The following is a 72,089-nucleotide window of genomic DNA, read 5'->3' on the forward strand; positions in this document are numbered from 1 at the left end:
TAAATTATGAGATTTTTCTTCTATCCAACTGAACAATAAAAAGAAAATATACAATTTCTTCCGTTGTCTCATCCATTCCTTATTTTCTATCCAATTTTTTTTTAATTCCTAATGACCAGAGCATAAATCGTCCATTCGATAATCTGAATGCAACTTAAATTTTTTTTTCTTCTTCTTAATATTAATATTTTTTTTTTCCCAACACTATGAAGGATATGATATTGACACTCCTTTTTATATACTTTTATTTTACTTGTCCTTATCAATAAATGAAATAAAAAAATTAACCTTAAAAAGTAAATTATAAAATTATTTTTCAATATAATTATGAAAGGGAAACCATGTATGCACTCCAATTTTCTCCTCAATTTCTTTAAAAAAAAATTGACAAGAAGGACGTTGAATTCATTAATGTACAATTTTTTAATTTATAATCTTATAACTACTCTTTATATAATTTATTATTATTATTTTTTTACTATCTTTACTATTTTTTTTCCTCTCAAATAAAATAATTTATTCTATATTAATAATTTTATTTTTGGCAATCAAAAGGGATAATTTATTTTATAGTGATTTTTTTTTTTTTGGGTACAATGAGATATTTATTTAACAAAATTAACTTTTTTTTCAATCTTGTCAAAAGAGGTAACTTTATTTTTTGGTAAGTAAAAAAAAAAAAAAATTTATTCGATAAAGACAATATTAATAATTTATTCAATAAATATATATTTTTTATAATTTTTTTTTTTCATATCAAAAGATATAATTTTTTTAATAATTACTTTTTATTTATTTTTGGTCTAGTCAAAAGAGATAATTTATTAAACATAACAAAATTATTCAAATTTTATTGTATTTTATTTATATTGTCAAAAGATACTTTAAATATTAAAAATTAGAGATAGGAAGAAATAATATAAAAAAATTATTGTGTCATTTAAAAAATTATAATTATTTATTTATAAAGTTAATGTTAAATTAGTCAATTCTGTCTATAAATGTTGAAAAGTGGGTTACGGATGTCTTTTCCTTGTAAATAGTGAATAGGTGAATTAATTAATTAAATAGATAAATAAATTAATTAATTAAGAGGAAAATATATCTTGACCACTGACCAAATACGAAAGGAGTTGACAAAACCCACTCTAAGAAGTACAGCGAGAACGAGACGAGAGGTAGGGATTGGCATGTCCTCCGATCATCATACGCGTTTTCCGTGAAAGATTCGAAAAGAAAATTCTGTCTGAACACACACACACACAGCCATATATAAGTATATAAACCAAAAATTAGTCGAAAATTTCTTACCTCCCAAACACTTCCTCAGCTGAAGCTGGCACTTTGTATTCATCAAGATCTTAACTTATCTTCCTTGTACTTTTCTTGGCCGCTGTAACTTTCCCACGTTGAATTGTTGAAGAAATTAAAGGGTTACTCTGTTCCCTTCTGTTCTGTTCTTTTATGTTTATTTTTTTTCAGTAGATCAAATTTGATCGTTGATCAATAGATGTTTTGACTTTTTGAATTCATTTGGGTTCTCTTTTTTTTGTTTTTGTTTTCTCTGCTTGTATAACAGAGTTTCATTTTCTATTGTTATGTTATGCTTGCTACATATAAATCTTTGCTCTTTTTTGGGTTTGCCATCAATTACCGTTTCACTCCCTCAATCTAACCTTTGATTTTGATTTTGATTTTAGTGGGCATCACTTGATTTTGTTATATTTGTTGATTTTAACATCAATTATAGTTCATTCTACATAATTAGAGCTTTGTTTTTTATTTATTTTATTTGACGATTTTTGAGTTAATTTTTGACTTGATTTTAGATAATTAGAGCTTTGGTTTTGATTTATTTTCTTTGACAAATTTGGAGTTAATTTTAGGTGGTTTGACTTGAGTATGATATTGGGTTTATGATGAAAAATCAGATCTTAGTGAATAGAATTAGATCTTAATGTTGAAAGTAGAGGGAGTATTGTGAAGGAATTGATTGTAGTACCATATGGGGAATACTTGTGTTGGGCCAAGCATTTCAAAAAATGTTTTTTTTCAATCAGTTTCGGCTGCAATGTGGCGGTCCAAATCACCGGACGACACAGCTTCTACTACTAATGGTGAAACTGTCAATGAGGCACAATCTTCCTTGAAAGACCTAGAATCACCTATGCCAGTCCAAAGCAAACCACCAGAACATGTGACAATTCCGAAGCCGGGATCAAAACAAGAGAAACCGGCAAATCCCAAGAAGTCCCCACGTATGAAGAGGGTGCCTAGTGGCCTTCGGATCAATTCAGTGTTGCAAACAAAAACTGGTAATTTGAAGGAGTTTTTCAGTTTGGGGAAGAAATTAGGACAAGGGCAATTTGGAACCACATTTCTTTGTGTGGAGAAAGCAACAGGGAAAGAGTATGCTTGTAAATCGATTGCGAAGAGGAAGTTGATATCTGATGAGGATGTGGAGGATGTGAGGAGGGAAATTCAGATAATGCACCACTTGGCAGGGCATCCAAATGTTATATCAATTAAAGGGGCTTATGAGGATGCAGTGGCAGTTCATGTTGTTATGGAGTTGTGTGCAGGGGGTGAGCTTTTCGATAGAATTATTCAGCGCGGTCATTATTCCGAAAGAAAGGCTGCAGAGCTTACTAGGATTATTGTTGGGGTTGTTGAAACTTGCCATTCTTTGGGAGTTATGCATCGAGACCTTAAGCCTGAGAATTTTCTTTTAGTTGATCAGAAGGAGGATTCGCTTCTCAAAACAATTGACTTCGGATTATCAATATTCTTCAAGCCAGGTATAGTTTGTATGGTTTTGTATTGTATTGTGCATGTTGCTCCTATAATTGATTTCGTAGTCTGTCATTGTAATTTATTGGTTAGAGATTTTTTGAAAACGTTCTGATGATCTGATTATGCTGCTCAGCTCTCAGTAGACTTGTATTAAATGGGTGTGGTTCCAATTGAAGTTTCAAACACTTTATGTTTATCTCTACATCAAGTTTGGACCTGACATTATACATAGATAGCCACATTTTAGTAAGTTCCCTACCAGGTTTGTGAATATATATGTGTTACCAGCGAAAGCTGGTTCTCTCTCTAGGCAAAGTGATGTTCATTACATTAGATCGCTAATTGTATTGAGTGTGATAAATTCCTTGGTTTCCTTTGTTTACTGGTTGAATTTTCTTTGTTTTATTTGACCTTGTAGTCATGAGGTTGTCTACTATTATATTCTGTTTCTAAATAACAGGACCATATATTCACTGCTGGATTAGACAGTTTTGAAATTGTGCAGCCTTTTTATAGATACCATCAATGCACTTATGCTTGAGTAAAATTTGGTGGACTTTAAGATGAAATAAATTTGATGATTCATGAAAGTAAAACCCAAAATTGAATCATTGGTTTTAGATTGGTCTGTTAAGTTTACCATTTGGCATTCCAAAAATTTGTTGTCATAATAAACCATTATACAACCTTAAGTTGCATTGTGATTGGTTTCTTAAAACTGTTTTCAACAGTATAACCCAGGTTCCACTTGCATGCGTGATTACGTGTGCTCGCAGATGGATCTCTAGGCGGAGGGATTTAACACTGCTTCTGCTGTTCTACAGACTCTTGTCTGACACTTCAATGAACTCACAGCTATTATACTTAATGCTATAAATTTTACTCTTTAGTCTCTAATTCCCCGCAATGGCAGGAGCCTCGTGCTAGCCCCTTTTTTTAATCTCTAATTTAGAACTGATAGTTTAATCCTTTCAGGTGAAAAATTTAATGATGTGGTTGGTAGCCCATATTATGTTGCACCAGAAGTTTTACGAAAGCGCTATGGTCCTGAAGCAGATGTCTGGAGTGCAGGGGTTATTGTCTACATTTTGTTAAGTGGAGTACCTCCATTCTGGGCCGGTGAGAGATTCAGAATTTGTTGAAATTTACATCTATCTTGTCAATCTAAATCTGTTGCTCTATATATGATTCCATGTTACTGATGATAACCATTTCCCCCTTCTTTCTTTTTCTTATTCTTCTTCGCCCTTGTCTTGATTATATAGAAAGCGAGCAAGGAATATTTGAAGAGGTCCTGCATGGTAATCTTGACTTCTCTTCAGATCCTTGGCCAAGTATTTCAGAAAGTGCAAAAGATTTGGTGAGGAGAATGCTTGTTCGAGACCCTAAAAAGCGGCCAACTGCACACGAAGTTCTCTGTGAGTCTTCACAATTGCATTATGCTTAATTATCTACTATGACACGAAGATCACTTGATTCAAAGATGGAAATTCAGGTTGAATAGCATTTTCCCTCATTTCTTAACATTGAAACGCATTGGTGCTATGGGGTGTTAAAAACAATTTGTCTTTTCTACTAGGTTGGGCTGTTAAAAACTTGAAAGTTGAAACACAGCTTTCAATGTTCCAACCCTATCCTGGCTACTTTGCCATTATTTTCTGAACTTCAATGAAAAATTTACAAATTTTTGAACTAAAATACCATCGTAGTGGTTGTGGTTCTGTTTGGAGATCTTTAGTTTATGGTTGTCATAGCTCCTAATGCTGGATATGTACACGTTTAATCATTGCAAATATTTGGAGCTTTTGCTACATCATTATACTGTGGGTTTCCAGTAATTGATAGTGAAGTATTTACATTGGGTTATTTTGTCAGATAATTGTTTTCTATTAAGAAACAGTTATCTTTCTTACTGGAATATTTTTGATGAACTTGTATAGCTTGGATATCCATTACTGCACTCTTATCTCTATTGGATAAGAGAGTTGAACCGGAAAACCTTATTACGTTGTTGAAATAAACAGGGGCCTGCCAGATTATTTGCACAATGGATGGCAATTTCTTCCTAACTTTGTTCTTTCGAATTATTGGATGATGGATGAACTGGGTTTTCTAAGTCTATTGAGAAAGCTCAATTCCACCACGACTACTGCTGTGCTGCCATTCTTCTTGTCATCTTTTGACAAAAATATAATAAATTCTAGTTTCCCTAGCCTAATATGAGTTTACCTGCCATGATTCTCAAATCCTAACCATCCCTTTTGAGTTTTTCCCAGTCTTCTAAGCTTAGTATAATATTGAGACTCCTATCAGGATTAATATGATTTTCATTTGAGTTATAGAGTAGAATGAATTTTCTTTTTCACTTACCAAGCTACATTTTAAGTTCTTTGAATTCATAGCATGGTTTTGTTCATTGAAGGAAGAACTTTAATATCATTGTCAGCAGCCTTTCCTCTACAAATAATGTTAGCAACTGAAATTTTCTACATTTTTGTGCATTTCCAATGACTTGTGTGTTTCAATTGCCAGTTTTAGATTATTTTACTCAAATATTTTTATTTTTATTTACCTTTTTTTCCCCAAAAGTATTCATTGTTTCGCTTGCTTCCTCAAGTTGAATTTGCTTCTAGTTTTTGCGTTTTATTTTGTCTTATTTAATTGCTACTCTTCCTTCCTCAAGTTGAATGCATTATATAATTTTCTCTATTTTTACCCATAACATTGAATCTTACAGTTGTGGATGTTATCTCATGATTCCATCCTGAAGCTTCCTAAAGATCATATCTCAAATATGATTTTGATGACTTTGTCACTGATATGCAGTTTTAAAATCTTTGCAGGCCACCCTTGGGTTCAAGTGGATGGTGTGGCTCCTGACAAACCTCTTGATTCTGCAGTTCTAAGTCGCATGAAACAATTTTCTGCCATGAACAAGCTCAAGAAAATGGCTCTTAGAGTAAGTCCTTTGTCCAGTGGATGCACAAGACTTGTTTTAGGAAAACTAGCATGCAGACTTATGTTTATTAAAACATTTTAAGGCCAATTAATATGTGCATGAACTTATGTATCAAGAAACCTATTTAGCCCTTTTTGTTGTTGTTGTTGGTGGGGGGAGGTTCAGACGAACCAAAAGAAACATATTTGGTGTTATGTTGAAACTTGTGTAACAACAAGGACTGTTATTTCTTGCAGGTAATTGCAGAAAATCTATCTGAAGAAGAAATTGCTGGCCTGAAAGAAATGTTCAAGATGATAGACACTGACAACAGTGGTCAAATCACTTTTGAAGAACTCAAGGCTGGATTAAAAAGATTTGGTGCTAACCTTAAGGAGTCTGAAATTTATGATCTGATGCAAGCAGTAAGTATCAGATTATATGCTGATGTCTGTTTTTTGAGTTGCATGATACAAAAGATTTTCCATTTCCTCGTGAGATATAAAGGTATTCCTCAAATATTCGAATGCTAGAATAAAGTAATGCATCAACTAAAAAATACGTGTGTCTATAAAACGTAGAGAGAGAGAGAGTTTGCTTCAAAGGTAGACTCAATGGCTGTGTAGCACGAATGCAGACCAGACATGGACACGATACACGACTTCCATATATTTTAAATTTTAATTAATATATTCAAACTTCTACCCAACAACTGCCACACGAGTAATATTTAATGGATATCATTTATTTTTAGTCCATTATTTTATCTAATCTCTTGAAATTATTTTTTGTTTCCATATATGAAAAATTGTCTGTTGCATGCTTTAAGTAGTTTTGGCCTTGTGAACAATCATATTTTTCTTTTGAAGAAAATTAAACATGCATCAATTACTAGTGACACATTTCTATGATTGTCAGGGGATTTTCATGTGTCCAACACAATGTCAAACATGGTCCTATGTCAGAGTGTCTATTAGTGTCACACAAATTTTAGGATTAGTTGAGTAGCGTTTATTAGTGTTTCATTTAACTAGTCATAAGCTTCCTGTTTTTGTATGTTTATCTTCTTAATATTCTCATACTTTATAGGGTAAAGTGCATTAAACCCCCTCAACTATACCCAAATGAGCACAAAACCCCCTTAAATTTCTAAAGTAGTAGAAAACCCCCAAAACTATGTTGTTTGGTTGCAGTTTACCCAATTTGGCAACCGGAGATTGAATTTTAACCCCTTGCAGCTCACGTGATGGATTATTTCTCATTAAATGACGAAAAAGCCCTTATAAGAGCTAAAAGACTGTAACACCCTTCTGTCTATATATATATATATATATCTATCTATCTATCTCATGTATCATCTTCACCACTACAATCCCATTGTGCAATTCCGGCGAGTACGATGGCAAGAGAAGATTCGGGCGATGACGATGCAATGCTTGGTATCCTGAATAATGATGCGATTCCGGCTGATGCTACGACGAGGCTGGTGGTTTGCTGTGTCGGTGGTGAGATGGGTTGGGACTTTTATGGTGTGCGATTGGGAACTAATTGTGGTCGACGGCTGGACACGATGACTCCGGCGAATGGTGTGAAGCCTGGTTGGGTTCTGATGGGAGTACTGGTTTAGTGTGGGTGATGATGGTATCGGTAATTGGAAATTTTGTGCTGAGATGGGTTGGGTTCAATGTGCTTCACCAACGCATCGGCGAGCTTGAGATTGTCTTCTTGGACCGCCTCGGTGCAGGCCATCAAGCTGTGGACGAGTCGGACTCCGGTCTCCTGCAAATCTAGAACACCAAAGGCCGCCGTGACTCCGCTGCGGCAGCTCCAATTTCGGGAATTGGTGGTACAAGTGGCAGAATTCTCAACCCCAAATCACAAGCAAACCAAATTGCAAAATTCTCAACCCCTCGCCAAACCCAATCAGAAGAACTGCTTTGCAAAATCCAATCGCAAGCAAACCCAATCACAAAACCCTATGAATATTTTGTCACCGATCACCAAGCAAAATCCAATCGCAAGTAAAACCCAATCACCAGACTGATTTTTACGGTCACCATTGGAATATGTCACTGTGGTACTTGTATATACACGTGGTTGTGATAAAGGCTTAGATGGCGGTGGAGAACTTGGTGTAGAGAGATGGTGGTGTTGGCCGTCCATGGTGGAGATTGGGGAAGAAGAAGAAAGAATATATACATATGTATGTAATGTTGAGTTTGAAAAAATAAAATAATAATAAAATAAAGGCGATGCTTTGTGATAAGGTTGCTGACGATATCAACAGTTTGATATGTGATGAGGTGGCTGTGCTGTATTGGTCTTTGAGATTGCTAGCTGCCACCTCATTTACTTGAGTGAGTAAATTTCAAAACGAAGTAGTTTTGAGAAGGGGTAAAAAAAGTCTTTTAACTTTTCCGTCAAAGACAATGACCGGAAAAATCTTCTCTGTCCTAAAACTTAACCAATTTCATAGTTGGAGGGGGTTATTTGTAGATGAGGGGGGTTAGTTGCAGTTGGGGTAGTTGAGGGGGTTTAAATGCACTTTACCCTACTTTATATATAAGATCAGACAAATAAAAATGAGAACAGAGATCGTGTTCCACTCCCATCAATGTTTTGTGAATATATAGTTTATGAATTGTAAAGGATTTTAAAAAGGGGAGGAGGGATTATGTGGTGAGCCAAACTCATTGTTTTGAAAAGAACAAATGTTGTAGTACTTTTATGAGAAGGAACATGTCAGGGGAGTGTGCAAGTTTTTTTAGGTGCTTTTAATGTGAGAGAAATGATGGACGGGACGGGTACAAATTTATCAGTGCTTCTTTTTTGCCACTTCACTAATTACATATGGTCCAGGTCAAATTCAATGAAATCAGAAGGTATAATTAGGCGATACTATTTGTCCCATTAAAAAAAAAAGAGAGAGTGAGGAAACTGGGTGAAAGATTGATGAGACTTTTGTACAAACTAGGCAGTCGGACAAAATGAACACTTTTCAAGCATAGAGAAAGCAACTTAAGTCACATGTCAAGTCCTCAAGCAAATTTCTCTTTTTATGTTATATTGATGTAGATGTCTATCCCTGTAGTTGCTTTGTCTTAGGTAGTTCTCACGCTCTAAAACATGTACAATATCAAATAAAAGATCAATATGATTGATTACTTCATTTTCCTTAAACAAAAATTTATGGTTGAAAATGATGTTTTGACTTTAAAATGATTTTGTTCTTGGTATCTTATTTGTGACACACTCTTATTATTATTTTTTATTTTATTTTATTTTTTAATTGGCAAGAAACACACTCGCACACATTTTTTGCCCACATTAGGCTCGAACCCCTCCCCTCCCCTTTGAGGGAGGGGAGGTTATACCATTGGACATATGGTGTGATTTTTGTAGTGTATATGATGTCATTTGTTATGAATAGTCACTTTTCCGTTAATAAGCAATTCATGGCGGTATTTTACTAAACAAGTCAACTCGAAAACGCCTATTTAATAATCATGTCAGGCCTTCAACATTGACACGACGAGTTTATTACACAGATGACACGACACCATGTGTAACACATTAAGATGACACGACACAACATGTGTAACCCGTTGAATAAACAAGTCCACAAGATAGTCTAAATCAACAAGTTTAGATAGTTATTCCAGAACCCAATAACAAGAAAAACATCAATCAGCCATAGTCAAGTAGACAAAATTATAATATATATATATATATAAATATATATATCAAGATTTGCTACTCTAATCACTGGAAAATCATATGTTTATTTTCATAAACTCTTTTACTTCATCTCGTGTAGGGTTCGAGTCGTGTCAAACTCTAAATATATATTTCAACCACTTGAGCCATGCTACCGTGAATTTACCAGTAGCTTGCTGTAAATTTACTGGCGGCAGATTTCAAATGCTGCTTGGAGTAGCGAAAGAATATTAGTTGGAGTGGATGCTTTTTGTTTGTAGAATATTTGTTTGCCTACTATGGCAAATGGTTGGTGCATAATGGACATACAATAACTAAAATTGAAACTGATGCTTAATGTAACTATAGGACAAGGTGTACATAATGGGGTGACGGTGGTCATAGAAGCTAAAATTGCAAGTTAGGTGACTTCTATATGTTGTAGCTTGTTCTTACAAATGATACATCCTCTCCTTATATAGACATCCCATCTATCTTCTAGAACACTTATCTACAAGCTCTACAATATTCTATAATCTTTCAGACACTAGAAATCAACCCTTCTCATGCCATGCAGACTCCTCCTAAGCGACTTGCTTGAGAGTCCAACAGGGGGTGTGTGACAAGTTGTTAATGCACACTTTTCAGCATAGAGAAAGCAACTTAAGCCACATCTCAAGTCCTTAAGCAGGTTTCTCTTTTTATGTTTTATTGATGGTAAAAGTAATAGTTTTTAGGCTGCAAAACCAGGAAAAAAATTTATCACATAAAAAATCAATATATTCAGTTTAGAATTCTTTCTTTTTCAATAACTTTAAAAGTAAAGAGAGGGAAGACCTAGGTAAATATGAAATTCATTTTGTATTACATAGTTACTGGAAAATGGTAAGGAGATAACCTGCCCAAAGCAGCCAAAAGTAATTCATAATTACAGTATAGATTAATTTGATTATATTATTATTTTTTTAAGTTCATTGCATTCTGAATCTTGAGGCTCATGTCTGTTCCACGTTCATCATATAGTGAAACGCCATTTGTGATAATTGATCTGCTAAGTATCAAATTATTTGAGATGCCCCATTTTGATATCTTCCTCTTCTCCTTGAAGCACAACCTAATATTCCTTGTTCATGTACCGGCATGATGGTCGTGTTCTCTTTCTGCACTTCAGTGTTAATATCATAATTTTGTTGGTGTGTATTAAGCAGCATCACCAATTTTCTCCAAGTCAAATCTTTCTAACAATTGTGGTGTCCTTAAAGTAAAAAAATGAATTGTTTTGGAGGGTTTTTTTAAAATACAATGTTTTACGACATATTGATTTCTTCATTTTGAGTAGTATGGCGAAGGTATGATACTTTTCGAGGTTCTTTTAGAATAATATCACAGTATCAAAAGTCTCAATACTTTTTATTTTTTATTGGCAAAAATCTCAATACTTGTTGAATCTTTATTCTTAATTTCCTTTGATCTGTATTATAGAAATTATTCTGCATAAAAATAAAAGTCGTTTTAGTGTTTATGAGGCATTCATATGTCAGCGTAAAAGTATGAAAATTATTGTGAATGAGTGTCTTTAATTTTGTTTCTGATTCTCTGCATGCTCTTAAATTGTAGGCGGATGTTGACAACAGTGGAACAATTGATTATGGGGAGTTCATAGCTGCAACTTTGCATCTAAACAAAGTTGAGAGACAAGATCATCTATTTGCAGCTTTCTCATACTTCGATAAGGACGGAAGTGGCTATATCACTATGGATGAGCTTCAACAAGCTTGTGAGGAATTTGGCGCAGAGGATGTCCGCCTGGAAGAAATGATCCGAGAAGTTGATCAGGACAATGTAAGTTTTTCCTTTTCATCGTTCTACGAATTCTCCGTGCCTGTTAAGAAAATTCACCTGCATCCATGATTCTTGAAACCAGTGTTCTAAACTTTACTGATTTACACTAAAAAGTTGCCTAAGTTTACTTGTCTTAAATTCGAGAAACTCAATTTGGGAATAACTTGGTCTAATGAATGAAGACGATTCAGCTGACAACTCAAATTGATTTCAGTTTATTTATTTATGTATTTTTTTCTTTTCCAAATGAAAGATCAATGACATTAATACAACCGTGAATAAATTTTTCGACATAGTTAAGCATTTGTACTAGCATCTATGGAGCTGAAGTAATTTGATACAAAGTTAACTTTTGAATTGAGCCCGGTGATTTGAGTTCTAAAACTAAGTTTGAAACACATCGTACTAGCCTACTAGGCATCCATGTGGCATGGATTGACCGCATTTCACAGTTTGAATTAGTTTGAGTTGAAAAACCATATGATTATTTGTAGAAGTTCATAATTCCGATTCTTAATCAACTTTTCAGGACGGACGCATAGACTACAATGAGTTTGTGGCCATGATGCAAAAAGGGAACGCTGGCATTTGCGGGATGAAGTGCCTAGATAAGAGTTTCAGCATTGGGTTCAAAGATGCACCGAGAATTTAGCAGCATTGGCTTCCATGAGGCTCTTGTTTCTTTGTTCTTTTTAATCTTTATTGTGACCAAAAATACATTCATAGAGTTAGGAGGAGTGTATTATGTGTATATGCCGGAACACCAATGCTCACTGAAGAAGCAGCCTGGCTCATTCTGTGTACGCATTTTGAATTCATTCAGAATTCTCTTACAACTAAATCCAGCTCTGTTATGTTGTACACTAAGCAGAAGAAAATTATTATTTTTCTTCTCATCATTATTTTTGTTAAGTTTTGGATATATTTTTGAACAATAACATCTCAGTATATTTCGAATCCCTACGAAATAGGTCTATGTTTTAATGTCATTAATGCTCGAGAGTGAATGTCAATGAGTGACGAATTGAAGACTAGTTTGTATTTTACTTTCTATCAACTGTACGGTTATGAAGGATTTCACATATATATATCTATATCTGTTTGATTAATTCTGAATGGATTAAGGACTTATCTAATTATTGATAACGAAAATTTAAATACTACTGAAAACATACCACTTAAAATGGTAAGTATTATTTAAAATGGGATAAAATTCTGATGTGTCAGATTAGATTTATACAAAAATGTTGTATTACCTAAAATGTTGTATTACCTATTTTTAGTATTGCTTGGGATGTTACGTACAACTTATACTGACTTAAATTACAAACTGTTGGGATGTTATGTACAAATAATTTATTAGGATTATGTTGGGATATTATGTACAACTTATATTGACTTAAATTACAAACTGTGGATATTATGTACAACTTATATTAACTTAAATTACAAACTGTTTGGGATGTTGTGCAGTACACAAATAAAATGACCTCGTATACGAAGAAAAGGAAGTAAAAATTTATGGAAACAAATGAATAGAGCAATTTATGGAAACAAAGGAATTGAAAAATATTGGAACATAGCAACATCCCAAACATTTGGACTGGCATCTGAATTTATGGAAATAAATCTTTGGAATAAACTGACCTAGTATATGAAGAAATGGAAGAAAAAATTTATGGAAACAAATGAATGGAGAAATATTGGAACAGAGCAACATCCCAAACATCTAAATTAATGGAAACAAATCAATGGTCCTTCTCGCGTTCCAAATCTCCACCCAAACGGCAAAATCTGGGTTGCTGAAATATTTTGGAAAGAAACAATATTTTGGAAAGAAATCAAAATCTGAGTTGTTGAAATGTCGGGATTTTGTCAAAATTAATATTTTGGGAGAGAAGAAAATGGCGGGATATTTTGGGAGAGAAGAAAATGGCGGGATTTGGGTTACTAAAATTAAGGGAGGGAAGAAGAAAGAGTATTTGTGATCATTGTATATTTATATATATATATATATATGGAAATTGTGTATAAAACAAATAAATATTTTTATCCACCTTAGTAACTACTGTTCATAAGGAAATGAGATACTGTGGGACTTGAGGTGATCTTGGTCCCACCCTTAAGGGGGACAAATAATTGTAATATACTAACAAGTCCAGTAATTATTACTAGTAATTAATAAGGTCAAAATGCAACATAATTCATTTTCGTATTTCATGAATACTTTTGTTTGCGTGACATACTGGTTAATAATTATTGTTTGATAATTCTATTTTGCTTAATTTTAAATAAATGAATTGATTATTTAATGGTACACTTTGAATATGTTTCGCTTAAAAAATCATTCAGTTTTAGCATAAATACGATGAATATTGAATTGAGTGCAAAATTTAGGTAGAAAATCTCGATGTTAGGGGGCTTAGGCTACATCTGTATTGAGGGACTTAAAATAAATTGATTCGGGTTCAACTATTTTTTGAATTAGTAGTATAAATGTTGGTATAAAAGTATAGGTTTAAAATTTAACAACATGCATATATTAATTTAAATATATGGTCCATTTGAATTTTTAATTATAAGATAAGATGAGTCATTTTAATTCCATTCATATAATGATTTAATTGTATAAGGGTAACATGGAATTAACTCAATGAAGTAATTAAAAATACTTGAAAAAAATTTAAATTAGGAGAAGATATGGCATATGATACAAAATAGTGAAAAAAGAGATGCGACGCACAAATAAATATAAGGATGATGATGATAATGGTAATGATAATGATAATAATGATGGTGGTAAAACATAAGTAAAATGTGTGAATTAAAATAACATCCTTTTATGTTTGATCAAATTATATTCTCATGTTGAAGGAAAATAAAATTTAAAAAGTATTAAAATTAAATAGATGAAGTATAAACACTTAACTATAAGTAACAATGTGGCCAAAAGATGAATAATTTGACATTGTTGAAATCCTCACAACAATAGTGAAGAGTGGCGCGCAGAGAGAGAATGTATTGATGTCAAAAAAAAAAGAAGAAAAAGAAAACAGAGTTAATAGACTGTTTTGGACGAGGATGTATGGTACTTATTAGAGCGATAAGATGAAAGGCCCGACATTGGTGATACAATTTGTTGGTGAAGAAATTTGTTATTGTTTTTCTGTGAAGAAGAGAGTAGAAGATAGATGAATCTTGACGACACCGGTGTAATACCTGTCAAAAACTCTCCGACGATCAAATCAGTTATCAGAGGTCTAAAAAAAAGGTAAGAATTTAATAATCGTTTTTCGTCATTAAAGATTTTAGAGATGGAGTAAAAGGACCGGATCATGCGTGAATTATAATTTCTTCCGGAAACTCATTGTTTCCACAGATAGCGTCAACTGTTGGTGAAGAAATCTGCGTGGCCCAATACGACACCGTTTTTCTGCAAAGAAGAAAATAGAAGATCGATCAATCTTGACGACACCAGTGCCTGCCAATAACTTTCTGACGATGGAGTTAGTTACCGGAAATTTAAAAGAAACGCAAGAATTAAATAATATATTAATTGCTTAAATTTCATAGGTTCCATATTGACTTATCATTTGAGAACCGTTAGCAAGCACTATCCCGGTGTCGACAAAAATCACTATCTCTCTTTGTTACAGAAAACGACGTTGGATCGGGTCATGCAGATTTATGCATCAACACAATTAATTGAGAAAGATTCATAATTGTTTGGATGAGGTAATTTGACCTTCTTAGTTGTACACATTTTCCAATTAAAATTATAGTAAATCAACAGTAAATGCTTAAATAACAATAATAACAACAAAGTAAAATTCTAGAACAAATTAATACATCTTCTGAAAATTAAAAGAAGGGAATGCTTCTAAGAACTAAGCTTACCACTTTGAATAGAACTTTAATGAAAAAATGTTATTGGAGCACTTGACCAAACCACTTAAATTAATTAAATTCATAAAGTTTAATTGTGTTGATATTTTTAACTCCACAACAAAAAAGATTGGACAATTTGGATTGCCCACCATCCACCAATCCATGAACAAAACAAAAAGTGACAAATAACAAGAATGACACTACAAGTACATCTGACTTAAAAAGGTAAACCATCTGACAATGACCCATCTAAAATTGAAGTCAAATGATTTTTCATCATAAGCAACGGTAGAGATTCACCTGTTTTTCCTTATCAAAATATTCCCTGTCGCTTTATCATCCCCAAGTACTAAAAAGACTCAAATATACAGTGAGCTCAAATGGGACTGCCCTCACTATAGTTTTCCCTAAATATTTATTAGATCCATTGGATCACTATTCACACTCTCTCTATCTCTCTCTCTATCATGCGCTCCCGTATCGGTGTGTTTCTTTTTGGATTTATTTATTTATTTTTTAAATTTCGCTGGCTGTGTACGGAAAAGAACCCTAGTTTGCGCACACATTCACACACACACACATACTCTCTCTCCACCGTTCACTTTCTCTCTCTACCATTGATTCATTGGAGAGCTGAGATTTGAGTTTTTTCTATGGCGACGACCGGCGATGGACGCGGAGGAGCAGGAGGCAAATTTGGAAAGAGGCCGCTCCGGAGGCCACAGGCGACGCCGTACGATCGGCCACCCACTGCTCTTAGAGGCCACAGAAACAATTGGCTCTCCAAACTCGTCGACCCAGCGTCCAAACTCATCTCCGCTAGTGCTCACTTGTTCTTCTCCTCTGTGTTCCGCAAGCGCCTCCTTCCTCCTCCTCCACAGCCCTCACCAGGTTCTATACATATACATAAATATACGTTTGTGTTTATGTATTGTAAATAGTTTGCTTTTTGGGTTTTCAATTGTTTAGGGCTAAATTGATTGGGAATTGAGTTGTTAAGAAGTGGAAAGACTTGGGTTTTGCTTGAATTTCGATTTTTTTGGATATAACCATGATGACACTAGTGAGCAATTAGGAAGTTGTCTGTCGAACAATTACATTGTCTGGAAATCAATTTCGCACTAATTTTTAGGGATGGGTTGAGGAATTTTTTTTTTTTTTTTTTGAAGTTTTTAATAGTGGTTGCTTTTCTGTTTCGTGGGGTTTTATATGTCGTCCTTGATTTGGCAGTTTTGTAATAAAGGAGTGTAAAGACATTATTTTGGTTTAGTTATCTGTTCTGTCACTACTCGTATAGCATTAATTGGGGTTGAGGAATTGGATTCTCTTTCTTCAAGATGGCTGAGGATTTTGTAATTTATTTATTTTTTTCTTGGTGGCTTTTGGAAATCTCAAATATCGGGCAACTTATGTTAAGATTTACGTTTTTTATTTTTTTTTAATGTCAATTGGTTCCATGTTTTCCCTGAATTTCATAAGTTCCAGGCTCAGGGATTGTTCATCTATCTTCATTACCAAGTTGAACATCTCTAATTGTAAGTGCCACAGGTTACAGTCGGGAGTTATTAAACCTACTTATCTAGCGGTTATTTACAAAGCTTTATGAGAGTCTAGAGATTCTGTTACTTACAAAAAAAAAAAGAGAGTCTAGAGATTCTGTTATTTTAGGGTGTAGGGTTCGTTTGTCCGGGGAAGTGTATTGTGAAGAGGTGGAAGACATCTGATTTGCTCTAGTTTAATACCCTTAAGGTAGTATAGAGCAGTTAGGAAGTTGAATATATATGGACAGTTTTTTTGCTTGACGTTTTGAAAAAGACAGTTTTGTTTTGAAAAAGACAGTTTTGTTGCGTTCTATCTTCTTGTTGGGGGAGTGAATCATCTTGAATGCATATAATGAGTCAGATTCTACCCAAAGGTTTTGAGTTCCCATTCACGAAGCCATTTCCACCATATGGCATATTGCATAAAGTTCCAACTTCCAAATCTCTCTCCACTCAAATGTCTTCCAGAAAGCCCAAAGAGATGTCCGATAAAGTCCCTTTCTATTGCAGTCACAGCAGCTTCTATTATTACTGAACTGTCTGTGTTCACTTTTGTTTTGGGAGGGTCCGAAGAAGAGTAAGATTATTTTTTTCCCTAAATGAAGAAGGGTAAGATTCATTCATAAATGGCTGAGCATGGTGACCATGCACTCCCAGAACAGGATGCAAAAAGAGTCCATAACTCAGTTTAATCTGAGAGGAAAACGAATGCAGTCTTAGTTTGACTTCCCTTACAATTCTCCAAGACGACGTTCTTCTTACTGCTTGGATTCCTTTCATGCTGCCTGTAAAGCAGAGATTTGGATCAGGCCAATGGCATTTGTTAGGAACAATGTAGAGTAACTTATTCCCCCCTCCCCTCCAGCTCCGAAAGTCAAGCGCGCGCGCACACTTGCAACATGCCCCTAGCAAGATTCAAACACTCAACCTCCCCTTTAAGGGAGAAGAGATCATATTAACCGAGCTAGTGGCCTGGTTGTGTGGAGTAACTTTATTGTTAGCCTCGGAACAACATACATGTATTTGAAATAATTCTATCCTTGATTAATTGAATTTCCTTAAAGCTTTTTATGGTTGAAATGATCATTGTTATTTATTTATTTGACTTAGAAGATGATTTTGTTTTGGTCTTGGTATCTGATTTGCGGAATACTTCTTTTTGTTAAGATGATCTTGTTTTGGTATTGGTATCTAATATACGGAATACTTCTTTTTTTTTTTGATGCGGCGTCATTTTCTAGTGTAATTTATGTCATTTGTTATGAATAGTCACTTTTCCTTTAAATGATATGCTATTCTATCTATTTTTGTTACAACTATTGTCATTTTAAGTCATCTTGGTTATTTTACTGCTCATGATTTAAATGCGGATTATTATTTTCCGGAATTCAGTCATATCTCATAAATTGTAATATAATCAGGGGCAAACCAAGAATCAAGGGACACACTTCAGGTGTGCCAAACAGGAGTACCCAATGTAAGTTTGAATTTTAAGATAAAAATATGTTTGTAGTATTGTTAATTCCTAATTTGTTCCTCATTGTAATTTAGTTTTTTACATCCCTTATCATTAAATGTTTTAATCTCTCTCTGTCTCTCTCCTAAATTTTAATTCGATGGTGAGTTCTATATGTTTATGTTCTCAACTGCTTATGCTCTGCTCTTTATTAGGCACTGATACTTCCCAGACATATTTGGACACATTCAATTCATCTTGGATATTTACATTTTTTCAAATAAAAATTTGACGGATATTTCGCTGCCTCTCTTTGATAGTTTCTGGCACATGGCATATGAACCGTGGACGTCTATTGTGGGTTCACACACACACCAACACTCACATATATATAAAATATATTGGTAGGGAATACAATACACAAACCAACACATTAACGCACCCACTAATACTGGATCCCTTGATCACGATGCAAGATGAGGATGAGGAGATACCACTAAGCTAGATCCTTTGTTATTGTGGGTTTATTTTAGTGTGCAGAAAAAAATATAGTTGTAATGAAAAATTAAAACAGGGTGTGATTAGTCATGGTGCATTTGGTTCATGAAATGGACGTGATTGTTAGATCTTTCATTCCAATATTGAATTTCTTTGATTTTCAAATATGTGGAATTTAAAATTCATTGTTTGGATGGTTCGTATGAGATTTAAGCATTTTTAAATAAATCCTTTTTGGGAGGGTTTGTTTTATAAAATTTGAGTGGATAATTGGATTTCTAATTCAAATAGTTGAAAATCTTAGATTTTCAAATATGTGGAATTTGAAAATAAGTGTTCAGATGGGCATTTGAGATCTATGTCATAGATTTTCCAAAGCCCATGTTTATGCTGCAAATTCCTAGAATAATAGCCAAGTTATTTACAGTCTTGAAATCTTTAATATGTTGACAAAAATGGCCTTCAAATTTGTTGTAATTAATGTTCTGAGTTAGTTGGAAAGTACTGCTGATATTACCCTTAGTCTGCTTCTTCTTAGTCTTTTTATTTATTTATATTTTTTATTTCGTGGGAAAAAGGATGATAAAGTATAGCTTGCTTGTGAACTATCCATGGTTACCTTAGCCCCTTTGGTGTCCAATCTGTCTATATGCCTTTTTCATTAGATAGTGGATGTATGCTGCTTTTTTTTTTTTTTTTTTTGATAAGTAAAATAAAATTGAAAGATGTATGCTGCTTTTGGAATTTCTAATGAGACAGATAGCTGACCAATGTTGAATCAGCTCATGAATGTGTCTGATGAATAGTTGTTCCCCTACCAAATTCATACTCCTTGTCAATTTCTCACTTATAAAAAAAAAATATACTCCTGTCAATTTCTCATAGATATTTCAACCCCTTTTTAGTATATAGTTGCAGTTACTTTTTTTTTGGTCTGTTATAATATTGTCATACTTTTACCTATGGTTCTGATATATTTGTGATATGTAGAACTTTTCTCCAAAGAATCCTCCTGGGACTCGAGAACCAATTGTAGATGACTCTGCCAATCTAAGTAATAGCTATGACAGTAGTGCAATTTCTGCGCTCGAGCAAATGTTAAAGCAGAAGACATTTTCCAGGTAACTTTTATTGGCTAGACATTCAATATACCCTTTTTTGTACACACACACACACACATATATAATGTAACTTTACTTTTATAACTTCAAGTATCCATTGTCCTGGCAACTTTTTGCATGCAGTGTATTTTTAGCGTCTTCCTTGTACTAGCTCCATAAAGAAATTAATGTGTGATTGTGAATTGATGCCTAATGGATTTTGACATAGTCAGGAACTGATTGTATACTTGGTGTTGTGGAGGACATTCTTTGGTACGAGGGTGGCGTGTGTGTTTTGAATATAACCTAGAGGAGATGGATAGGCCTTGGGGATCGTAATTTTAAATTTTAGTTATCCACTAAATGATTGCAGATCGAGGATTGAATTTTTAGTTTGTTTAGTTATTCTTTGTAGCTAGTATCCAATCACATACAAGTAAACATGGAAATAAATAGACAGCTGAGACATAAGAATTTTTACGTGAAAAACCCTAATCAGGAAAACCATGAGACCTAGTCCTGCCATAAATAATCCATTATAAGAGAAAAATTGTTACAACTAGGTTGACAGTTCCACTCCCTAGAACCCTCAGTTATCTCATGACGTCGATTGTAGCCAAGCTCATACTCAGAGTCTTCAGGCCCTTGATCTTTTTCGTCAACAGTTAACAAACTTCTGCTTCTCCATGGTTGTTTAATCGTTCTACTCTATGTTTTGATTGGTTGAATTGATTTGCCTCGGTGTTCTGATGAACTTCTCCTTTTTTAAATTGTGAGTCACAGTTCCCAATGGGGACTTTTAATTTGAGACAGAGGGAGTATCTATGTATCTAAAGAAACTCCTAGATTGAGTTCTAAAAGAAGTTGTGTCTCTCGCGTGTTTTTTTTTTCTTTCTTTTTCTTTTCTCTAAGATGCTTAGAGGCATGGTTTGATTCCCCAGATTGACTATAGTGTATAGACTGATACATAGAGCCAATATAGATGATCCATGCCTTTTGGTAAGTTAAATCCTTGTAGAAATATGTTTTAAGAGAGTTACCAAAAATAAACTTCTGCAGGGTTCAATTGATTGAGGCATCAATTGACGTGTATTGTAGTTTAATAAGAAGATTTTTGAATTTTTTTTATCAATCACAGTCTACTGCAGAACCCTTACCGATTGACCTATCGAATGGTGTTTATTGTTGTTCAATAGAAAATTAGATTTAAAACATGTTAAAAAATCAATACTTTGTAAAGTTATTTTCAAAAAGCAAATTTAAATAGGTATTTTGAGTGTCTCCAAGATCCAAACTAGGTCAGCTAAGGTTTTACTAAGGTTATTTACCTGTGCCCTAGATATGTGATTGAACGTGTAGATTTAACGCCGTGTTCTTTGCTAATCATTGTCTACTCTGTTTCAATGGTTGTACTCTTCATGACTCATGACATTTTGACATATAAGAACTAATTTTTTGAGTAGGAAATTGCCAACACATGACCACTGGGTAGCCTGATTGGTATGATCTCTCATCCCCAAAGGGGAGGTTGAGAGTTCAAACTCCGTGAGGGTCGTATTTTGGGGGTGTGCGTTTGCTTTAAATTCTGGGAAAAAAAGAAGTTAATACACGACTCATATTCCTAACAGAACAAAAATAAAAAGCCAAATAATTTGACAAAAATAATGGTTTGTTGAAATTCCAGTAGACGAAACTCTTAAATTCTTCAACCACATCACGTATTCAAAATAATTATACAAGAAATATCAAATGAGAAGATTTTTAGCACTCGAGAATTGCGATTAATGAGAATCTCAGAATAATGAGAATAGAATGTTCAAGTTGTGTGATGAGAGGTGAACAAGTCGACCACTATTTTACACACACACACACACACACACATATAATTGTTAAGGCCATTTTGGTAATTTAACATAAGTAATCAGTCACAGATGGCTGTCAAACTTCAAATGGTTGCACCCTTTTATTTTCTTCATGTTGGTCCAATTTCAGGCTTTGATTAGGCACTGGCGCGGGTTGGGTTAAGCCTATGAGCTTTCACCGCTATATTCCTATGAGCAGCTTTCCAATTTTCTCCAGCTGTTAAATACATTTATGAATTTTGTGGTTGCTTCTGTCAATTGAAGGTCTCAGTTTTTTCATAGCCTTGGGGATTTCTGCAGTATTTTTGATAATAATTTGTTATGGTACAGATCTGAGATTGATCGTTTGACAGAACTCCTGCAATCGAGAACTTCTGATTTACCGGTTGGGGATGAGAACAAAAAGAATGAAGCAAATCTTCCAAAGCCGGTTTCTGCATCTGCAAGGCAGGGGGAATTTTCTAGTTGTCCAAGGAAAGAGAATGGAATAGAGAGCCATGGACTACATGGAGTCGTTTCAGCCCCTGTTGACTGTTCAAGAGTAAGATAGCGTGTTCACTTTTATTCTGTTTCTGATTGACATTCGATTGTGTTTCCTCTGTTCTGCATGTACTCTAATTTTATGATAAATACTTATTGTGCGTGATGGCACTGTTTTTCACATTTTTGAGATAAAAATGTCCCCAGGTCCCTGAAGATGTTGCTTCACCCGCTGAGCTTGCTAAAGTTTACATGGGCGGTAAGCCTTCAAAAGCATTGCCGTCAATGTCAGTATTCCACAGTCAGGTACCGAGGGAAGATGCAACTCTGCCAAATAATGTACCATTTACTCCTAAATCACCCGTCATGTCACTGGCTTCTAAGTCTGCTGCCTGTGTTGCGCTACCTGAAAATGGTTTTATCACCCCAAGATCTCGTGGCAGATCTGCAATATACTGTATGGCGCGCACACCATATCCCAGGGTTCTTTCCAATGACCAAAAGGTTTTTTTGCTTGGCAATGTGTATATGAATAGGATTTTTTCTTCTATTGTTTCCCAGTTTTAATACATAAAATATTTTTCTCAAATTTTTAGGGTGTTGGGTCCAGAAATAATGGTTATGGTGTGCTATCGTCATCATCATTTCAGTATGCGTGGGAGAAAGATGGACGTTTTGGGTCTAAACAAGTGGTATTTTTTTAGAGGAGATGATGGAACTCCATTCCGCCCTCTCACACTCAACACACAGCACTATTATATTATTATTATTATTTCATCTTTACTCTTTTATAGTTAATATATATATATATATATATATATTTTTTGCAGGCTTTAAAGCGTAGGAGTTATGTCTTAGAGGATAATATTGGATCTGTTGGACCCATACGCAGAATTCGACAAAAACCTAATCTCTTATCTCCTAAAGGTTTGAGCTTATCAGTTTCTGGAAGCCCTCTTTCCTGTCAAATGATGGAAGTTGGTTCTGATACTGCACAACATCCTACATCTTCAACACAGAAACTGCATTTGTTGGATACACATAAAGTCTCAAACATGCTCAGAGAGAATGAGGATAACGGTGTTTGCAGAACCAGTTTTGGCCTAGTTCCTTCCAAGTCCACTGAGATGGCAACAAAAATATTTCAGCAGCTTGATAAGTTAAAGTCAACAGAGAAATCATCCGAGACCAAGCTAGTTGCTGCAAGGAATAAATTACCCACTAGATTGACACCAAGTATGCTTAGTGGAAAGGCTCTTAAAAGCTTGGAGGATGTAGATTCATCAAAGTGTCTGCAGAAATTCCAAAATAGTCATAACTTGGAGGATACGCTTAACACCAGTTTGCCTGATGCTCGTGATTCTACTTCTCAAAAACAAGACAAGGTTGAAGATGTCCCAAAAGCGTTGGTTGTACCTTGTGACTCATCCCCTCCTGCAGTAATTGGCGCCGATGATACATTTTCAATTAAAAATTCTGTACCCTGTTTTAAAAGTGCTGATTCAGCCATTGCAAATTTTTTTGATCAACCTCCTCAAAAGAAACGGGCTTTTCGAATGAGTGCTCACGAGGTTGGTTCTACGCTCTGGTCTATTAGTTTCTCCAGGTCAAGCTGCTGTCTTCTTGGTATTCTTTGCATCTTGTATAAGTTTTAGTCTATATATTCTTGACCGTTTTGGCAGTTCTGATGATGGGATACTCAAGGAGTCCTTTCTTCTAACCTTTATACATCTTGTAAAAACGCAATCTAGAAGTTCATGTGACTATTTGATTGTCCTTTCTATTGGGTGGAGTGGCTCTACTTCATGGAAAAAATGTAGTTTCTTTTTCCCTAAGAAACACGTGTTTAGTGGCTGACTACAGTTATTTTTTTTGTTTATAATGCTATCATTGGAGTTCAATAGAAGACTGTATTGTTTAATGTCTTCTAAATAATTTATATTTCTTTGTTCGTTCGATTTTTATATGTCTTTGAAGTTTGTTCAGAGTCTAATGTTGTGGTTCTATGTTGTGAAGGATTCTCTGGAGCTGGATGATGATGATGTCTCTACACTGTTGGCTGATAGAGAAAAATCGGAGACTCCTGTGGTGGAGAACAAGGGCATTGTTAGTGAAGCAGCAGCTGTTGACAGAAATCCAACTTTGTCAGAATTCAATCCTCCTGCAGGTTCTGAGTTGAATAAAGGAACTGATTTGGGGAATGATGATAAGAATTTGGCTGGTGAAAAAAGCACTAGCTTTACGTTCCCTACTGCACATTCTTCCAGCATGGCTCTTGAGCCAGCTGTTCCTACTCCACAACCAACCTCAGCATTTGGTAAACCTGTTCCACCAAAAGAACCAAATGTTCCTCCTCCTCTGTTTAGTCTTGGGAATAAGAATGTTGATAAATCATTCATACTTCCTTCCTCATCTTCTGTTGGTGATTCTTCAGGCCTTAAAACTAGTGTTTTGTTAGATCCAAAACCAGAGAGCTCAAACAGGTCAGTGTTTATTTATTAGTACTCATTTTTTCCTATTTTCTCATTTATTATGATTAGCAAATACTTTGGCTTTTCTGCTTCAAATGGATCATAAACAGACATATTATAATCCTTTTTGGGCATACCATCCTTTAATTTTGTTCCCCAAAAAAACTGAGGAATTATTTTCTGTAGTGCTTAGAGTTCACTGCATTTCAAGGACACATTGGAAATTAGTGTATTAATAGAATTTCATATCATGGGAAAATTTTGAACTTGAAGGTTGCAATTTAAATAGAAATATATACGGGTGAAGCACACATCATTTTTGTCAAATATAATAAAAGTGAAGAGAAAAATTAAGCAAAAACAACACAAGAAGATAACGTGGTTTGGCCACTACGGCGTACTTCTACAGCACACAAAGCCCAAAGGGCTCTACATCTCTTTTATTATATTCTTTTTTATTTATTTTCCTAGTTGGTACTCACACACCCATCTTTTATTATATTCTCTCTTAATTTTGTTTACAATGATCATCTCTATTTATAGGTGAAAATATACAGAAATGTGACAGATATAGAAAATATATTTATGGAGGATTCCTAAAATCACTCCCATGAATCACTCATATCAATATTCTATCAAGGGCTTAAATCACTCCTATAATGATACATGGAGATTTAACTCAAGTGTACCAACTTGAAAATAAATATGAAGTAGTCATGACAAATTATTGTTGACAACTATAAGTTGCAGGAGTGAAGAACACAATCCCAATCACTTGATCAGAATGTGGCAAATAATCCACAATATTGATATTCGAGATGAGTAGATCCGATCACAAAATTTGAGTGAAACGAGGAGAGCCGAAAGAGTCTAGAGTAGGGTATGATAAACATGCTATGATACCATGTCAAATAAAATAGAAGTGAAGAAAGAAATTAAGGAAGAACAACACAAGGATATAAAGTGGTTTGGCCACTACGCCCATCATTCCTACATCTCTTTTATTATGGCTTAAATCACTCCTATAATGACTATTATCTAGATGTACATAGTTACATATGTAAGTACTTCTTTTCTTTTGTGGAAAATATGAGAAGTTAATATGTGATACACAACATGAGTTGATGATTCTTGGTACGAGGATAGTTAATTCTCCTGAATTATATGTTCTGGTCTGCTGGATTGCCTGAATTATATGTTCTGGTCTGCTGGATTGTACTGTTTGTTCCGATGTCTCTTAATGATGGGAAAATCCGGGGGCAAGGGGGAGAGAATCTTTTTTAGCCCAACTTTGTATTCTTGTATCTTTATTTAGTTTCCCTAAGCGTTTTCTGATTTGTGTAATTGCAGCTTTGGTAATGTTTCTTCTGGTCCAACCGACAGTGTCTTGGAAAATGTGAAGTCAGATAAAGATGATAATAAAAATACTCGTCATGTGGGAAATATAATGGAGAAATCTGGAACGGTGTTTTCTTCTGCTTCATCAACTTCAACACCAACAAGCAGCATATTCTCCTTTGGTGCCCCTGCAAGCAATTCAAGTCTAAATAATGGGTCACTTGCTTCAAGCCTTACTACACATTCTTCCCCCACTTCAGATCTACCTCCCAGTAATCTTTCCATTCAAAATTTCACCAATAGCTCTATGCATGTTGTTGCCTCTTCAGCCACCACTGCCACCAAGACTTCAACCAGCAGCAGCACCAACCCCGCAACTGCCTTTTCTGCAAACATTGCTACCATGACTTCAATCAGCACCACCAACCCCGCAACTGCCTTTTCTGCCACCACTGCTACCATGACTTCAATCGGGACCGCCACCCCCGGAAATGCCTTTTCTGCCACCACTGCTATCATGACTTCAATCGGGACCGCCACCCCCGCAAATGCCTTTTCTGCCACCCCTGCTACCATGACTTCAATCAGGACCACCACCCCCGCAACGGTCTCCAGTAGCAGTGTCACTACCCCTGCCACTACACCTTTATTTTCCACTCAGTCAAATTTCAGATTTGGATCCACTGTGGCTCCATCAACTTCAGTTTCAGCAGAATCAACTTCTGGTGTACAAGATGATGCCAATTCAAAAGCGATCACCGACAAGAATACAACCTTTGGTAACCTAATCAGCTCACCTTTTGGTGGGACATCTTTCGCAATGGCAGGAACAGGAACTAATATTTTTGGAGCAAGTGCTTCAGCTACTTCAACTGCGAATAGTCAGTCTCAGGGTTCTCTTTTTGGCCGTGACAGTGCAAATGCGGGTGGTGCACAGGCATCTGCTGGAACTAGTGCTACTGTTACACAGACCATACCTGTTCAATTTGTTTCGTCTGCCTCATCTCCAGTTTTTGGTTCTACAGGGACTACTTTTCCCTCTGGCAATTCTCTTTTCAGTTCTTCAACTTTGACTAGTGCTGGTCTTAGTTCTGCAGCTTCCTCTTCGGAGAACAACTCTATGAGCTCTAGTGGAGGTGCCTCTAGCTTATTTGGCTCTAGTTGGCAGCCCGCCAAGTCTCCCATCTTTGGAGCATCCTCTAGTGCTTCGCCGTTTAATTCTCCATCTTCGTCGACTGGGTTCCCCTTTGGATCCTCCTCGGCTTCTGTTGCTACCACTGGCAGTGCTCCCTCCATGGTGTTTGGATCATCAACTGGTGCGTCAACGGGTTCCACGTTCTCATTCACTTCAGCTGCTACTAATCACTCATCGTTGACGCCTTTCTCTCAAACGCAGCCTGTATTTGGTAATCCTACTTCGGTTTTCACAGCCGCCTCAGGTAATGGTGACCAGATGAACATGGAGGACAGCATGGCCGAGGACACTGTACAGGCATCTACACCTGCACTACCCATATTTGGTCAACCATCTATCCCGCCTTCATCTGGATTCATGTTTGGTTCGTCAGCTCCATCAGCAACGACTCCCTTTCAATTTGGTGGCCAGCAGAATCAAGCTACACAGAATGCATCTCCATTTCAGGCATCTGGAAGCCTAGATCTCAGTGCTGGGGGTAGCTTCTCGTTGGGCACTGGTGGTGCTGATAAGTCTCGAAGAATAGTGAGACCTAATAAAGGCAAACACAGGAGGAAGTGAAGATTTTCAGCCTCGTGGGTAATTGGTTTCCTTGGCGGTGACCACGATTTTAAATGGATTGCTACGAAAATTATATTTGTTGAGAAATTAGTTGATGGTTTTAGCTGTTTCTTTTAACACTTAGAATTTCTTGTTGCTGACGAGTGTAAATTAGCTTGTTCAGGCCTTGGAAATCTGGTCATTTCTGTTTGTTGCTTTACAAATTGTCTTTCTATTTGGAAATTTTCCTTGCTGCAATGAAGGCATAAAATGTCACAATTTTGGATGTCTTTTCAGTGAACCCATGCACATTTTTCTACTGCATTTTTAGTGGTAATGCTTCATAGGAGTCCCATAGACATTTTTCTGCTTGTCATGTTGTTTTGTACGAAAAGGGGGTGAAAATTGTGGTTTACAGTAAAATGTGGATTCTGATGCCGTTGAAAACGAATATGAAATAAACTCAAGTCTTGAATTACTATTGAACACACCCAAAATAAAAAATGTTGGTTCTGTTTGATGTAAAAATAAATCATAAAGTAAAAGCACTAAAAGACTAAGAAAGTGATTATCCATGTTGATTGCATGGTCATGTTTTGTATTGACAAATTTATTTTTGTAAATCATCGGAACTCTACCAAATTTTTATTTATTTTTATTTTATTAAATATTCAAAGCAAAAACACGCACACATACAATATTACTAAGAAATTTTAAGGGAGTCTTTCGTGTTTATAGAGAAAAAGAAAAGAAAAGGAAAGAAAAAAGAGTACGTGGCTATATCTTTATTGTGAGCTCTTATTTTTTGTCACTGAATTGAATATACATTGTGAAAAAAAAAAAAAAAATTTGAATACATATTAGACCTATAAGGCTATACCTGTAAATAACATACTTTTTAAATTTTAATGACTTAATCTTGTAGAGGAGATACGAGTTGATGGTGATGACGAGATCTAGAAAGTTTCCTCTTTTTTTTTTTTTAAGACTTTTTTTTTATTATATAAAAATATTTCAAGTGCCCTTTTGGCATGGTTTCCTCGAGCTCTAAAGCGGGCTTACAAGCCCAAAAAGGCATTCTAAAAAATAATGACCGATTGATAAATGATATGTAAATGACCTATGACATAATAAGTGGAAGTATTTGAAAGCTGGGAAAGTCTGTTAAATTAAAGTCTGAAAAAGATACTTTAACGTATGTTTGGATGTAAAATATATATATATATATATATATTCGGGTATTTAGTTATCGTAAAATATTTATGAACAAAAAAAATATTAAAACCTAACAAAATTAATTTATTCAAGAATTTTTGGTAAATTATTTTATACGCTCCGCCCGATGTATTCGACATCAATCTCGATATAGACCATTACCAAACATTGAAAATAAAAATAAAAATAAAAAATATTTTAGCTAAACAAGGGTTTCAACAAAACCTTAAAACATACATTTTCAAAAAGTTAGCTGTTAGTCTGACCTAAGTCACACAAAGTAAGAACGGGAGCGAGAATGAATTCGAAAACAAAAATCTAAATCACTCAAAATGAAATATGAGAAACAACGACAAAGAAAAACTCCATATCGAAAAACAATTTTTAGTGGGGTGAGTTTTACCGCTGCCATTGATTTTATAATTTTTGCACTAGAAGTCTTCTATCCCATTCAAGTTTCTTATACCATCATAATTATCCTTTTATATAGGACTATCAAATCTCATTCTAATCTTTAAGGATGGTGAGTAAAAAACACTCTTATAGTATGCATATAGAGTAGGGCATGGCGTGCAAGGTTATTGGTTTTCATTCTCATTTTGTCTGAATGTCATTTACTAAGATGAGGTTTCATTTACTTTATGTGCAGAAAAAAGTAGCCCCAGCCAGACAAGGGATGAAATTGCCTCAAGTTATTATTATTTTGGGTTGACAAAAAGTGATGGAATTTTTTAGTTGGCACGTCTTTAATTTGTTTATGGGACGAGAACTGTAGGAGCTGTTGGCTTGCTTTTAGAAAAAACGCCACCAGTGTCTTGAAGAAGAAATTATTATCATCAACAATGTAGAGATAGAAGAAATTATGTCACCAGTGTCTTGAAGAAGCTAGGTTACATCGCCACAGCACTGATGCTGCGAGCTTTGTTTTCAAGTACATAGGTCTCGGTGGAAAGAACATAACCTGTTAGACTACTACCTTCTTGTTTCTCTATGTCAAACCGTTTGGAAATTCGCATTCTCTTGCATCGAACCACATTCCAAATCAAGTAGAACTCATCGAAACAAAAATGAAAAAACTGCATCGAAATTATGGCGGTTTCCCAAAAGTGAGGATGTATACCCATGATAGTCCCGTAGATCAACATTTTGAGATCCAAATGGTAAGCACGTAAGCCGGGATGATAATTGCCATGTTTATTCAACTCAATCCAGTCAATCGTTCTATCAAACAATAGAGGGCGGCTTATACAGTGCAAAAACAATGGTTTTGCAGGTTTAAACATATTTTCCAGGCAGTTGTCAAGTGATAGGCAAGTAAAAAACCATCTACAAATGAACCCAAAATAATCCTCCTTGAAGATTCATCATACACCGCAAAAAGATAATAACATCGTGGTACAGACTGCAGTTGTAGAGGTGGTGGATTAATACCCTCCCACTTATTCTTCTTCGGGTCGAAAACTTCACACGTGAATTTCTCACCAATGGGTTCATATCCTTGGGTTTACCAAAATTTGTAAAACCACCAAAGACATAAATTTTACCATCAACGGTTAGTGACACACAAGAAAGCCCTAGCCTTTTACGGTTCGTTGAAGCAACTGGTTGCAATGCAGCAGCCTACTAGTGTCCAAGGCAACGACATTGTTACAAGAGTAGCCTTTGTTAGCTATGCAGTATATAGTGGAGCCCACAGCCACGCAGCAGCTTCTCGGCAGAAGCGGCATGTTCCTCATGATCGGTTTGATATGATGAAGAAGCTCTTTTCCCGCCGCCTCCGCCGCCGCCGCCTCTTTTATGCTCCCGCCTATCTTCGTGTTTGATAATTGAATGACGTACGAATCCCTCGGATCTGATGTACCACCCACATCCTCAAAAAGATACACAGTCGATTTGACGGGTATTCGTGAGAGTACGTCGATTATGAGATCATTGGGAAGGATGGGTAAAGACTCGTATGTTTTTTCTAGCTTATTCGTAGCCTTTTTTTTTCTTCTTCCATGAACATCTTTGCATTAACGATAGTCCCGTAGATCAACATTTTGAGATCCAAATGGTAAGCACGTAAGCCGGGATGATAATGGCCATGTTTATTCAACTCAATCCAGTCAATCGTTCTATCAAACAATAGAGGGTGGCTTATACAGTGCAAAAACAATGGTTTTGCAGGTTTAAACATATTTTCCAGGAATGAACCCAAAATAATCCTCCTTGAAGTTTCATCACACACCGCAAAAAGATAATAACATCGTGGTACAGAGTGCAGTTGTAGAGGTGGTGGATTAATACCCTCCCACTTATTCTTCTTCGGGTCGAAAACTTCACACATGAATTTCTCACCAATGGGTTCATGATCATCCTTGGGTTTTCCAAAATTTGTAAGAGTACGTCGATTATGAGATCACTGGGAGGGGTGGGTAAAGACTCGTATGTTTTTTCTAGCTTATTCGTAGCCTTTTTTTTTCTTCTTCCATGAACATCTTTGCATTAACGATGGTCCCGCTGCCGCCGCCCACATGATCAACATTTTTAGGGTGTTAAGGGCCTCCGTGGGTTATGTATTTTAGAGCTAGCTCAACCCGGATGACAGTGATTTTAATTTCTACGATTTCTTTTAAAGTAGGTTTTCTCAATTTAGGACACTTTGGAAAGGGCAGATCAATTACTAATTGAGAAACAAGAGCGGTCGGCGGCTTCTCCTCGGCAGCAGGCGGCAGTGGAGCTTCCTCCTGCGTTACTTCCTCCGTATGCATTTATTTCAAAGATTTCAGAGGCCATAGACTCCGAATCATGAACCAAATCGAGAAAGGGGTAGCCGGCTGTGGAGATATCACATTAAAACCTCTTTTTTATATAAATTAATAAATATTTTTTATATTAATAATACTCGTATAATTTGATTTTCTTTTATTAAAAAAACTCATAATAAATAGATAAATAAGTTAATTTGTGTTAGAGTTTTATAGAGACCCTTTAAATATATCTTTGTCTAATGTGATAGAGCTTTATTGAAAAAAAAATATATATAATTTGTGGTAGAATTTTATTGAAATTATTTTATTTTCTTTAAATATATCCTTGTCTAATTAGATTTCTTTTTATTAAAAAAACTCATAAAAAATAATTAATTTGTGCTACAGTTTTATAGAAATTCTTTAAATATATCTTTGTCTAATGTGATAGAGTTTTATTGAAAAATAATAGGTAATTTGTGGTAGAGTTTTATAAAAATTATTTTATTTTCTTTAAATATATCCTTGTCTAATTAGATTTTTTTTTTATTACCAATTTTTCCCGCCCGCATTAAATTTCACACTTACCAACGCTTTCAAAAACACACCTATACTTATATTATGGTAATTAGTACACAACACCAGTGCTTTTTAAAATCTTTAAAAAAGCGCTGGTGAATTCCTAATTTGTTATAGTAAGAAATAGATAATTTGTGGTAAAGTGTTATAAAAATTATTTTATTTTTTTTAAATATATCTTTATCTAATAAATAGATAAAGTTTTATAGAAATTATTTTATTTTTTTTAAATACGTCCTTGTCTAATTAGATTTTCTTTTATTAAAAAACTCATAATAAACAGATAAATACTGATTATATGTGATAGAGTTTTATAGAAAATAAAATAGATAATTTGTGGTAGAGTTTTATATAAATAGATAATTTGTTGTAGTGTTTTATAGAAATTATTTTATTTTCTTTAAATATATTTTTGTCTGATAAATAGGTAATTTGTGTTAGGGTGGTAATTAATTTGTTGTAGAGTGACGAATATAGGTTTTTGGATTATGTTGACACTTCGTGCAAAAACAAAGAAAAACCTATAAAGACTAAATTAAATATTATATAGTGATAAGTAGGGTCAAACTACTCTCAAATTTAATTTCGAACATAAATTCAAAACGTCAATTAAAAGGAATAAAGAAAAAAAATTTAAAACAATTTGATGATTTTTGAATAATGAACTAAAAACAAATAAATAATTAAATAAGACTAAATAATTTTCAATCAAGTAATAGAAAAAATCTCAAAGGAAAGAATCCACCACCACGGCTTAATAAAATCTATTTTTTTCTCTATAAACTATATCACTTTAGACAATGATATATTTAAATAATATAAAATATAACCTAGGGCATTTCAAAAAATCACAAACTCCATATAATAAAATTTTATATCAATTTCAATTTAATGCATGATTAGTATAATTGAATTTCTATTTTAAAATTTAATTAAAAATTAATATAATGGAATTTCCATTGTAAATTTAAAATTATCTAATAAAATTCAAATTACATATTACCTAATAAAATTCAAATCTATACTACTACCTCCATCCCAAAAAAAGTGTCCTTAATGGGGAACCGTGTCGTTCAATTTGTGAGAATTACGGTTATTTAAAAGTGACACTTTTTATGGGACGGAGGGAGTATTATATATATATATTTAAATATTACCTAATAAAATTCAAATTACAAATTACCTAATAAAATTCAAATTACCTTAAAGAATCTATTACTTTGCAAAACTCAAAATCTACCACCAATTTCAGTATTAAAATAAAAAAATTATTTCTTAATAAATAAAAAATAAAATATAAGTATTTTAGCATTAATATAAAAACCTAAAAGAATTTTTTACTTTACAAAACTTAAACTCTACCACCAATTTCAAAATATTTCAGTATTTATTTATTAAAGTTAAAAAATATTTATTTATTAATTAATATAAAAAGATTTACAAAAAAATTGGAAATTTTTTTTAAGGCTTTTTGTTACAAGTTTCAAATTGCACTTTTTTCTTCTTTCTAATTCATAACAAAAAATATATTTGCATGTGCGTATATGTGTGTGCATATATATATATGTATAAAGTATGTTGCAGTAAGAGGTTTATTCAACTTTGAAGAGTAATAATTAATTTTATTTGCAGCCATAAGGTAACCATAAATAGATTTTTTTTTTTTTAAAAAAAAAATTATTTGTGAAAAAATAAGGGGAGGGGATCATTGCTAGATGGCCCCTTCCTTTCACCCCTACGACAAATTAAGTCTCAACTTCTAATTATATCTTCACAAATTTTTTAATTTTTTTTGCAAATATTTAATTCATAATAATATTTTAACATATAAATAACTTGATATAACTATATGAATTTGTATATCTATATTATAACCATAGAAAAATAAATAAATTATTTTTAATTCTAAATCTAACATTTAAAAAAATTCACCTAATTAAGAAATTCCTAATAAAAATTGTCCTCCCATTAACAATTCATTTAACTCACCATTTGTCCAAAATAACATAAATTTATCAAGATTTGGTTCTATGTTTTCCATTACTAGGATATGGTTTTATTTTGGATTATGTGAATGCGCTTGTTAATAAGCTTAGTCTCATTTCTTTGTGTTAGGTCATGGAACCATGTAGATGACATACCATTGAAACATTATGGCGGATAGTTTAATTTTATTGTTATGAACAAGATATGGATTTATATATATATGGATATATGCCACGATATGAGCTTGAGATATCAGGATCAGTGGTTAAGATGGAGGCGTATATTGCCAATTGAGATGGGTATATTAACATCTTAGTTCAAAAAATTAACCAACAATATTTAGCTACTATAGAATTATATTACTCCATATTATATGTATAATTTGATACATATACATATATATAATTTAACGGTTTGATTTGGTCGAGTTTGATCTTAAAGGACCTCAAACCCTGAATAAATTATAATCATATATATATATATATATATATATATATATATATACATACATATACATACATATTCTCTTATTTAAATTTAAATATGAATTATACAAATTACTCGTTAACTTTATTATTAGAATTAATTTATCATTAAAAAAAAATTATAACTACCGTTTTATAAAATGATTAACTTATTATTAGAACATTGGGGCATTTTTGGTAATAGGTGGTATTAGGCACAAAATATAATTCAAGAGGGTTATTTGCAAATTCAAACATAGTTCAGGGAGTTTTTTGCACTTTACTATATATTTATATATATACACGCACTTTTATATATTAAAAACATACCTTATGATAAGTTTTAATTTTTCTTATTATTTTACAAACAAGTATATGGTGACAGAAGGCCAATTTGTGACAAGAATTTACTCTTTTGTGACGAAATATCTTTTGTCTCTAAAAGATTGAAATTGGCGACAAATAATTTGTCACTAAAAGTCTATTAATTGTGACAAAGTGAGTTTTGTCACAATAACTCTATCTTTTGCGACAATGCATCATTTGTCACTAGAAGGTTATTTGTAGCGACAACAACTTTTGTCGTTAAAAGGCCATTAATTGTGACAAAGCTATATTTGTCACAATAACTCAACCTTTTGCGACAATGCATCCTTTGTCACTAGAAGGTTGTTTGTAGTGACAACAATTTTTGTTGTTAAAATGCCATTAATTGTGACAAAGCTATATTTGTCACAATAACTCAACATTTTGCGACAATGCATCTTTTGTCACTAGAAGGTTGTTTGTAATGACAACAATTTTTGTCGTTAAAATGCCATCAATTATGACAAAGCTATATTTGTCACAATAACTCAACCTTTTGCGACAATGCATCCTTTGTCACTAGAAGGTTATTTGTAGCGACAATAATTTTTGTCGTTAAAATGACACCAATTGTGACAAAGCTATATTTGTCATAATAACTCAATATTTTGTGACAATGTATCATTTGTCACTAGAAGGTTGTTTGTAGCGACAACAATTTTTGTCGTTAAAATGCCATCAATTGTGACATAGTTATATTTGTCACAATAACTCAACCTTTTGTGACAATGCATCGTTTGTCACTAGAAGGTTATTTGTAGTTACAACAACTTTTGTCATTAAAAGGACATTAATTGTGACAAAGTTATATTTGTCACAATAACTCAACCTTTTGCGACAATGCATCCTTTGTCACTAGAAGGTTGTTTGTAATGACAATAATTTTCGTCATTAAAATGTCATCAATTGTGACAAAACTATATTTGTCACAATAACTCAATATTTTGTGACAATGTATCATTTGTCACTACAAGGTTATTTTTTGCGACAACAATTTTTGTCGTTAAAATACTATCAATTGTGATAAAGCTATATTTGTCACAATAACTCAACCTTTTGCGACAATGCCTCATTTGTCACTAGAAGATTGTTTGTAGCGACAACAATTTTGTCGTTAAAATGCCACAAATTATGACAAAGCTATATTTGTCACAATAACTCAATCTTTTGCGACAATGTATCATTTGTCACTAGAAGGTTGTTTGTAGCGACGACAATTTTGTTGTGAAAATGCCACCAATTGTGACAAAGCTATATTTGTCACAATAACTCAATCTTTTGCGACAATGCATCATTTGTCACTAGAAGGTTGTTTGTTGCGATAACAATTTTTGTCGTTAAAATGCCATCAATTGTGACAAAGCTATATTTGTCACTAAAATCTAGTTAATCGCGACAAAGCTATATTTGTCACTTTATTGTAATTAGTTGCGACAATATATTTGTCACTAAAATCAATTTTGCTGTCATACCCTTTCCCGCCGTATGGCGGTCTGTAAGGAAATTCACGGGATTGATATTGCGACAACTTTTTGTGACAAATTTGATTTTTGTCGAGTAAAGTAAGCTTAAGGCGACAAAGTTACTTTTTGTCACAAAAGGGCATTTTATTGCAACAAATACATCTTGTCGCTATAGTAGTTTTTGTCGCCAAAGACCAAATTTGTTGTAGTGTGAGGAAGAATTCTTGGAGGAATGGGCGTGGATGGAAAAGAAATTTGCTGTAGAGAATAACAACTCGTTGGCCAACTTGTTTGGTTTGAAACATGTATAGGCTAGGGCATACGTCAAACATGTGTGGTCGGCTGGTATGCGTACTACACAACTTAGTGAGAGCTTCAATGCTCGCTTAAAATAGTACTTAGCGAGACAATATGCATTGCCAAAGTTTTTCAAGCATTTTGAAACGCTTTTGTTCGACAAGTTATACAAGGAGTATGCAGCTGAGTATGACTTGCTCCATAAGATACCCAAATTGAAAGCAAGGTCTCCTATTTTAGATCAAGTCAGACGTCTGTACACTACTAACATCTTTGACCTTTTTTAGGAACAGTTAATAGTATCTGGCATGAGTGAAAATGTCCGTAAGTGCAACGATTAAGGTAACGGGGTTTTTTTCATATGAGGTTACGGTTTATAATGATAACTTCTATCGGCTTGTCACAAGGACACATGACGACTTATTGTCATGTTCATGTGGAAAATTTAAAATGGAGGGTATCATGTGCAGCCACACTCTGAAAGTCCTTAAAGATGTGATGTATGCCAATGAAATACCCGGCCGCTATATTTTAAAAAGATGGACCAGAAATGGCAAGGACGGTAGGGTGGAAGACATACTTGGCAGCGATGTTATGACAGATCCTAGATTAGAAATTAGGCGACGACATAGGATCCTTTGTCGTTATCTAACTGAAATTTCTGCCATTGCATCAATGAGCGAGGAGGGATTCAACAATGTTTTGGTGCGGGTAAAAATTTTGAAGAAGATTGCTCAAGGAGCAGAACCTAATCCCAGGCCTGCAGGTAGACAAACTGCACGACCCAATGGCATGGGAAACAGCATTACAAATACAGAGCTGAATAGTCATGCGCAAACCATAGAAGGATTGACTCCAAAAGGGATTGCCACGAAAGATACATTAAAATGAAGAAGGCGTAGGTTGATACCTGCTTTGGAGAGAGCCACTGCGAAGAAGAAAAAGGCCGTTGCACCAAGTTGCAGTTGTATTACGACAACCCCAACGTATATTTTAAACAATATGAGTCTTGTTTTGTGTTTTATATATCCCCTACCCGATGTATAGTCTAACGTACTGATGAATTGATGATTTTTGGTGAAGGGTGCTAAAATACTAGTAGAGTTTTTCTGTTCCAATAAATGTTATATGCCAATATATTCAGCACAGGGCCACGATTGGGATAACAGTCCGGCTAGTTATTTTGGTCAGCCCATGACTCCATTAAATAACCAGGTATGTGATGTCATCTAAATGAATTAAAGTCATGAAATTAATTAAGAAATTTAATGAGCTGTTTTTCCATGCATGTGATATAAAAATGGAGTTAATGTAGATGTTGTACGTGACATAAATTTCTCGCCAATGATCCAAATGCAAAACATGAATTCTATATTTGAGCAACAAGGGTTCCAGGAATTACCATGATATGGTAGAAGGATATAAAAAGTGTACTTCATCGCCATTTCATCGTTATTGCCATGTTTGCACTTCCTTTATTTTGTTGAGTGCTCAAGATATTGTAGGGGTATCACTGTACATGATATCTTCTACTCCAATAAATTTGTTATGTTAAAAATACTGTATTTAAGTCAGAACTGCACTTCTCTTTTTATATTGAATACTTTATATTTGACCATTTATCCATTGCCTTCATTACAATTGAATGGTTTGTTTAGAGCATTAAAGACCTTACTTATTATTTTTAACCGACATGATGCCTCATATCTATATTTAGGGCATCTGTATCTCTATACCATTTTAAAATTGACATCCCTTCAAAGTATAAACAATGGTTGGCCGACGGTTTTACCTTGTAGTGAAGGGCCGGAATGTTGGTATATATACGAAATTGGCGGAAGCAAAGGCACATACACGAGGGTATGCTGATGCAAGGTATTATGCATACAAAACTCATGCAGAAGCTGTTGAAGCCCTGTGTAGATGAAATGCCCACTTCCATGGTGAACCGTTAAACATGGATGGTGCGGTAGAAGACGATATTGAAGTTGTGGAAGCCGGTCTACCTCCATATCCGCCTGATCCAGAAAGTGAGCGACAACATCGAATTAGGTATAATGAGTTAACAAATGCTAGATGTGTAATTGTGGCAGAGTGCAGAAGACAAGGTCTCTCAATTCCAAGACCTCGTTCATTTGAAATGAAGCTCTCAGGTACATCAAATATGCATTCCGTGATTGGTCAAATCAAACGCGAGATCCGCCAACTATATGTGAGATGATGTAAGTTCCAGAAAGTGAAACATGCGAAAGAAACATACGAAGATCCGGCAGAACAGTTGGCCACCATTATTCAATGACCCAGACCTAAAATCAGATTCAGACATGTCCAATTTTTCAGACCTAGCAGATGATGACTTTGTAATTCCACCTCCAAGATATGGTAGAAAGAAATAATGTAAGTGGATGTAACAAATATTATTTCTGGAGTTGTACCTTTATTGTAATAGTTATTTTCCAATTAAATTACTGGAATAACATCAAAACGATTCCATATATTTTGTCGTAAATAATTTATATGTGCAGTACGAATGATTTCGTAATAGATGTCAAAACAAAATTTACCGTTAAGATAAAATATTATTTGATAACGTACACGTATACACTTCGACAACATAAATGATTGAGACGTGGAAACTTCCATCTTACCCTTCTAATGTAAGTGGATGTAACAAATATTATTTCTGGAGTTGTACCTTTATTGTAATAGTTATTTTCGAATTTAAGTAGTGAGAATAACATCAAAACGATTTCATATATTTTGTCGTAATTAATTTATATGTATAGTACGAATGATTTCGTAACAGAAGTAAAAACAAAATTATAATGTTGAGAGAAAGAGACGGAGATTAATTTGTTAACCTTGTTGAGGACAAATTCAATACTGAGCCCTTCTATCAAGTTTGCCCGTAGAAAAATGTTAACAATTATTCAGAGGACTTCTTCTTGTAATCGGTCATTCTTTACGCATGTTCCAAAATGTTGTCCCGAAGGCAACCATGTTGATTACCATTGCTGGATCTTTAACGAGGATGTCATCAATTGTAGTTGTTGTTGGTGTGATTTAAATATCATGGTTTTGCAAGGTCGTCTTTTGTCACATCACATAGAAGGATTATTTGGGTAGTTCTGTATTTTTATTGGGTAACATACAATGGACTTTCAGCACATCACAATGGACTTTATTCATTAATATTTGTAATTGTTATTTAATTTTTGTATGGACATTTGGGTACTTTTGTTTTAATTTCTATTTTCATTGTATTTCTGTATGAACTCTAACTTGCAAATGCACAATGATTTCAATTCATTTGCTCTTGTATTTGGTTATTTTTATTCTGTATTACTTACTTATTTATATTTTTTAATAATATTTAAAAAATAATCTTTTCAAGGAAAACTATCCTTTTTGATAATTCACACTATATATAGTTAAGGTATGAATTTACACTAATCTTATATAAATATATATATATATATATATATATATATATATATATATATATATATATAAATATACATATACATATATGCGTTAAATGTAAATTTTTATACTTGTAAACCATTGATAGTAGAGGGAAATCAAAAGAAGGAAGCTTAATGGTAATTGTTATCTTGAAAATTTTAGTCTAAAAGATACCATATTTATTAGTTAATTAAATAAGTTTGGTAAATTAATGATGGCATGATAAATGGTGATGTGGCGCTATAAGAACAGTAGGATTAAATCCTTGGAGATACTATGAGAGAAATTTCCTTGGAGAAGATCCATTCCCACATCACATAACATATGTCACAACTTTATATATGTTTTAAACATGTGTCACAACTATATAATATAAGTAAAATATTACAACAAAACCATGAAGAACCACAAAACACTTATAAAAGTTATTTCATCCATCCACCTACATCCTTTCAAGTCACAGTAGTAGATGGATCAAAAACAGCTAGCTAATGGATAACCTATTCGCTGTGTTTCAAATAAAACAATGATCGTTCTACAGCCGCCATAATGCAATTCAAACATCTTCGCCATATCCGAATCGCTGCTGACCACGATTGTGTCGAGTGTCGCAGGGATAGAATCATATACGTTCATGGCAAAAGGATGTGGAATAGCACGAATGAATGGCAGTTCACACAAATTTTCTAAAAAATTTAGGTACCATAATTTTCTGGGTTCACATTTCTGATTTCACCAATATGCCGACCATAGTGAATAATAATGGAAACCATGCCGCCAATGCAGTCTGAAAAGTAAGTATACAAAACTGAATACTTCAGTGGTTAGACTGAAAAGTATAAATTATATATACACAGTTAAGATAAAAAAATTATAGTTGAGATATGAAAACTCACAAACTTCTCGGGTTGCAAGAAGTTGCCTTGGATATATTCAGTAAACTGAATAGTAATTAGTAGTTGGGCACCATTAACTTTTCATTTATACCCCACAACTTCATTAAGTAAACTTGATTTACACAAATATCTTAGTTATTAATGCAATGCAGCTGCATCTCTGTTTTGTCGAACAACTAATTGAATGCAACATTTCTACTATGTTTTGCCGAACAACTAATTGAATGCAGCTGCATCTCTCCTTTTGCCACGCAAACCTTTCTGATGCATCTATCTCTGATGCATTTCTAAATGCATTTATGTGTAGTCAGATATGGTAGTTAGATTTTCACCCTATAAAACTTAACTATCCATACTTTGTCTAACCACAAGCACAACGAAGATGGAAAGGAAACCTAACCCATCTCTTTTACCACCAGTCCCCCAACGTCAAACAAGCACAGATGAGACTGATGAGTTGGATATAAATGATCCTAACTTTCCGAATACCGTCATGGGTAAGCTGACTCGTGTCATCAAGAAGATGTAGATGATGGAGAAAGAACTGCACTGGGTGGAACGTCGCTTAGCAGACCTGGAAATCGAGCACGACTATGCCGTCATGAACGAGCTCCTTCCTCCATCTCCCATACCCTCTCCAAATGAAGGTCAGAACCCAGATGATGCGTAGAAGGGAGCCAGCAGTTCAAATCTTTGTTATGTCATATATAGATCCATGTATTTTGTAAGCCTTTTGTAATTCCTATAAGGAACTTACTTTCATGCGTATTGCATGAAATATGAAATGTGAAATATGTACTTTTTGTATTGCATATTGTTTTATGTATTACATATATGTATCTGTTACAAGTAAAAAAAAAAAAAAAAAAATCATACTATTATACTAACTAACATCACAAATAGAATTCAAATAATGTAAGAACAAATTTATAACATTAGATTTATATTACATTTTTACACTATTTTTTATGTCAATAAACATAATGATTTATAATAGTATTTAGTATGAACTTGCAATTATGAAATATAGTGATATTATTTTATTTTGGAAAATGATTTAATGTACATAATAAGATGTAAAAACTATTTGTATATTCTGAACATTAGGTACATATAATGTATTTGAAAATAATAATATATATTTCGAATAATTTTATAATACGGGTTCGGGTTGCTAGCACTTAAATCCAAACCTAACCCTAATTATATATGGGTTCATATTTTACAACACAAACCCAACCATAATTGTGAAATATCGGGCTATTAAGGAAATTTTGACTTTATCTATTAAGGAAATTTAAGGAATTGGAAGACTAAAAGAGAAAATAAAGATAAAATTTTAGGAACTACAAAATTGAGGGGGGCACTGTAGAATTATTTACATATATATGGATATTATTTTAAAAATTTATCACTTCTATTATAGCCAAATATAGCTTAACCACCTAACTACATATTCGTATTTATAAAACAATATAATTATAATATTGTATTTGTGAATAATAGTATAATTTTCAAATTTAAAATTCTTAACCGTTGAAATACAACCGTTAAGTCTGTGAAGGTCAGGAGTTGTTACAAGACTGATAGAGGCACATTTATATATATATAAATACACACACATGCACACAAATACAGATACTTATTTCCCAACTCCTACCCTAATCTTTTTTCTGTTGGGTTATATCCTTCTAATATAGGTCTTCAATGGCTGAATCTAGCAACAGTAGAATATGTCGTAGGGGTGAAGTGGCACACCGAAAATGTTTCTGTGGAGAATTGAGTCTGTTGCATGTTTCGCAAACAAAATAAAATCCAGGGAGGCGATTCTTCATTGTGCAGTAAGACGTTCTTTTTTTGTGTGGGTGGATTCACCAGCACTTGTTCAAAACCCAGTTGGTCGTGCAACTACTTCTGCTACTACTCCAGATGCCGATCTACTTAATCTATATTTGTCAATTACAAAAGCTTTCTTTATCTTCTTTGTTGCAGCAATGGTTTTCCTTGGATTGACTGTTTTTTTACTTCTACTCACCTTACTGCATAAACGAAATCTTATTTGGAATACTACTTTTGTACTGGGGTGAAATGTTACGTAATTGTATAAATGAAATCTCAGATCGCATTACATTGGCGGTTATCTTTCTGCATGTTTTTTTCTTATTTACATTATTAGTAACTAACATCACAAATATTTTTCATCTAATGTATGAATACATTTATAACATAACATTTATATAAATAATTTTATACATTTTCCTCATTTCACATACATCATAGTGTTTTATAAATTAACATCACAAATACATATTTCATATAATGTAGAAATATATTTATAACATAACAGTCATATAAATAATTCAATGCATTTATCTGATTTATTAATTGTCATACAAACAAATGTTTTGTAATTTCACTATATGTCTACTGTTACATGCATATACCATCACAGAGACGTTTTTAACTGATTTGTCATACATCATAGTGTATTAGTAACTAAAATCATAAATATTTTTTATCTACTGTATGAACACATTTATAACATAACATTTATGTAAATAGTATTATACATTTTCATGATTTCGCCTACATCATAGTGTTTTATAAATTAACATCACAAATACATATCGTGTAGTGTAAAAACTTATTTATAACATAACAGTTATATAAATTATTCAATGCATTTATCTAATTTATTTAATTCTGATACAAACAAATGTTTTATAATCATATTTCTCACTATATGTCAACTGTTACATACATATACCATCACAAACATGTTTTTATCTGATTTGGCATACATCACAGTGTATTACTAACTAACATCACAAATATTGGTCATTCTTTACGAACACATTTATAACATAAAATTTATATCAATAAATGAACAGACATTGTTCTATTTATAACATATTTTTACCAACTAACACCACAAATAGAAATCAATGGTAACTACCTAATTCTGATTAATATTATACTGCCATCAATGGTAACATATGAACAAATATTGGTTTTTTGTTTTACATTTATTCATGGAAGAGATGCCACCAGCGAGTACAAATCACATCTTCTTTTATTCATCTCGTCATCAATCAATTGCAGTAGCTTCTCAAAACGCATTGCTTTCGTGTCTTCCTGCAACATTATCAATATTGTATGAAAAAATATAAGTATCAATTAAATTACTTTAAATATATTGTACCATTAACTTATCAATATATTTACTCACATGTTTAAATTCACGGGAAAAACATTCCCCATTCCACGTCTCCATAAACCTCATCACATACAGTCCATATGATTCGTTGAAACGAAAATATAAAAACAAGTCAAACCAATCAACTGTATTATAATTGGTTTACAACTAACCCGCCAAAACTGTATAACCTCATTTTCACATGAAAAACACATTCAATTATACATACCTGTCAGGTTGCTCGGGTATTTTAGTTGGTATGTACGTACAATATTATGTCAAATCTTCACTCAACACAGTCCCAGCAAATTCTTTCTGTTGTTCAAACCAAGTTTTTTTTAAATATATTGCCAGTAAAAATTCTTTATATCAACTGAAACTCCATATACGTACCAACAAATTAAGATAAGAAATACATATATGGGTTCTTCCCTTGGAACAAATGTAATCCATCCTTCGCTTGCGACGGTTTACCACAAACAACAACCAATGCCTATTTATGCATGACAGGAATAATAACTGCACCAAGGTCAGTATAAAGTTAATCATACAAAAACAAAGGTTTAAAAATTTATATCCAATAAATAAAAGACATACTCACCATCTGCGCTTACATGGGACGTGGAAGAAAACTCATCTCAGAAACCTTCTGGTATTTTGACCAGACTTGCTGTAGGACAGGCCAGCGTCCAGCTTTTGTCTTTATCTTCATCATATTAAAATCAATAATGAATTGTACCGCTCTACTACTAAAGCAGTACTTTTCCCCACCAGGTCCTTCCTCCATGTTTAGTATATTCCCAAAGAAATTAATCACCTTTAAACAAATACATTTCATTTAGATACATTCAATTTTTATACCATCAACAACCATAACTATGCAATAGTAATGTATGAAATTCATTAAACTCACATCATCGGACAACCATTTATCATGGAATACACTTTGAATTTGATGACGACTTATAGTGCGACCAAACATGGACACGATTATTTCACTGAAGAGACAATTAACAACAACGCTTGTAAATTAAATATCATACTCACACATTACATATAAACACATGCAATAATTATTTAAACGCAAACATATGTAATGTAGAAGATGACAAGTGTGCATTAAAAAACTTACGAACTATCTCCATTAAAATTTCCCACATATGTCAACAGCATTTTCTGCTCATTCGTGAGACGAACCATTTTATTGTTTTTCTTTACGCAGGGGGTGTAAGCATATCCGCAGCGCTTTAATTTCCTTTTCCCCCTTGCAATCTTTACAAGTCCTTCATTCTTTGTTAACTCAATGCGGTCTGAACTTAACTCATTGTCTCAACAAGTAGCCGCAACAGTAGCATTCAACTCATTATTTTCCGCCTCTCTTAGCAACAAACTGTGAGTTGGACTAGAAGAGCTCTCATTCTTTTCACCCTGCTCTTGCTCATCATTATCATTACACTCTTCCTCATCTTCCTCATTGGCCTCATTGCCATCGGCAGAGTCTCTATCACTTTCTGCATCGTCAGCTTCCTCATTGTCACAATCACTTTCTTCATCCTCAACTTCGTCATCCTCAACTTCTTCATCCCCACCTGATTCCTCAACACGATCACCATCATCATCATTACCATCTACATCACTTGGTTGCCCAACCCATCATTCTTTTCTTTGTTGTCCCTTGACAGTCTTGCTTTTTTTCGCATGTCCCATTTCTTGAAGGTAGACAACATTTTTAATAAACTTCTTTTGGATTTTAATATATTCAATTCAGCCATTTTTATGTCCAGCTGCACTTTACTTATGTAAGCCTACGTAAAATAAGGACAATTAGTTCACATAACTTTTTCAGACAAATCCGGTAAATAGAGAAAATGTAATTTACAACACAATTACCTCCACATTCGAGTCAGAAAAATGATAATCATCAAGATCCATGTTTAAAGAAGGGCCGAAACCATCTTCGGCTAGCACATGCTGCTACATGTCTTCGGCTTCAGAGGGATCAACTATTTTCATTCCATACTTAGATAACACCAGTCTATCATCAAATTATAATATATATATATATATATATAACTACTTTCAACAATACAAAATACTATTCGTAAATATACCTGTCCATATATAATAAAAATAATTACCTGTCCATGTCCAAAACCTTCATTAGCCATCTCACATCTTATGCGTAATCGTACAACCTATGATGTCCAAAAACCTAAGCTTTTAATATCTCCCTCAGGATAAACTCGGTATTGTATATCATAACGTATCAAATACAGCAACTGATTTAAAAGACCAATAATTAAAGTAAATATTACTTCTATTTCATAAAATTAATATGTAATTCACACACATTTTAAAGGCAAATGTATAAAAATCATAACCAAGGATACCTGCAAAAAAATCATACAACCACCGTATGACTTTTTCAACTTGCCGTCTGCAGATGGTTCCAGGGTTCTCACCAAACAATCACGGACATATCCGCACCAGTTGTAACTGCTAATTGCATTCACATCATCCACAGTTTTCAACAAGCCCCAATGACAATTATTATGACCGGTGGGACTGAGTACAATACTACAAGCAAAGAGTACAAACGCTCGCTTGAATTTATCCACTCCCTTTATGGTTAAAACCTACTCTAACAATACATCTTGGTGCATTCCACCAGCTTCCTTATAACCACCTTCATCTATCCACTTAGAATCAAGAAACTGATTATTTTTCGGTACTTTTGGAACACTAAATGGTATGCCGAGGATCGAGTGGATATTACCTGAATGGATATGTATATACCCTATGTCATCAACTTTTATACAACATTTTTTAGAGTCAAATTTTTTTATTAAATACATACATAACTCCAACAACAAAAAAGAACATTTAAGTTCCGGCAATTTCCCAAATCCAAGCTCCTCAACAGCCTTTATCTTTTCCTCATCAATCCGTGACACTGCTTCGCGGAACTTGGAAAAAGAGCATCTGTGCCAAGCACCTTGGGTCGGATTGATCTTTTCTTTTTTCTTCTGCTTCAAAGGCATATGATTATAACACATCATGCATACATTCTGGGTTTCGTCATCAATTAAAATATTTATATTAAAATTTAATTACCCTTTCTTTTTTTGTATTTCTTTCTTCAGGAAGCTTGTCGTACTCTTCCTTTCGTCTTGTACACTCCCTGATCCATAGCTCTTTATCAGCAGCAGACATTGTATTATATGTCTGTTTAGCCGATTTATGTACCGCATGCATCACTGCCTTTGGTAACCTGTCATGTTTTGAGTGCTCTATCTGGTACTTTCTAATACAGTCAGCCCTTCATGTATGCATTGCATATTATCATAACTTATTTTTACATGTATCATGTATGAATTGCATATTGTATTAACATATTTTTCTAACACGTTCAAACAATTAACTTCCCCAACTCAGTTTCACAATTCATAAATTAATAATAAGAACCACAAATACTTTCAACATATATGTAGGAAGATTTGCATATTTCATCACCTACTATTTGTAACGCAATACAATACAAAAGTTGGATAATCAATTTATTATATTTACAACTTATCTAAACATGTATCATGTATGAAATTAACTTATTATTTATATTGCATCAACATATTAACCTAACAACTTAAAAAAATTAACTTCCACAACTCAATCTCACAATTCCTAAATTAATAATAACAACCACAAACACTTTCAGTATATGTAGGAAGATTTCATATTCGGAGATAACAAATTATTATTATCATAACTTTTTAAAACATGTATCATGTGTCAATTGCATATACCATCACAACATTTTCCTAACAGATTAAAAAAATTAACTTCCAAAACTCAATTTCACCATTCCAAACCCAAATATCTGAAATAAATTTCTAAACCCTAAAACAAACCAATACATAATCAATGTTTACTTATACATTATTGCATCAACATATTAACCTAACAACTTAAAAAAATTAACTTCCACAACTCAATCTTACAATTCCTAAATTAATAATAACAACCACAAATACTTTCAGAATATGCAGGAAGATTTCATATTCGGAGACAACAAATTATTATTATCACAACTTTTTAAAATATGTATCATGTATTAATTGCATATACCATCATAATATTTTCCTAACACATTAAAAAAATTATCTTCCAAAACTCAATTTCACCATTCCAAACCCAAATATTTGAAATAAATTTCTAAATCCTAAAACAAACCGATACATAATCAATGTTTACCTATACATTTGTGACGACATTGGATTTTTCAACCCAGTGTGTCCTGTGATGAACCAAAAGATGATCTGATAACGGATCCGAAATGCGAAAGCAAAAGAAGCAAGATGGCCTCAAGAGATGTACGTCATCCCTAAGGCACCAAGATGACTCCCCATGAAGCCATGGAACTCAAATAAGTAAAGCAAATAAAGCAAGAATGCTAAACCAGATAAGAAATGAACCAAGGGCAGAGTGGTCATTTCACACTGGAATGGGTGCCACCGTGCACACCATTGGAAGGACAACGAAAAATAAACGTAGTTAGACTTAAGAATTGCCTGATTCAGAGTTCAGACGAAAAATTTGTAAATTTAAGACAAAGTGGCCTTCTCCGTTTAAGGATTACCACAAACTTATCTCACTAAAACTGGAATAACTCACACTATAGGTGGAGTTTTGATGAGTGGTTGGTACCACTGGAAATCTAACTTCAAGCTCTTGAATTTAGACTCATGAACGACCCAGTTTGGACTTAAAATGAAAGAGATATGATTCTCTGAAGTCGATGCCATCAGGCTGCCCAAGAAAATTGAAGTGGAAAAGCTCCAGGAAGGATCGGTCCACCGACAGGAAGGATCGGTCGACCGAAAGAGCATCATCAGCCGGCCGAACCCCCATGGTCAGCAGACCAAAACGCCATTTTTCACAAAAAGGCTACTGGAATGGACCCTCGAGGCTTGTCAGCCGGCTGATGAACCCTTATTAGCTGACCGACACATCCGCTGCAGTAGAAAAAACTGCTGCAATGTGTGTGTAAGGTACTTGGGCTAATCCTAGGGTTCTACATGCATTCTACTTGATCCAAACAAGTTTGAAAACATTCCCTAACCTCGTACGAGTGTTCAAAACATGCCAAAACAAGGAGGAACTTAAAATGATGTCCCAATGCAAGAATTTTCATGAAAATTCATAAAATAGCCCAAAAATAGTTCCAAAGTTAAAACTTAAGAGTTCTGTGAAATGTGGATATGCACGCAAACGTAAAAAGATATTTAGGATGCGTCCCAATGGTCCGCGGCCTCAAAATAACCCCAATGCAAAATATGACCTCTCAACGGCCAAAAATGCCTAAAAATGCATTAAATGAACCAAAATGCGAACCTTGAATGAAATGGTGTTTGGCCCTTGACCACATCTCATACATGATCATAGAGACCCTATGAAAGAAAAAGAATGGAATTCCCACGCCCGATGCAAAGTTATGAAGCAAGGACTTAACATTTTTTAATATTTCCATAGTGAACCTTGAAAACAAAAGTGCATAGAATACAAGATACATGTCATTGGCCTCCGGCCTCATCTTGTACAAGTTAAATATATTGAAAAGAGAGTCTTTATGTACACTTTACATATCTGGAATCAAAGATACAAGTTTTAATATACAAGACTACAAAATGGCATTCTATGCTAACATTTGCATGAAATGGAAACTTGAAATCTACAAGCCATCCAAGGAGTAAAAAACATCACGAACCAAGTCTTCGTACCTGAACAAATCCCCCAGTAACTTCGGGGTGAGTAAACAAGTTTACTCGTAGAGAATGAACATGCATAGATTCGATTTCTTTCAGATTTTTAGACTAACATGAAACAATTCAAAAGGGGTCATGCCACCTAACGTCTATGTCAAAATAAGACTCAGGGAGCATCCTAAGCTACCCTAGATCATTTCTAGCATAATCACATTGTTCATACAATTCAAACACATGGAAGCGTGTTATACAAAGCAATAAGATATAGATTCCCAAAGTATTGACTTGAAATCTAAAGTTACAAAAATAACTAAAGTGGGTCGTGCCACCTAACGTCTATATTCAAAATAAATCTATAGGATCACTCCTAAATTACATTTGAACATCAAAACACAAATCATGATATCAATGCAATTTAACCAACATTGGAACTTCCAATACAATGCATAAAACATAATTTCTCAAAGTTAACATCTTGCAACTTAAAATGGGAAATCAAACAAAGAACAACAAGTTACGATATTATCTAGTTATCAACTTAAAATGAAATGCGAAATTAACCAAAGTGGATACTTGGACATCACGCAGGATCAGACCGACAACATAATTACTTTAGGGTTACTAGCTCATGGGTAACGTCCTTATGTACGCACTAGACTATATAGAGGGACAATCCCCCGTACTAGAGCCAAGTCCTAGCCGTAGCCAAACAACGACATCCCCAAGTTTCCAAAATCAACAAGTTATGCAACAACGTATATATATCAACATGTATATACAAGATAATCAACTATCGGCCATGCACAACCGAATTTGGAAACACATATAATACATGCTCTAAGTCCACAACTACTAAGGCATGGCAAATGTTGAATCTTCAGTGTGCGATTCGTTACACGCTAAAACAAAATATCTTAACATTGAAATCATAAACTCATGAATCTAATACAAGTCGAAAATCATGATTTAAACATACTACCAACGTCAAGTACATGATTATATCATTAATGCAATAGAAACGAAAATTAAGTAAATAACCTAATTAATCTCCTTAGGTTTCAATTCTCAACCAAATGATCTCTAATTAACACATGTTAAACAATATAGCATGGTCATTACATATACTAAATCAAAACTTAATTAGGTCATTGAAATAAGCCATCCAAGAAGCAAAAAGTATCACGAACCAAGTTTTCCTACCTGAACAAATCCCCCAGTAACTTTGGGGTGAGTAAACAAGTTTACTCATAGAGAATGGGCATGCATAGACTCGATTTCTTTCAGATTTTTAAACAACATGAAACAATTCAAAAGGGGTCATGCCACTTAACGTCTATGTCAAGATAAGACTCAGGGAGCATCCTAAGCTACCCTAGATCATTTCTAGCATAATTACATTGTTCATACAATTCAAACACATGGAAGCGTGTTATACAAAGCAACAAGATATAGATTCCCAAAGTATTGACTTGAAATCTAAAGTTACAAAAATAACTAAAGTGGGTCGTGCCACCTAACGTCTATATGTAAAATAAATCTATAGGATCACTCCTAAATTACATTTGAACATCAAAACACAAATCATGATATCAATGCAATTTAACCAACATTGGAATTTCCAATACAATGCATAAAGCATGATTTCTCAAAGTTAACATCTTGCAACTTAAAATGGAAAATCAAACAAAGAACAACAAGTTACGATATCAACAATTATCAACTTAAAATGAAATATGAAATCAACCAAAGTGGATACTTGGACATCACACCGGATCAGACCGACAACATAGTTACCTTAGGGTTACTAGCCTATGGGTAACCTCCCTATGTGAGCACAAGACTATATAGAGGGACAATCCCCCGTACTAGAACCAAGTCCTAGCCGTAACCAAATAACGACATCCCCAAGTTTTCAAAATCAATAAGTTATGCAACAACGTATATATCAACATGTATATACAAGATAATCAACTATCTACCATGTACAACCGAATTTGGAAACACATACAATACATGCTCTAAGTCCACAACTACTATGGTATGACAAATGTCGAATTTTCAGTGTGCGATTCGTTACACGCTATAACAAAATATCTCAACATTGAAATCATAAATTCATGAATCTAATACAAGTCCAAAATTATGATTTAAACATACTATCAATGTCAAGTACATGACTATATCATTAATGCAATAGAAACGGAAATTAAGTAACATGCCAAGGCCTATTTAAATGTCACATTACAACTTAATTTCATGTTTGCTATAACCATGTGAATTAAACCTTCACAAAAGATAAATATTAAATAAATTTTGTAATTCTTAATCAAATGATCCAAATTTAATATATGTCAACAACCATACTAAGACCTAATTTTCTAGTATGCCACAATTTAATTCCAAGTTTCATAGTAGCATGGAAATTAAATCTTAAACTAAGAAAATAATTAAATTAAATTCTAGAACTTAACTTAAAGCATGCATACAACTTGTATAAACATCAATAACATGCTATACATCAAGAATAATAAATTATAACACCCCCTACCTCAATTTGAGATGAAAATCTCAAAAGCCACCAAAATGAAATCACTCCGAATCCGACAATACTTCGGGGTTTTATCGGGGACAACGCCGTGAACGATAAACTCCAAAGAGGACCTATGAAAATCACAACTTGACTTCAAACCCGAACTCAAAATTTGGCCAAAAATGGGTTCTAATAAGGGTGAAAGATGCGCATCGCCAAGACAAACATTAAACACTAATGCACTACGATGTTTTAACCAAAGGAAGGAGCTCAAAAGAAGAGAGAGGAGGTGGCAGCCCCATGGACATCCATGGCTGCTAGCCAAGAGGGGAAGAAGAAGAGAAAAATCTGATTTTTCTTCTTTAAGTCCCCTATTTATAGAAAAACCCTAAAAGTGCCTCGAAAGGGCCCCGCCGGGTCCGGAAAAGTAAAATTTGAGCAGACGAGCTCAAACAGTGAAACTCCGTGAATAAAAAAGATTCAAAATAAGAAAATATGAATAATGAAAAAAAACGGCGTCGAAAATTGAGTCCCGAGCAGAAAGTTATGCCCCGAACAAGTTCGGCGGCAACCGGGGCAAAAAATCCTGAAACTGGAGAAAAACGATCAGAAGGAAATTCTAAGAATACATGACTCAATGAAATGTGAAAATGAATCCCGTACGAGAATTCAAGCTCAAAACGAGGCATTTTTGCAATAACTTTCATTAATTGCATAATGGCCCCTCCAAAAAGTGAAAACTGCACAACTGACCCAGAATGAAAATATCTTTCAAAAATATTTTCTTAAAAATTCCTAAAATAAAATATTTTAAAAAGATATTTACGAAAAACATCCCAAGAAAAGAAAAAGATTTTGAAAAACTATGCATCCATGCCCTTATGGACACCAGGAGCAACCAGAGTACTTTCTTACAAAAGTAAAAATACATATTTCGTGGAAACCACTTAAGATGAAGGTACGTGAAGTCGAAAACCAACTCCGAGCATGAAAAGTGAGGTTGTGCCAAAAGAGACAAACGAGGAAAAAACAAAATAGGGAAAAAAGACGAAATAGGGAGAAGGACGAAAAGTGAATAGTGTCGAAAAACGAAAAATGTGAAAATGACTTGGTCCTTAAAGGAAGTTGTCAATCCAAATGAAAGAGTCTTCGAAATCATTTCCGAGTACTCAAGACGACACTAAGTGATGAAAAACCAAACACAAAAAGAAAAGACAACGGAAAAAATTTATCTGCAAAATTTGAGGAAAAAGGAAAGAAAGAAAATGACCGGGTCATTACAATATTATTGCATCAACATACTGATCTAACAACTTAAAAAAATTAACTTCCACAACTCAATCTCACAATTCCTAAATTAATAATAACAACCACAAACACTTTCAGTATATGTAAGAAGATTTCATATTCGGAGACAACAAATTATTATTATCTCAACTTTTTAAAACATGTATCATGCATCAATTGCATATACCATCGTAATATTTTCCTAACATGTTAAAAAAATTAACTTCCAAAACTCAATTTCACCATTCCAAACCAAAATATCTGAAATAAATTTCTAAACCCTAAAACAAACCGATACATAATCAATGTTTACCTATACATTATTGCATTCGGAGACAACAAATTATTATTATTACAACTTTTTAAAACATGTATCATGTATCAATTGCATATACCATCATAATATTTTCCTAACACGTTAAAAAAATTAACTTCCAAAACTCAATTTCACCATTCCAAACCTAAATATCTGAAATAAATTTCTAAACCCTAAAACAAACCGATACATAATCAATGTTTACCTATACATTAAGAACACCGTGGGAGGTCGGTTCACCAATTCCTGCTCACCACCGGAAACACCAACACTGCTTCATCGTTCATGTGAGGTTTGTCCTTCATGTGAGACGTTTTTTGTTCTTGCGTCGTTGGTACAAATTGGCTTCTTCTTCTTAGGTAACTGGAACATACATTTATTCATTTTCTTCCTCGCTATAGATTTTAATCTAGCCATTAACTTTTGAAATGTCGAAGTTCAGACGAAGGCGAATAGAAGAGTACAGGAGTTGGAAGTTCCGATAGCAGTGGATGGTTCAGACGATGCAACGAAGACGAAGAGCAGACTAGAGGAGAGAGATTAGGGTTCTGTAATTTTACCTAAAGGTAAAGTTAAAGGTAATTTTTAACAAAATAAATTTAAATGTAATTGTAAATTACGTATTCTTATACGTATAATGTATAAGTGTATAATGAATTAGTATAAGTGCATAGGGTATTCGTACATGTGGTAAATGAAAATAGTACATTAGTAACTTTTTGTGTAAATGCTGACTGGGTACTGACTGGATGATGACATGGCAAATGGGCTAAGGTGGTTTCACCTTAGCCCTTGGATCTATACTGGATCTGCTCCAGTGAGAGGTGCACTGGAGCAGATTCACGTCCGCAGGTCGCAAAGCTTCCAAAAAAAACTTTCCAATTCAATTATTATAATAATATATACTTTGAAAGCATTAGTTTTTATCCACACCATATTCATTCTCACCTAAACTTGATACACATGGCCTTTTTGTCTTCACATATATGGTGTATATAATATGGAGAACATAAGTAATATCTAAATGATGTTATGCCACCCTAACTATTAAAGCTTATTAATGTACCAAGTTAATGATCAACAAATTATATAATATATACAGATAGATAGGGTTGTAAATAAACTGAGACGTTTATAAACAACTCGGGCTCGGCTCGTTAAAAACTCAATCGGTTCGGGCTCGTTTGTGAAGTAAACGAGCCAAACTTGAACACATTTTTTGAGCTCATTTAATAAACGAGCCGAGCTTGAGCAATGCTAAGCTCGTCTCGTGAACAGGCTCGTTAAGAAACCCATTATATTCTTTTTTTTTATCTTAAATGTGCTAGCCCATATATATTTGAAGTGTGGCCCAAAGTTCCTTATGTTTTAAGCCTACTTGTTGAGCCCATAAAACTAATACCATATGAGCCATTAGATTACATTTAAAATCCAACGGCCCTAAACAACTTTAGGACAAAATATACCCAATTCACTTCACTTTCACTTGAACCCTAATTACCGCATCCACACTTCATCTCCTCTTACAATGGTTATGATTATTTCTCTCAAATATGTCTCTATCTTCTCACTCTTTCATCTTTGTCTCAAATATCTCTCTATCTTCTCACAATTTCTCTTTCATCCTGGTCTCAACTTTGAAAAAGGCCAATAAGTGCCAAACATCACTAACCTAAAACACAGACAATGGTTGAGAATCAGGCGCTGACGGAGATTGACGGCCATGGGACTTTCATCTTCTGAGTATGTGTGTACATATATAAATAATCTTGAGATGTTTTGTGTATACATATGTGGTTATATATATATAAATAATATATATATAAACGAGCTTGAGACGAGCCGAGTCGAGCCGAGCCCAAGTGTGATACCCCCGAATTTCCGGATGCGGGTTGGCCAGGCCCACGCCCGACTACCCGAGGATATCAAACAAATTAGCAATAATCGAACACAGAATATAATTAAGATAAACATGAGTAAATAAAACTCGCTGGAAAGAAACTAAATAAAAATCCTTTATTAAAAACTTCAGAATAAATCTTATAAATAAGAACTAGTCTGTTACATCCAACTTCTCCAATTATAATACAACTCGGGAATCCATCTGGTGGACCCCTAATCAAAAGCCAATACTGGAAAGCGAACAACTCAAGAACTCCACTGCTAAATCATGAAGAAACTCCTACTTTGTTGGAAAAATGAAAAGCCGTCTCTGCTCAGCACGAACAAGATCTAAGACCTGGAATCGTCCGTTACCTGAAAAATAATAGTGGGTCAGGCCTACGAACAAGTTTTATCCTAACTACAATCCAAGCAGATACTCGATACGCATATACATCCTAAGCAGTTCATCAATAGCTAATAGTCCTTACGTAAGTATATTCACACTACAGGACTCTCACTAGACTATGGAGGGGGTCTCAACCTGAATAGAAGGTAACATGCAATACGCACCTGAGTGGGCATGACTACCTAAGCCTAACAGGGTATACCTCAACCAACATAGCTAGCTACGCATCCTACTGCATATACGCACCCTAACCGTCGACTGTGAGACTCAAACTCAGATCGCGGTACCATAATTTATATATATATAAATTCCCATCCAAACCAATGTAGTGCCGCTCAACTGTTCGTCGCTCAAGACACCACATTTAATTAGGATTTTAAATGTTTTAGTTAAAACCCTATCCTTCCTAATACAGAAATATAAACAACCATCCAGTATGTCATTCAACTATTTTAGTTGACAGGACATGAAACCATGTAGGATTTAACTATTTTTAGTTAATCCATTCCGTATGTATGAATGGGTAGGAATTAGCGTTGTGACCTAATCCATCCCTCCGTATGCCACCGTCCCATACCGGTGCATATATGCAAATGATCCGTAAATGATGCAACATTATAAACAGTACATGAAATAAGTCCACAGTATCCATATAGTTGATAAACACAAAATTTAAACAAGTCATCAACTAAAAATTCAGAATCCATCCATGTAATTAAACAAGACAAAGTTTACTAATTCGTCAAGTTAAAATCCAAAATCTGTCTATGTAATTAACGAGACAAAGTTTAATGTTTCATCAAGTTAAAATCCAGAATCCATCCATATAATTAAACAAGACAAAGTTTACTAATTCGTCAATTTAAAATCCAGCATTCATCCCGTTAATTGACAGAAAATATATATGTATAATTCTTCAATTAATTCTAGTCTGACATCCAATTAAATTGACAACACAGGTAATAAATGCAATTATTAGCTATATAACCTATCCTGCAGTAATCCAACATTCACAGTTGACCATACAAATAATAAATGTAATTATCTACTCTATAGTATATCCAACAAGTCCACGGTCACTCAATAAATTGTAAATATGAACTGCTTCACATTATGCATGACAAAAGCTTGTTAATTAACAAACTTATTTAGCCCTACCTCAACCAGTACCATAGTTTTTAATACATATCAAATATATATAGTCCTTAAATGAATCCAAATAAACATGATAGATTTCTTTTACAAACTTGCATACTTATCCTATACTACTCCACCATTGTCCAAGTGTGAACAATACACTCAATGTAAATGCACACCTTCCATCCCTTATAGGTATGTAATTCATTCTGTAGTCCTACATGCCTATAATCCATCACAGAAATATGAACAGAGCCTAACTCCATTCCCAAATAAACTGCTACAACTAAGGCTGTGTGGTTTAGATCCTAAGTCCCAAAACAGTTTACTAGTTTGCTTAGAATTTCTATATTATTCTAAACAACATTACTGGTTGGTTGAATATGAATTAATGAGCCCTCTAAAGACCTAAATTAATCCCACTCATCAACCCCAAATCCTATTTACAGCTCCTAAACACCTCTGCCATAACAAAACCAGCCCCAGAACTCTCAAAAACTCACAAAATTAGAAACACACGAGGAGAGCAGGCTCCCACAAGGTGGAGCCTCCTCCACCAATGCTTGAGCCGGATCCAGACCATGGTAGAGCCGGCTCCACACCATGTAGAGCCGGCTCCATGGTCTTTTGGAGCCGCCTCCAGTTCCCCCTCTCCTCTATTCGTTTGTTTCTTTCCCGTTTGCCTGCACTACTTCCGTCCCTCTGTGTTACAGCTTTTAACACCCTTGTTTGTGTTCAAAACCACCCAGAGGAAACCCATCTAACCCCTTCTACCATTAATTAACAGTAATTTAAAAGAACAATTGCACAGTTAAATACAAAACAAACAGTTCGTAACAAGTTCCAGCATATACTGTTATAAGGAGTTCTAACATGCAGAGTCAGTTTTAAATTCCATTTAACGATTTCCTGGAACTACTTAGGCATGCAAAGAACACGAGTAAAAGGGAAAGAGATGAGGTTAGAACTTGCCTTTAGCCTTTCCCCGTCTCAATTCTTCGGCGACACATTTGTTTATCTCTCTGTTTCCTCCCAACTGCTCCAAAACTTCTCACCACCTTACTGTGTCGTAATGGTATTCTAAAACCCTAGGCAAACCCCTTAGATGAGTATTTATAGGCAAACTAACCCTAGGCTCAAATAAAACCCTAATAAAACTCACTCGGCCCATAAACAATCCTAGGTTATAATCCACTGTCGGCAGAACTAAAAACTGTAAATCTAAACCTAATTAACTTAAACAATTAAACAAATAATGACATGAAATTTAAATAAATAAGTCACATAATAACAAGTTAGAAAAAAATAACAAAGCATTTACACAATTAAAAGCGAATTTAATTCAATTAAAGAAAATAAAAACTACAATTTAAACCAACCCACTCTGCAAATTCAAAATTTGACACCTAAGCACAAATCCACACAAATAAAATAAAATTAAATTTCAATCTTATCCTTTTGAAAACTAAGGGTATTACACCAAGCCCGAGCCCGAGCACACCCTAGTCAAGCTCGTCCGAGCCCGAGAAAGCCTTTGATTTTGGCGAGCCAAGCCCGCACAACCCCAAGCTCGGCTCGACTCAACTCGGTTCATTTGCAGCCCTACACATAGATGGTGAAATGTGGACACCTCCACCAGATGATACCAACTTGCATTTTAATTATTATTATTATTATTATTATTTCCCTTATTTGCTATTTATCTTCTTTTTCTTTTTCTTTTTCCCCTTCTAGCTTACTCCATCACTCATCAAATAAGCAGATTTAATTCCAACTAATATTAATAAACTTATAATTGTAAATAAAGAATTAAATAAAACCACATAAAATTCAGGATATGACAAAACAAGTCCAATCAAGTTGAAAAATTTCAAGTTTCATGATCGAAAATGGATTTGAAGAAGTTCAAGTGTTCATACTTCGATACACTCCTGGATGATGAGAAAAATGTTTTATGCTATGTTCGGTAGGAAGGAAAGAAGAGGGGTGGAAGGAAAATAGGAAGGAAGGAATAAATTTCCTTCGTTCGGTAGAAATGATATAAAGAAAAAAAAAATAATAGGAAGGATAAGTCATCTTTCATCTTTCACAAATTTTTATCCACCCAAATATGGGTGGAAGATGGGAGAGAAGACAAGTGAACCAAGTATAGAAGTTTTAAATTACTATATCACCCTTCATAAATATTTAATAAATTCATAAATAAAGTAGTGATGGGTTTAATGGTAAAAATAACTTAAAAATTTATCTCTCTTTTTATCCTACCGATCAAATTAAATTGTCAGTTTTTTCTATTCTCTTCAATCCAACCGAACAAAAATAGGAGAACACTTACCTAGGAATATCTCAGTCATTCCTTCTTCTCTCCCTTCCATTTAATTTTTTTCCTTCCTACCGAACGAAGCTTTAGAGAGGCATGAGAGCGTGTGAGTATGGTTCAAGTACCTTGGAATATGTTCAACTTTTGAGCCTTTTGATATTTTTTAAGTCTGGCCAACTTGAACCAATTCAACCACCCTGAACCAGTTCAAGTGTCAAAGGTGTTTTTCGAAATTCACTACTGGTCAATTTGAACCGGTTCAAGCACCCTGAACTGGTTCAAGTGTTAATTTTATTTTTCTTCAAAAAACCTACTAGCCAACTTGAACCGGTTCAAGCACCCAGAACCGGTTCAAGTTCTTCAGATCTTTTTGGTAACTTACTTTCATGGCCTGTTGTGATTCCTATCTTGGGTAGACTTCCTCTATATTGTGTTTCCAAATATTTTTAGGTCTTCAAAACTTCTATATAATCTCTTTTTTACTTAACATTGTGGGACAGCTTCTTGGAACAAAAATTCATTATTTTGAGAGAATCTTTTGAGAGATATTTTTCAGAAAATCAAACCTGATTCTTCTGCTTTTGTTTTCAGAGCACACATATATATGCAAGAGTGATTTAGTTGTGTTGTTCTCTATCTCATTGGAATTGGAGCATAATTGAAGATTCAAAAATTCCGAAAAGCGTGATTTATTTATTCTACAACAAATTCAGATTCGAAGAAGAAGAATTTTCGATCACTCTTTGAATTGATCAAGGCACTTGTGGAGTATTGTTGATCTACTAGCAATCCTTTTATAAGGTTTGAAGCATAAGTCTGAAGTCGAGAGCTATTGGACGGGAAGTCGATCGCAAAGCTAAAGTTGTTCAGCGGATTGAGTCTTGGTAAAGTGAAGGAATGTGAGCCTGAATCAAAGTTCAATATACTTTGCTGCATACATAGTGAATCATTCACACGCGGTGCGCTAAAAAAATTTGGTGATATTCCCACTTAAAATTGGATACATGTCACTTTTAAAATAATTTTTTTTATGTTATAAAATGCGTGTTTTGCAATGATTTTTTGTAGAAAACTTTCAAAAAGGCCATTTTTAATAATAATAATAATAATAATAATAAAATCATTTATAAGTCTATGTCACTAAAATTCAAGAAGTTAGAGTTCCGTTATGACAAAGGAAGACATTAGACACCCTACAACATTTGCGAATTATTGCGATTACTACATTCTAAAATAATATTATAAATAATTATCGCAAGTATTTATTTATCGCATTATCTTTAAAGGAGTTCGGTGTGACCCTTTGATGGTTTCACGACATTCACATTCACAAATGCCATTAGAAACGGATCTGAAGAACGCAATGTTGGGGGTGCACCTGGTAGAAGAAGCGTCATGAACAAATCACAAATAATAAGCACTAGGCAAGTGCGATCATTCCAACTTAAATGTGATAAGCACCAGGCAAGTGCGATCAGTCCAACTTAAATGCAATTGGGGCTTAACTGTGACCGGTCAAATTAGCAAAGTACTTACGATAGGAATAAGTTGGACCATGGATGATCCAACCAAGCAATAACATGCATCCACAAGACAAGTTTTAATTATAATAATGAGGAGATATTACAATTGGTAAAGAATAAAAGCAATAACATGCATTCACAACACAAGATTTAATTATAATGATGAGGAGATATTACAATTTGTAAAGAATTACCAACATCGAAATAAGATGTACACTCACTTTAGTGGCCAAGAAATTCCCATCTAAAACATTTCTCTAAACTGAAAACTTAATTCTAATAGGAATATGAGCCAATCAAATAGCTAACATTCATTCTATTGTAGAGGCTTAATTCTAATATATATATATATATATATATATATATATATATATAAATTTCTTTCTTTTACCAACAAATCATTATTAATAAAAATTGAATTTTCTTTGAAAAAGTTCCTCAAAAAATATGCCATGGATTTGCTTGTATGCCATGTACAAACCCACATCCTCATAAGTAAATCCCAAATAAAGATTAGAAGGATTGTTGAAATAATAATGATTTTTGGGCCGAAGTGTTCTGTTGAAGATTCGGACCCAGTACAAACCCACATCCTTAAAAGGGAAGCTCGGGGTTCAAGCCTCAGTGGAGATATATAAATAGTATAATTGGGCTTTGTTATTTGTGGAATAGGAGAATAATTTACCAAATTTTAAAATATAATTCATTATTTATTTATTATATTGAATTCATATCATCTTATTTTGTTTAAAACTTAATGTTAGTAAATCATTCTTTTAATATGTTTGTATGTTTGTAGAATAGGCAACTGATTTTTTTTTTTTTTTTTTTTTGGTGGTCGGACAATGGTGGTTTTTGGCTTTTTAGGGCAATATATAATTTACTATCAGACACATACAGTCTTCCATTCCACATGCACCGGATAATTACTCAAAAATTTTTGAAACAGACTTTGTCATCAGACTATCTATTGGGCTTAGGCAGATGATATTTGATAAGACAGTTTTACGATTGAATTGGGTTTTTGTCATGTTGGCTATAGTCAACCCAAACCTTAGAATAATTGAGATATATTTGAAAATGGTGTCCGGCCTTGTAGGGCAACTCGTAATTTACTATCAGGCACATGCGGTTCTCCATCCCACGTGCCCTTGATAATTACTCTTAAGTTTTCTTTAAGAACGGCTCCGAGGGAATTCGAACTCCACAAAAGGAACTACGATCCTCTGGGCTTAGGCAGCTGATATTTGATAAGACAGGTTGAATTGGGTTTTGGTCATGTTGGCTATACTCAACCCAAATCATAGAATAATTGAGATTTAGGAAGGCCCAGTTTTGAAAATGTCAGTGAGACTATGAGGGCGTAGGGTTGACTTAGGCACACATTGGTAAACAACATTATGATGAACCTAGAAACTAGAAAATGAACCAGAAGTGCTTTGATACTAAAGTCTTTGCATGATGTCAACTCCACGTTGTGGCTTTTTTTTGAAGATAAGTAAATGGAAAGAACAGGTTTGCTCACTGTAAGATGACCAAGAAGTTGTGGTCAACTTTGTGGAATTGTGGGTCACCCTATAATTATGACCATCAAATAAAGGAGTGGTAGACTATATAACATGTGAGTATTGTAGCAATCATGAAGTGGGGAAATTTCAAAGCGAGGGTAAGGGAAAATAATTATAAGGGTAAAGCGTAAAAGAATATCTTGAATTATTGTTTTTTGTAAATAACTATTTTAAATAAATATTATTTTTTAAAATTATTGAATTGTTGCAATTAAGAACAAACTCATCACAAAAAATTATTTTACCATTTCATATTAAATGATTTTTATTATATTTTTTCTTAACTAATTATTAATTGTACTATTTACCTTAATCTTATTATTAGTATCAATTATCATAAAAATAAAAAAATAAATTTGTAACTATCATTTTCTAAAATGATAAACTTATTATTAAAAAAATTTACAATTTATAAAAAAAACTTATTATATTCAGCTTAAAATATTTTACCATAAAAAAAATAATAATAATAATAATAATAATAATACCTTCTTTTCATACATTATATTCATGAAAAAATAATAAATTACTTAAATAAAAAATACTTTCTTTTCATGCAATAGATTCATGGAAATTTAAGATATTAGTTAAATTATTTTTAAAAAATTTACTTAATATTTTTATTTAAAAAAATAATTTCAAAATTAAAAGTAAATTTATGCAAAATTAATGAAGAATATATCATCAAATTGATATGATTTTTGAGGTTTCATTAGATTCCTCCTTGTCCCTACTTTAGCCGGGAGAAAATTTCATAGGAAAATAGGTACTCCTCACAAAATTCAGATTAATTTGTCAAAAATTAATTTTTCTGTGGATATGGATATAATTGATGGGGTGTCTGTTGTCTTTAAATCTTATAAACATTATTGAAAATCTGTATGAGGATACTTAAGAAGACATTTTATGGTTTAAATATCAGTTGAAATTAAGAAACACTTTAAAGTCAATCGGCTTTTAGGTGAAACCTAATTATTGAAAATGAACCCTTCGCACCTGGTAAGAAAAATTACAAAGCATGATTTTGACTTTTAATTTTGGTTTTCATCCTAAGTGATTTATTTATTTATTTATGTTGAAAGTTAAATGCAAACACACATTTATTATTCACATTATATCTCTAAGTGTCATTGTAATCAAGGCCTTCCTCCCCCTTGTAAGCCAGGAAAAAAATAAAAAGTGAGTGAATCTTCAAAGATGACTTGGCCTTCTTTCAATTTAAATATTGCTTGGGATGCAAATTGTGCAGTGTTGTGACAAACGCGACGAACAAATTTAAGAACCGCGACAAAAAAATAAACACAACATACAAAGAACATAAAAATTTATATGTGGTTCGGCAACGGCCTACGTCTACAATTGGACTGCAACGAAAGCCTTCATTATGTGTAAAATTAGAGATTACAAATTTCAATCCCACTTTATTTCTGTACGAATTTCAGAATCTCTCTCTATACCCACTTCAAACCCTAAGCACCCTTATATATCGAGTTACAAGAGATTAATTAGGATCCACAATTCATGTTAAAAACGGGTCAAAAATTTTCCTTAAGACTGACTCCTGAAATTCAATGGATCGACAAGTTATAATGACCTGGCGCCAAATTCGAGCCACAACTTTACATGTAGCATTTTGAATTTCTAGAATAACTTTACTGAGCTATTTATAAAATTTTCTTTGACTGGCTTTAGGGTGTTCAAGATTTTGATAGATACATATATTTCAGTGTCTTATCTTTATACATTCAATAATTAGCTGGATTGACAGAAGAAGAAAAAGAAGAGTGTTGTATGGCCTATAAGCGTCTATAACATATATCGTGCTCTATATAAACATTAATTTTAAAATTATCTACCTGCACATAATAGGGTATTATTTAAAAGATATGCTAGAGAATAATTTAATGCTTTAACAACCTAGTGGAAAATAGTTTACTTAACCAAAAAAAAAAACCTAGTGTAAAATAATCCGTAATAAAACAAGATTCATTAATAACCTCAAATAATTGAGCTTGAAACTTTATTCAATTGTGAAAGTATGGTTGTTTTCTAATTTTCTCGTATTTCTTCCACAAATGTCCTTTTCAAAAGAGGGTGTTTCTCTACACTTTACACACACAAACACACACATGTATACGAGGTGAATCATAATTCTCCGGTCCACAATTTGTGTACCATACTTGTGCAATACCATTAATTTGAAAGTGTAAAACCAAAATTAATGACATGTGAACAATAAAACAATGTTGCATTATCGATATATTAGTGTTTGTATTTCAATATTACATGTTATATGCGTTATATTATTTGAATATTTACATTGGTAGAGTATATGAATGCTGCACGATATTTGATTTAAGTGTATCAGCGATGATTTTCTATTTTTGAATCAAAATCTTTTTCAGTCACGTAATAAAATTTATTATGCATTGTAATAATATTCTAAATGAGTAGATCCACTAACCTAATCGGAGAGGATTTTGATCCATTTCATGCTCAACTTGTTAACCTAAAAGGGCAAAACGAAATTTAGATTAGTTGTTTATTGTAGTACAATTTTTAATTTTAGGTCTGAGGAAATTAGACTATTAGGCAGTGGGCATTGGTCGGCCTTATATAAAATTGGATCATCATTACCAAAGAAAAATATGATTAAAAATGAATGACACATGGCAAGATATTGCAGCTTTGGAGGCGCACATTAGCCCCTGGTGGACCTTCAATTATGCCAACCCTTCAAATTCAATGCACATTGTCATATGAGCATTGGATTATCTAGCTTTCTTTATGATTATACAAGCTTTGGCATATACATACATTCACAATAAATATATATATATATATATAGATATAAGTTAAAAGAATATTAAATTGCAAACGCATGATCTCAACTTTGGGAGGTGTCATGCATTTCACTTTGGTGGTTCGAGGGAATAAGCTACACCTTTTTATATAGGTAACAGAATTTAGGATTTAGGTCAGCTCTCTATAGAGTGATCCTTACATAAAGTTATTTTGTGCTCTAACAAGTGTAGTAATGTTGTGCCCCGGGGGCTTGGCTCAGTTGGTAGGGGCTTGGCACTGGTTCACACTAGGTCAGTGTTTGATTCCTGCCAATCCCATTATCACCCCCGATTTACCCGGTGTATCCTTGGGGCGAGACTCTGCACCCCCAGGTTTGTAGCTAGTTCGGGACCCTACTTAGGTGAATTCCTGGTGCTAACTAAAAAAAAAAGTGTAGTGATGTTGTGACCTAACAGATAAAAGGTTACATAATTTGCAAACAATCGTGTTCTGTGACATACTCTTCCATTTTTTGCGAGTCAAGATTTTTCAAACACGACACTTATTATGAGTCACGTTTTTTCAAACACAACACCTATTGTGGGACGGAGGGAGTATATACTTTCAAATAAAATATCACATGGTTTACAAACAACAAATTAAGTATTGTAATATATATATATATATATATATATATATATATATATATATATATAATATGCTTCCATAAACTAATACTTAATTTTATAAATTCATTAATGTTATGTTGGGTAGCATGTTCCAATTCCAATTCTAGTACCAATTCTATATTACATAGAGTATATCAGATGGTTGAAATTAAAGTAGTCCAAAACAATATGTAAACTTGTCTCCATGGTATCAATTTCAAACTTTATCGAGCAACTTGCATGGTCTCAATTTAATAGCTTAAAGTTAAGGATCGAAATTTCAAACTTTATCCAAATCCGTGACAAAAAAGTACGTTAATTCAGTTTTTATATAGAAATTCAAGAATGTTGAAAACAGGAGTTTTTATAAAGAATTATGCTAGACTATTTTGAAAAACAAGGTATATTTCTTAATTCAATTTTTAGAAAATGTGTCTCAAAGTACTGTCAATTTAGATAAAATTTCGAACTATTTTTTGTTTTTTAGTTCTCTAATAATAGAATTTTAGAAAAATACTAAACCAAAAAAACCCTTGAAATTTTTAGATGTCCAAACGCAGAGTCTTTTTCCAAATTTCACAAACTAAAGAGGTTTTTTTTTTTTTTTTTTTTTTTTTTTCTATTGACTATATACTATATTGACATATAAAATGAAAAAGTGCAGATGTTGTACAAATGAAAGATTTGAAAATTAAGTAGTTTTGATTTCAAGATAGCCATATTATGCTAACAATAAGTCAAAGTCTAGCTCCACAATAGATTTTTATGCTAAACTCCAAATCATGAAACAACCCTTCTCTCTTTCCCAAATTTTTGATCCATCCTTTTTTATATATTTTTATTTTAAAACTGTTACTTTTTTGGTTGGCGAACAGTGACAGACTCAGAAAATTTTGTAAGGGGTGCGCCCTTGTAATTTGTGGGACAAACTTATATAGTGGATTCATTTTTGTAATTTCAATGGGATTTTAGTCATAATAATAATTTAGTAGGACAAATTTTAATTTTAGTGGGGGCAATTTTATAAATTTTTAAAATTTTAAAGTATAAAATAAAATAATAAAAAAAGAAAAAGAAAAAAAAGAATTCAATGGGAGCAAATTGTAATTTTAGTGGAGACAACTTCATAAATTTAAAAAAAATTAAAATCTGAATCGGAAATATAAAAAATCTAGTACCCCACTAGGTCCCTGTCCGTTGGCGAGTCGATTGAACGTGAATAATCTAAAATTCTTGAATAATTTGAGGATTAAATAAAAATTAAGTCACTAACATAGTACATAACTAATCATTGTTCATTTATTTAATATCAAATGACACATCCGAATATGCCCTAAAGAATTCCTATAGTTGGAGAAAGGACAGACGACAAAGCCATAGTTGTAGAATTTCCTTTTTGTCAAACATGCATTTCACTAACCAAAACTACAATGGGAAAGGACATGTTTCATTTCAAGTGTTTCAATCAAATCAAATTATGTCATTTTCTTAATTCATTTCTATGCCCAAATTTATTTATTTATTTATTTTTTGGCAGTTATAATTCCCATTTTCTTTGATTAAGCATCTTTTTGTGTGAACTAAAATTCATATCAACGCGTTCCCACTAGCCTAGGAAAGAAAAAAAAAATTATATAATTATAATATACAAAAATAATCTCTTGCTTGGAGGGTAAGAAATTTTTTCTATATGATTTAACAAAACGATGATAGTTAAATACTTAAATATCATCATATCCAAAGGTCTTGATGTGGCTTTCTCACTGGGAAGCAAGTTATATATATATATATATATATAAAGTTTTAAATTGTCTTTTCATTTATCTTTTTCTTTTAGGACCACATCACTGTTCAATCTGTTCATTTTAAATGTTCAATCTATTCATGTTAAAGCAACGCGGTTATATGATTAAGACTATATATATATATATATATATAAAGGCTGCAGATAATCGCTTCATTAATTTCCTCAAGCGCTCTACCTTCTATTTTACTTAAAATAAAATTAAAAAAAAATTCTTGAATCATAGAATATTTAATTCTTAAATTTTTAATACCAGAATTGTCTTTCTCTAATTCTTGAATTTCAATTCATTCTTCTATCATTTTCTTTAGTTTTAGAATTAAAGATATGAACAATACAAGCCTGAATTTTTGGTGAATAACATTGATCTCCTTGCTCTAAAGATGAAGAGGAATAATTTATATAGATACGTTGTAAATATATGTGCGCTATATTATATACCACTTAAAAGTTTTTAATTTAATCACGTAATATAATTTTAATATTCTCTTTATAAATCGAACAAGCACTTTTTTTTTTTTCTATTTCGGCTTGCTTATTGAACTATACGACGTAGTTTCCATTTATGTAAAACTAGAATTTCCTTATTTTCAATTCAATTAGAGATACCTCAGAGAAAAATGGAAAAAAATCAATTAAAAATTATTATTACTGTTTTTTGGTAAGTGATTAAAAATTACTATTTATTGTAGAGATTAGTTTGCTTTCAATTAAGGTTAGTTTCTATTTAAGTAAAATAAATAAAAATGCCTCACCTATCACCATATTTGGTTTGATAATTTGCATTTCTCTTTAATATAGACTCCATAATTAGAACTTTTGAAAAAAAAATAAAAAATAAAAATTGATTGAAGGTTCAAGCACTCAAATAAATAAATAAATATATAAATATATATATAAACACTTAGAAAATAACTTAGAAAAATTAAAAAATAAAGTAACTAAAATAAATTTTAATTAGGGTAATTTAATGGCACAGATAAATTAGAGTAAATTACGTGGGACCCAACATATCTGCTCTTTTGCAACAGTAAATGCTGCCAGCAAAATCTGTAGCCAACAGATAGATATATGAGTTGTATGTAGTTGTACTAGTACATATCATATTTAATTATGGAATGTACCCATTATGGTTGCGTTTCTCAAGAAGATAATACCCACGTTTGGGGCAATAGAAAATCTGAATTGATTTTCCAGGAAAAGTACCAAGTTGGAAGATACTGTGGACCAATTCAATATCCTGCTTATATTAAATAGGTAAGTATATGAAGATGAAAAAGAGTGATAAACTGTGCCCAATAATATCCAGCACATGTTGAAACAGTCTCAACCTGGACACTATTATGGTCACATTAAACTAAATTTCACATTTTAGGCAAGTTTGTTTTCATTTTTTTTTTTTAATTTTTAATTTTTTTTTTTTTAACTCTAGTTTTGGATATGGTTTTCAGAAAAGTGGTAAATTTGGAAATTGTTTTCTACTCCATTTTGTATGTCTTTTAAAAATAGAAAATTATTCTAGAAAAATACTAAACCGAAGAACTCAATAATTAATTAACTTTCTGTAATTGCATTTAACCAAAAGTTTGTTTCTTTTATAATTTTCAAATGAGTTTTGCCTTCTTATATTGGTACACTTCTTTTATACAATGTATTTTAGAACATGTTTTGTTATTTTTAGTGAATTTTTTAATCCCGATTTCCAATTTCAAACCATTTTTTTTTTCTTTTCTTTTCTATTTTTTTTTTTTCGTTCTCTTTTCTAGAAAAACAAAGAAAAGTAAAATAAGCAAATATAGTAGGTGAGATTTCAAATAAAAAATAATACAGGGAGTAACATGCAAAAATACTTTCCCAACCAGAAAAAGAGACGTTGGTTCTTAGGTATATGTTCACTGCCGGCCCCTCTCTCTCTCTCTCTCAATCTCTCTCTCTATATTTATATATATATAATACACACATCCAGAGTCCTCACTCCCCCATATTTCTATTGAGTTTCTGTCTACTCTATGTTGTAAATAATCCAAGGATATTCAATGTCTATATAAATTCTATACACGCACAAAGTCACAAAAGATACATCATCGTCTTTCAATTTCTAACAAAATTTCAAATTTGTTGTTATTATTTGATCTGATCCACACTAACCCCACAAAAATTTTCCCCAACCACCAACCATCATCACTCATTTCCAAATTCAAAACAAACACAAACCCATCTTTTTCTTCTCTCTCACTGTATATATATATATATATTCCTGAATCAAACCTCTCAAATCAAATCAATTCAATTCAATCCACAAAAATGGTGGTGAAGATGATGAAGTGGCGTCCATGGCCTCCACTCAGTTCCAAGAAATTCGAAACAAAGATTTCGATTCGACGGCTCGAAGGCCTGCGTGTATCGTCGGAGGCTGTGGCGGAGAAGAGAGTGGTTTTTGAGGAGTTTTCGAGGCTGAGTGTGGAGATCAAGTGGAAGGGTTCGAAGGGCAAAGCTCTGAGGTCTTTGAGGCGGAGTGTGAAGAGGAATTTCACAAAAGAAGAGGGTTTTCAGGACCATGGAGTCGAATGGAACGAGGAGTTTTCGAGTGTTTGCAGCTTTTCAGAGTACAAGGAGGGTGTGTTTCATCCATGGGAGGTCGCATTCACTGTGTTCAATGTGAGTTTTGAATTGGGTTTTGTTTAGATTCTTGATTTGTTCAAGTTTATGTTAAATTGGGATTGAGAGATGAAATTCCTTTGTTTGTTTCTTGAAAATTGAAAGAATTAGACCCAGAAAGAAAAATACAAAACAAAACTTAACGGAGAATTATGTATTTTTTTTTTTTGGTTAATTGATGTGAGCTTTATTTTTATTTTTTTGTTGGCAGTCAGACCAACATATATGCAAGATTGATTATTTTTTTTTTGGGAAGACTTTTCTAGATTTCTCCGCTGCCAAGCGAAAAGGGGTTTGACTTTAGATGAGGGAATATTTATAATTATATTTATTGTGTAATAAATTTTTGTTCATAGGTTTGATGTATGTGTAGGTTTGGTGATTCTTTTGGGGGCTTCAGTGAGAATGGGTTTATGTTCTCATAACTGCTTTCTGGAATTTTGATTTGTGTGGGTCCTGGGGTTGTTTTCGATGGGTATTGCGATCTAGAACTTTTGACTTTGAGGTTCATAAATTCTGAAAATTTATCAAATCTCTACCATTATTTTTCTTGTTATTTTATCGAATTATTTTATTGCTTTGGAGGCTGTAACAGAATCAATAAATTAATATTACCAAAAAAAATTAATTTATTAAATTTTGTTTTCTTTAGGCTTTATTCATCTAATAAGAAACAGTTCTTGGAGAAGTTTCAGAAAATTTTCGGTCTCTATTTTAAGGCTCCATTTATGTAGATGGATACTCTTATGAGCTTGCTGAAAATTCAGCACCCAATTTTTTTTTTTCTTAATTGGTAGTCACACGCACATGCCTCCACCGAGGCTCGGACCCCTGATCTCCCTTTTGGAAGTAGGAGTCTGGTACAACTAGACCACTTGCATTTTGGTTTCAGCACCCAAAAGAAATTCACTTTGTCGGTAAGGATTTCTATCTTAATAAATGGAACCTGCTGAAAAATTCACATTGATGAGGATGATGTTGGTTTCACTTATCAAATTCCTTTTAATAATGTTTTGTATGTCATCATTTGGGAGTTTCTTCCTGATGTTTACTAATTTTTCTTTTCTAAAATTATAATTGTTGTTTTGTTCTATATTTCATGTCCATAGATCAGTGTCAGACTTCCACATTATGTTTTTTAATAC

General features: G+C 33.4%; 3 protein-coding genes across 4 annotated transcripts in view; all 3 read left to right on the forward strand.

Annotated features, from left to right (window-relative positions):
* The first annotated feature begins 1,124 nt into the window (after positions 1-1,124).
* Positions 1,125-12,191, forward strand: LOC132271218 (calcium-dependent protein kinase 1-like). Its single transcript, XM_059772536.1, has 7 exons — positions 1,125-2,798; positions 3,769-3,912; positions 4,059-4,211; positions 5,637-5,752; positions 5,989-6,156; positions 11,045-11,269; positions 11,799-12,191. Exons 1-7 carry the CDS (start codon positions 2,006-2,008, stop codon positions 11,919-11,921), a joined length of 1,722 nt encoding a protein of 573 aa, XP_059628519.1. The 5' UTR covers positions 1,125-2,005; the 3' UTR covers positions 11,922-12,191.
* Positions 12,192-15,649: 3,458 nt separating this feature from the next.
* On the forward strand, positions 15,650-27,928 carry LOC132271219 (nuclear pore complex protein NUP1-like). Its single transcript, XM_059772537.1, has 9 exons — positions 15,650-16,048; positions 18,120-18,175; positions 19,643-19,773; positions 21,945-22,155; positions 22,302-22,598; positions 22,691-22,786; positions 22,925-23,665; positions 24,111-24,577; positions 25,916-27,928. Exons 1-9 carry the CDS (start codon positions 15,811-15,813, stop codon positions 27,657-27,659), a joined length of 3,981 nt encoding a protein of 1,326 aa, XP_059628520.1. The 5' UTR covers positions 15,650-15,810; the 3' UTR covers positions 27,660-27,928.
* A 42,260-nt stretch (positions 27,929-70,188) lies between these two features.
* LOC132271220 (uncharacterized) overlaps positions 70,189-72,089 on the forward strand; it is a 5,271-nt gene continuing 3,370 nt past the window's right edge. For both annotated transcript variants that reach the window (XM_059772538.1, XM_059772539.1), the window contains exon 1: positions 70,189-70,944. In XM_059772538.1, coding sequence (XP_059628521.1) covers positions 70,591-70,944 — 354 coding nt within the window. In that variant the 5' untranslated portion in view covers positions 70,189-70,590. The remainder of the gene's footprint in view (positions 70,945-72,089) is intronic.

Source organism: Cornus florida, unplaced genomic scaffold (genome assembly GCF_030987335.1).
Source record: "Cornus florida cultivar Cherokee Brave unplaced genomic scaffold, ASM3098733v1 CherokeeBrave_3.0.0_Hap2_Chr08, whole genome shotgun sequence".
NCBI lineage: Eukaryota > Viridiplantae > Streptophyta > Magnoliopsida > Cornales > Cornaceae > Cornus > Cornus florida.

Coding starts and splice junctions, on each gene's coding strand:
- LOC132271219 (XM_059772537.1), top strand. CDS start 15,811: ATGGCGACGACCGGCGATGGACGCGGAGGAGCAGGAGGCAAATTTGGA. Junction 22,787..22,924: donor GTTTTGGGTCTAAACAAGTG/GTATTTTTTTAG, acceptor TATTTTTTGCAG/GCTTTAAAGCGTAGGAGTTA. Junction 24,578..25,915: donor AAACCAGAGAGCTCAAACAG/GTCAGTGTTTAT, acceptor GTGTAATTGCAG/CTTTGGTAATGTTTCTTCTG.
- LOC132271218 (XM_059772536.1), top strand. CDS start 2,006: ATGGGGAATACTTGTGTTGGGCCAAGCATTTCAAAAAATGTTTTTTTT. Junction 5,753..5,988: donor TCAAGAAAATGGCTCTTAGA/GTAAGTCCTTTG, acceptor TATTTCTTGCAG/GTAATTGCAGAAAATCTATC. Junction 6,157..11,044: donor TTTATGATCTGATGCAAGCA/GTAAGTATCAGA, acceptor CTTAAATTGTAG/GCGGATGTTGACAACAGTGG.